The 67,539-nt window shown below is 43.6% G+C and overlaps 1 protein-coding gene across 2 annotated transcripts; it reads right to left on the bottom strand.

Annotated features, from left to right (window-relative positions):
- Positions 1 to 37,409: 37,409 nt before the first annotated feature.
- On the bottom strand, positions 37,410 to 60,632 carry AP1S3 (adaptor related protein complex 1 subunit sigma 3). 2 transcript variants are annotated; one of them, XM_083506656.1, is made up of 5 exons: positions 60,510 to 60,632; positions 47,585 to 47,763; positions 45,016 to 45,124; positions 42,368 to 42,505; positions 37,410 to 37,823 (listed from the first exon to the last, which is right to left on the bottom strand). In XM_083506656.1, exons 1-5 carry the CDS (start codon positions 60,510 to 60,512, stop codon positions 37,788 to 37,790), a joined length of 465 nt encoding a protein of 154 aa, XP_083362782.1. In that variant the 5' UTR covers positions 60,513 to 60,632; the 3' UTR covers positions 37,410 to 37,787. The 2 variants fall into 2 exon arrangements, with proteins under 2 accessions (XP_083362782.1, XP_083362781.1); XM_083506655.1 differs by lacking the exon at positions 60,510 to 60,632 and adding an exon at positions 59,925 to 60,080.
- Between the last annotated feature and the right edge of the window lie 6,907 nt (positions 60,633 to 67,539).

The following is a 67,539-nucleotide window of genomic DNA, read 5'->3' on the forward strand; positions in this document are numbered from 1 at the left end:
GTGAAACAAGGACGCTAGACTAGATGGACCTTTGGTGAGATCCAGCAGGGCTCTTTGAAGCTCTAAGTGAAGTTGTTCAGTTTCCCTCAGAAGGCCTTTTTTTTGGCCACCTGCCTCTTTGTGATTCAAAATGTGTTTCTGTGCAAATGATTCCCTTGGAGATTTCTTTAATAAAAATCACCATTATTATTATTTTTTATAAATTTTTTATTGCGTTTCTTTCCATAGTTTTGTACATTCCACACAACACAGAAAAAGTAACACAAGAAACAAATTTTTTTTTAACATAAAGAAAAAAAGAAAAAAAAAGGATTATAGATTTTTGACTATTCAACTTTCAATAAATCCCTGTTTGGACTTCCCCACACCTTCCGGATCTGCGTTCTTTAAATTAACAGTGTCAGCAAGTTGTTACCTTATTTCATACCTTATTGTAACTTTCAATTGTTATGTGTTCAAATTCAATGTGTTGTATCTCAATTTTAATGCCTTTAAAATAAACATAACATGTTTGATTCAAATTATCTCCTTTTCTCTTTTATCACTTATTTTACCATTTACTTAATCATATTTGCTAAAGCATAACATTTCCTAATCATGCACTATCTTAGGATTCATACAGCTTGTAATATTTTTGCAGATAGTCCTTAATTTTTTTCCAGTCCTCCTCCATTACTTCTTCTCCCAAATCGCGGATTCTGCCAGTCATTTCAGCCAGTTCCATGTAGTCCATCAGCTGCGTCTGCCATTCTTCCAGCGTGGGTGAATCTGGTGTCTTCCAGTGCTTTGCAATGAGAATTCTTGCTGCTGTAGTGGCATACATAAACAAAGTTCTATCTTTCTTTAACACTTTCTGGTCCACCATGCCCAGGAGGAAGGCCTCTGGTTTCTTAGGAAAGGTATACCTAAATACCTTTTTCAATTCGTTATAGATCATTTCCCAGAAAGCCTTCACTTTTGGGCAGGTCCACCAGAGATGGAAAAATGTCCCTTCTGCCTCCTTACATTTCCAACATTTATTGTCAGACAGGTGATATATCTTAGCTAACTTGACTGGGGTCATGTACCACCGGTATATCATTTTCATAATGTTTTCCTTCAAGGCACTACATGCCGTGAATTTCATTCCGGTGTTCCATAACCTTTCCCAGTCTTCAAACATAATGTTGTGTCCAACATCCTGTGCCCATTTTATCGTGGCAGATTTAACTATCTCATCCTGTGTGTTCCACATAAGCAGCAAGTTATACATTCTCGATAAAGTCTTGATCTTTGGTTCTAACAATTCTGTCTCTAGTTTCGATTTTTCCACCTGGAAACCAACTTTTTTGTCCATTTTAAAAACCTCTTGAATTTGAGCATAGTGTAACCAATCTCGCACCTTGTTTTTTAGTTTATCCTGGCTCTGCAACTTCCAGTTGTCTCCAATTTTTTCAATTAATTCCCAATATTTCGGCCAGTAGGCCTCCATATTGGGTCTTTTTCGAGCCTTGGCCTCCACCGGTGATAGCCACCTCGGGGTTTTGCTCTCTAATAAGTCTTTGTATTTCATCCAGACTGCAAAAATTGCTTTTCTGACAATGTGGTTTTTGAACAGTTTATGAACTTTAACCTTGTCATACCATAGGTATGCATGCCAACCAAAAGCATTGTCAAAACCTTCCAGATCTAGGACATCAGTGTTTTCCAACAAAAACCAATCTTTCAACCAGCAGAAGGCTGCAGCTTCATAGTACAACCTCAAGTCTGGCAGGGCAAACCCCCCTCTTTCTTTCGAGTCAGTTAATATTTTAAACTTTATTCGGGGCTTTTTGCCCTGCCAAACAAACCTGGATAAATCCTTCTGCCATTTTCCAAAACATTCCACTCTGTCCACGATCTGTAGGGCTTGAAACAAAAACAACATTTTCGGCAATACATTCATCTTTATGGCTGCGATTCTTCCCAACAAGGAAAGTTTCAATCTTGACCAAATTTCTAGATCCTTTTTAACTTCCGACCAACATTTCTCATAATTATCTTTAAATAAATTCAAATTTTTGGAGGACAAATAGATCCCTAGGTATTTCACTTTTTTAACCACATTTAATTCTGTTTCTCTCTGAAACCCCTCTGTTTCTGTAAGTGTCAAATTCTTGGTCAAAACCTTAGTTTTTTGTTTGTTCAACTTAAATCCCGCAACCCGACCAAACTCAGATATAAGTTCTAGAACTCTTTTTGTACTGGGTTCTGGCTCCTGTAATGTCAGGACTAAGTCGTCTGCAAAAGCTTTCAGTTTGTATTGTTTCACTCCGACCTCTATCCCTTGTACCAACCGGTCCTCCCTTATCATGTTCAGTAACACCTCCAGGACTGAGATGAATAAAAGAGGGGATAGGGGGCACCCTTGTCGTGTCCCTTTTTCAATTTTAAATTCCTCCGTCACCACATTGTTCACTATTAATTTAGCTTTCTGTTCTGAGTAGATTGCTTCTATTCCATTTTCAAACCCCCGTCCCACTCCCATCCCTTCCAAGTTTTTCTTCATAAACATCCAAGATATGTTGTCAAATGCTTTCTCCGCATCAATAAAAATTAACACCGCCCTTGTGTTCCTTTTGGTTTGCAAAAGTTCCAAAATGTCAATGATGTTTCTGGTATTTTCATATAAATGCCTACCAGGGAGAAAGCCTGCTTGGTCTTTGTGAATTACCTCATTTAAAACCTTTTTAAGTCTACTTGCCAAAATGTCTGCAAATATTTTGTAATCCACATTCAGGAGTGAGATGGGACGGTAGTTCTTAAGCTGAGTCTTTTCAGATTCTGTCTTAGGTATCAATGTGATGAAAGCTTCTTTCCACGTTTCTGGTGCCCTCTTCCCATCCATGATCTGGTTGCATACCTCCAACAAAGGTTGTGTCAAATAATCCTTCAAAGTCTTGTAATATTTGGAGGTAAGCCCATCCGGGCCTGGAGATTTATCTAGTTGCATATTCTGAATGGCACCTTCAATTTCCTGTGGAGTTATTGTAGAGTTCAAGATTGATCTTTTGTCTTGAGTTATTTTTGGTAGTCCATTTGTCTTTAAGAATTGGTCTATCTCAAGTTCTTTCTGAGGCCCCTGTGCGTAAAGTTCTTTGAAATATCTGTGGAAGCACTTCCTAATTTCTTCTGGTTTCTGAACCATTCTTCCTTCAATCTCTAGATTTGTAACTGTATTTAACTTTTGTCTTTTTTTCAGCTGCCAAGCTAGCAGCTTTTCACATTTATTTGCTGATTCAAACGATCTTTGCTTCATCTGTTTAATTTTCCATTCAATCTCTTGATTTATCAATTTAGAATATTGTGCTTGGTGGAATTTGATTTCTCTCAGCACCTCCTTTGACTTTGGTTTTGTTCTCAATTTTTTCTCTCCTTGATGTATTTTCTCCAATATTTTATCCTTCTTTCCATTCCAGAGCTTTTTCTTAATTGTGTTCTGTTGTATCAGAAACCCTCTCATAACAGCTTTGCTTGCGTCCCAGATCATTCTTTTTTCTACTGTAGTATTCAGATTTATCTCAAAATAGTCCTTTAGCGTTTTTTGGGCCTTTTTCACAATCTCTTGGTCTCTTAGTAGGGTGTCATTCATTCTCCATCTGAAGGAACCGGGTTGAGTTAATCTGAATTCTAATTTCAGAGCGTTGTGGTCGGAGCATGTTTTTGGGCAGATTTCCACCTTTCTAGTCTTAGGTGCCAGCCCTCTAGACGTCCAGATTTGGTCGATCCTTGTCCAGGACAGGTGGGCCTCAGAGAAGAAAGTTCCTTCTTTACCTAGGGGGTTCTTTGTCCTCCATATGTCAATCAAATCCAAATTGTCAGTCAGTTCAAAAAAAGTTTTAGGCAGTCTGCCGTCTGATGTTAAGTTTTGACTTTGAGACTTATCCATATGTGTAGACACCACTCCATTCATATCTCCCATCATTATGATGTTAGCATAGTCCATGTAGTCCAGCAGAATCTCATGCAGCTTCTTGAAAAATTCTGATTTCCCGTCGTTTGGCGCATATATTCCTAATATCAAAATTTTTTCTCCTTGTGTCTGAATTTCAATCGCCAAAATTCTTCCTTGTTCATCCTTAAATAGAAATTTTGGTGCCAGGCTCTCCTTAGCATATATCACCACACCTCTTTTCTTAACCTTATCTGATGAAATAAATTCTTGGCCCAATCTTTTGTTAACCAAAACTTTTCTGTGGAGCCTGGTCACATGAGTTTCTTGTAGGCAAATAATGTCCAATTGTTCTTTCTTCAATATATGAAATATCCTCCTTCTTTTCTCCGGGGAATTTCCGCCATTTATATTCCAACTAAGTAGCTGCAAAGACATCCTGTACTATTTTGTTACACCTAGAGTGGTGTGTCTTCTTTGTCCTCTGGTCCCAAAGGTATAGACGTTGCCCCGCCTCCAGGCGGTATAAGCCCAGGTTGGGGTAGAGGCCAATGTGCTGCTGCTTCTTTTTGGAGATCTTCTCCGTGGTCGTGCTGGAACTTTTGTAGATCCTCTGGAGTTCTTATTTTAACCTTCTTCTGTTTGTAGGTAAATGATAGTCCTTGTGGGAACTCCCACCTATAAGGAATTGTGTTGAGTCTCAGCAACTTTGCCAATTCTGAGTAGGTGGCTCTCAAGTCCAATAACTTTTGGGTATATCTCTGTAAATTTCCACCCTTTTGTCTTGTATCTCCAGTGAATTTTTAAAATGTAGGCCTAATATTTTGTCTCTCTCTTCCCTTGATCTCAAAGCTATCAAACAGTCTCTGGATCTGTCCTTTCTTACCAATCTTCCCAGTCGAAAAGCCGATACTATTTTAAAATCACTTTCTTCTTTTATACCCCAGAACTTTGAAAATTCTGTTGTCAAAAATCCGATCAAATCTTCTTGTTCAATTTCTGGAATTGCCCTCAATTTAAGGTTAGTCTCGCGATTTTTCAATTCCACCAAGTAGAGATAGGTTTGCTGGTCCCCAATCTGTTTATGCAGAGGCTTAACTTCTGCTTTAACTTCCTCGACCTCTTTCTTAGCTGAGGTTGCTATTTGAATGGCTTCTCCAGCTAATTTACGATTCTCTTCTGTTGCTCCTTGCAATTTTTCAATTGCTTGTGTGTGTTGGGAAACCTGGTCCGTCAATTTTTGGATCGAGGATGTAGCTTGGTCAATTTTAATTGATTGGTTATCTACCTTTTGATTTAAGGTTGACAATTGTTCCAAAATTTGTTTCAGAACTGCCTCCGATCCTCCTGATGCCATATCTTCCTCTTCAGATTTTTTAGGTTTTTCAACTTCTACTTTTTGTGTCACAGGCACAGCTGGAACCGATGATCTGCGTCCCTGAGTCAAAGTTGTTTGTACAAGCTGTGCCTGCTTTTTCTCTTTTTCTTTTTCCTTAGCTTCCTTAGCTTTGGCTGCTCTTGTCTTTCCTGTGGCACTCATCAGTCAATATTCAAGGTCAAACATTGTAGTCCCATGGGAAAGGCAAGTCCAATTTAAAAACAATCCAGTGAGAGAAAGTAAACAAATAAAGCTGTTCCCAGGCCTTTGTATTCCCAATATCCTCTAGGGGGAGTGCCACTAAAATTCAGTAAGAAGAAGACAGATTCTCCGCCATTTAAAATCCCTATTGTTCCAGTTTTAAAAACGCCATAGTCCCAAAGCACTAAATAAAAAAGTCCTGCAGAGCACTTTTAAACTTTAACAAAGTTCCAACAAGGTGCCTGCAACAATATCCAGTCCAACTGATTGAGCTCAAAAGTATCACTTTAATATCCAAAAGTATCTGGAAGTTTGTAACAGTTCCGCAGTTAAACAGCTTCCCCCCGGCAGCCCGACGATTTGGGATTAAGATCTCAGTAGTCACCTAAACGAGGGGGCCGCTCCAATTTAATTTTAAACGTTTACTTACTTATGGTTCTGTATTTCTTCTTTAGGAGTAAGTTCAAAAGTGCACGAAAGTCCCACTTTAACGCTTCCCTATTCACAGCGCTTTCCGCTCCTCATGTCCTTTGCTTTGTTCTTGAAAGCAGTGCCGGAAGGCGGACTTCCTTTTTCTCGTCTCCCGGTTTCAGCCAAATTTTTAAATTTATTCCGCCGAATTTCAAATCCTTACTCACGGGTTTGTTGTTTCAGCCAGATGTTTCCAGGAAGAAAGGTCGGCGCTCATCCGTGACAGCCGCGCGGCTTCGCCTCCGCAGAAAGAGCGATGAACTCACAGCACCGCTCCCCCTCCTTCACTCCGGACCCCCTTACGGGGTTCTTTCCGCGAATTCAGGGTCGCTCCAGGTGCCCGCCGAGTCCCACGGCCACGGGCTCACTCTACCCGTGGTTTGTCTTGATGGGTTGCCGCTGTGCCGTAGCGAACCAACCCTTTTCTGCGGTGCCCCTCTTCACAGCTCGAAGAGGACCGCCATCACGGTTTCGCGCCGCCTCCGGAAGTCCAATAAAAATCACCATTATTAAGGAGGAAATTCTCAATGGTAGCACATCATTCAGGCAATAAGACAAAATCCGATGACTGCTCTCTCGTTCAGTTATTGCTCAGCTGACAGGTGATACGTTGACCAGTGAAGATAGCAAGATCTTCACGTTGTGCCCAAAATCGCTCTCTGAGGATAAGAAATACTGATAACAGTTCGGATCCACAGCTCTAAATTATATCTCTTTCTGGTGGAAGGTCTGAAATGGTAGGTGCAGCCGATACAATTAGAGAAAAATACTGTGATTTCATTCTATATGGTAACGGAAAGTTCTCTGCTTGCCTCTTCCACTTGCCGTTGCAGCACATACCTCATGGTGCTAGTGATCAGTACATTATTATTTTCCATGTGCGCAAAGCTTCTGTGTTAAAAATACTACAGGAACAAATATCTCTACGGTGACTGGATGCAAAGAAAGCATAAGGAATCTTTATATATATGTATAGATGCAGAATAGGGAATTTTCATCAAGTGCTGCACCTTGTTTAATTCCCACTTCCATTAAGGACATGTTCTCCTTTGCGCTTAGTCATGTGAAAGCTCTCCCTTACTAATCTGTTTGGGGTAGGGTGGTGTGCATAGGATAGAGGAAGGCATAGCTTGAAAACACAGCTCAGTAAAAGCGAATCTAAGTGAGGCTGGCTGGAGACTTCAAAGGTAGTTGGCTCTAAAATGGACTGATTTTAGAAGGGGGAACCAAGGAGAGCACTTAGAGGATTTGATCGTTTGCAGGTCACATAGTGCAGGGGTAAGCAACCTAAGGCCCGGGGGCCAGATGCAGCCCAATCGCCTTCTCAATGTGGATGGTCCGGGAATCAGCATGTTTTTACATGAGTAGAATGTGTCCTTTTATTTAAAATGCATCTCAAGGTTATTTGTGGGGCTTGCCTGGTGTTTTTACACGTGTGGAATGTGTGCTTTTGTTTAAAATGAATCTCTGGGTTAGTTGTGGGGCATAGGAATTCGTTCATTTCCCCCCCCAAAAAAAATATATGGTCCGGCCCACCACATGGTCTGGGGGATCGTGGACCGGCCCACAGCTGAAGAAGGTTGCTGACATAGTGGTTATGTCCAGTGGCATCAATCCTTTAATTGGCATTCATCTGTGGATATGAACATACTATATATAAGAATAAATAGTCCCTATGTCATTTTTCCCCCCAGGCAAGGCTAAGCCATGAAAGCTAGATTTATTTAAGAAGAGCATCAATATTGCATCTGCACCAGATGCTGTAAACTGCCACACATAGATAAGTAATTCACTTAGATCTCCAGATGAAGTCTCTGGGTAATAGATTTTATGTGTTACTTTCCGATTTAACTGTTAAGCTATACCCAAAGAATTCTGCAGCTACCTCCCAACAGGAAAATGCATAAAATGTATCCCAAGTAAATTCACATTTACTAACTTGTCAGAAAAAATAGGTTTCTACACTTCAGCTGAAGAATTTGGTTGTTTTCTGCTTGTCTATCTTGTTTCCAGACTTGATAGGTTTTGTGTGGTTGTGATATCGATGCGCTTACAGGTGTATTAACTGTATCACAGACAGCTCTGAGCATAAATAAAAGCATACACTATGTAGCCGCAGTTCCATGAACCAATATCATAAAAGTCAAATATTTTCCCCCAAAGGCAAATAGCCATCACAGTTCTGCTTTCATTTTCATCCAGGCATTGTTATTCAGGTCAGTACCTACTTAGCATCAATAATGGTACTGCATGTTATTTTCCTTAGCTTCTACCTCCGAAATCGTCCTCCTTACCCATCACAGCTCTGGGCAAGGAGGAAGGAATGTTCCTTCCTATTTACTGAGCCTCTAAGGACTTCTAGCAAATGCACTGCTCCATATGGAGAAGAGGTGCCTAGTTTTGGCAGAGGGCTGTTGCGTCAGTGGAAGTGGTTCACAGGTCAGTTCAGGCCATGTTTTCGCTAGTCTATTCACTGGCATCTGAGGAAAAGGCAGCTATAATTTTGGATATTCTCATGTTGGTTTGCTTTTCAAAAATCAAATTCTATTCCAAGCGAATCATTAGACAAACACTCAAGCAAAGTTCTTTTTTTTTATAATGACAAACCTTCTGTTGTATTTGAGGATCTCCTGACACAAATAATTTGTTTGACTATATTTTTTCTGATGGAAAAATAGCATATGCCCCTTTTTTCTCTCCAAATGCTGCAATGATTTGCCACCTTTTACCATGCAAAATAAAAATAAAAGTGAAGTACTAAAAAAAATCCTCTTACAAATCTCTGCAGAATGAAAACGTTAAGGAATACTTTTTCAAAATGCAGGAGAAAAACCATATGCAGCTTGCTCTCTTCTCTCCGAATTCCCTCTGTTGCAAATCCTGAGATACTGAAGCATCTGGGATCTCTTACACTTCTGTAGTTAATCTTGAGCTGACAACTATTCATGGTATTGTTTCTGAATACATACCATCTAATGAAGCCTTTCTATACAACACGTCTGAAATGGTGAGGCCTTTTGTAATGCAAGTTCAGAGTTTCTAGGGAGTGGAAACTAGACTAGTAATTTTATGATTGGCAGAAATTCAGACAAGACACAAGTATTGTTACTCGACCACTAGTTCACTTGATCAGATTCTTCCAGATGGGCTGCACCCCTTAAAGATGGGGGACCTGAGGACTTACAGATGTTGTTGTGTTACAGCTCCTATCATCCCCGGCCATTGGCCATGCTGGCTGGAGTCAAAGGGAGTTGGAGACCAAGCCCATTCCCTATTCCTGGCTGAAGTGGAAGGCTGGGGATTGCTTTGAGGTCCAACTTTATCTGTGATGACCAAGTTGCCTGGGAGACCTGTGTTCGAAACCTCACTCAGCCTTGATACTCACTATATGACACTGGGGTAATTTCTACGGTTTTATTTTGGTGAATGAAGTTTGCTGCCTGCAATCCTCTGTCTATCTACCTGAGAGTCAGTTGCATCAGGCCCCTCCCTTAACTGAACAAGGAAAGAAGCCCTAGAATGGTTGACTTAGTACAATAAGCCTGCAACTTATGCAACTGTGTGCATTCAGTTTTAAGCGCATGGCAAAAGGGCGGGGCAGAAAGCTGGAATTACTCATGAGGGAGGAAGATAATGGGCATGTTTAGCCTGGAGAAGAGGAGGTTAAGGGGTGATATGATAGCCATGTTCAAATATATAAAAGGATGTCACATAGAGGAGGGAGAAAGGTTGTTTTCTGCTGCTCCAGAGAAGCGGACACGGAGCAATGGATTCAAACTACAAGAAAGAAGATTCCACCTAAACATTAGGAAGAACTTCCTGACAGTAAGAGCTGTTCGACAGTGGAATTTGCTGCCAAGGAGTGTGGTGGAGTCTCCTACTTTGGAGGTCTTTAAGCAGAGGCTTGACAACCATATGTCAGGAGTGCTCTGATGGTGTTTCCTGCTTGGCAGGGGGTTGGACTCGATGGCCCTTGTGGTCTCTTCCAACTCTATGATTCTATGATTCTAAGATTCTAAGATGGGAACCTAGGCACCATGCAAATGACTTCCTAGGTGCCCCGCAGGTTGAGGTTCCACCAACCTCCATCTCTGCTTTCATTCAGATAAAAAATTATTTTCCTCAAGCCTATCCTTGATGGCAGTTTTTCCATTAGTTTTTCTGGTTCTTGTGTTAATCATTGTTTAAGCATTTTATGTTATGATTTTACATGAGCCACCTTGAGAAATGGATGGTATGGGGCTATCTGGGAAGCACTATGTACCTAGGCTCATTCCATATAATGGCCACTGGAATAAACATGGTACGCCTGCTGTAGCCAATGGTCCATTCACTGGTTTTTATTATTCCCACTAGCAACCAGGCTCACCCAGGTGGTAGACAGAAGGCAATCTTTCTCCTTTTCATGACTAAACAGCAGGCCACAACAGTGTTCTTCCTCAGCTTTTGCCCAAGCAACACAAACAACTTTGCAAACTGACAGCACCTTCAGTGCAGCTATTGCCAAAGCTTGGCAGCTTGCATAGTAGGAAAGCTTTCTGGCAGAAAGCAGCTTTCTCGTAAAGCAGAAACACAACACAGCTCATTCACCCTGTTTCTCACCGCAAACAGAATTTGGAAGCCTCGTCGGCTCAGCAAACATGCTTTGGCAATGAGATCCTTGAAAATTAGGTTCACCATTGTGCTCTTGAGTGGAGACCATGGGACCTTATCCAGGATGCCAGAAAAGGCATCCTGGGATTTTTGAAATGACCAGCCTGATTCTCATGTAACTTCCTTGAACGATCAATATCCATACTTCAGCAGTGTTTACACCAGCACAATGTTTCCAAGAACAAAGCCTATGTGACACTGACTTTAAGTGAAATTTAGAAGCGGACAGAGTTAGTCTAGTTTCACTGATTATGCCAAGACAAATTATGAACTCATCCGGTTCAGAAGCCACCCTATTATGAACTGCCCCAAAGCCCTCTGAATTTTGCTGTGGCTTATAATGAGGTTTACTGACATTATCAGACCTCTGCTGCTGCTGCTCCCCATTTTCCAACAACAACAACCATCTTACATGTTAGAAGGAGGATAGGATTATTGGCATGGGAGGCAGTTTGCTAGGGAGTGGATAGGCTTGTCACTGCCTCCTTAATAGGAAATAATACTCCTGAGTGTCTGGGTGGTATCCTGCTGCCTTGTGGAATATCTTCAGGATAAGAAAGTGCTAAGGAGTCAGCCCTACACAAATCTAGAGTGGAGTCCCTAAGACAGTTGGATGGGGCCTTGCATGCCTCCTTCCAGCAATTCCTGCAGCCAAGCTGGGGTCAAATGTATTGCTCTGCTTTCCTTTGGACCACATCAGCGAAGCCAAGAGGGGGTCTTGTCATCGGGGCAGCCCAGGACCTCTCTACACAGTGCCCAGGCTTCCACCCAAGGGAGGTCACATCAGTGATGCTAAAGCAGCCTTTTGACTTCACCCCTGGAAGTGTTGCCAACAACACCACACCTCCTGAGTGTACTCCATAGCCCCATTTCCTGATGTTGGAGCATGGGATCTGCAGTGACCTCAGCCTCCAGAAAGACAATACAGTAATACCTTGGGTTACAGATGCTTCGGGTTGCGTGATTTCAGACTGCGTACCACGCCGAACCCGGAAGTACCGGAATGGGTTACTTCTGGGTTTCGGCGCTTGTGCATGTGCAGAAATGCTAAATCGCACTTTGCGCATGTGCAGAAACGCCAAATCGTGACCCGTGCGTGCGCAGGCGCAGTGCTGTGGGTTGCAAATGCTGTGGGTTGTGAACGTGCTTCCCGCATGGATCATGTTTGCAACCCGAGCGTCCACTGTATTTGAAAACTGTGCCCTCTGCAATGATCCCATATCAATGTGTATCATAAGAATAAGCTCAAAGTGGGCTACAAGACTGTTCTAGTGCAGAAGAGAAATCCTTCCCTTGTTATTATGCCAAAATATGTATTATGCTAAATGGACCATAGGGTGGGGCTACCTTGGAAATTATCTGAAAACTGAAATGAAATCATTAATATGTGGAGAATGATGCATTACCAAAAATGTAGGAATTGCAAGTTGCAACTTGCATATCACTCAGAATATAGCTGATGCCTCAGTATTTACCAAACCTGGGTCTCCTGCTGTTGTTGAACTACAACTCCCATCATCCCTGACCACTGGTCCTGCTAGCTAGGGGTGATGGGAGTTGTAGTCCAGCCATAGCTGGAGACCCAAGTTTGAGAAACACTGGCTGATGCATGTCATATAATTCTTAAAGCTGCCCTTACACTGCTCTTGTTGCCAGTGCATGTTAGCAGCTGAACCTGCAGCTCATGGCCTAAATGGGGTGGCTGGGTGGCCTCAGGAGATATGTACCCTTAGTTGTGCATCCTCCAGACTAAGAGCATCTCTCCCTTGCTGTAAATGCTGCTTTCCTCACCTTATTCTTCACAGAGTCTGTCAGGAGCTTTCGTGAATATGGGAAAACTGCTCTCTGTCTCGTGCCTCCCTTCTTCCTCCTCCTGCAGAGACCGCTGACAGCATTACAAAACAGCTCAACCTGGAAGTGCACTTTAACTCATCTTGGAGAGCAATTTAGGCTGGAGCTGTTCAGATTCCATGTTGGATGACATGCTGCAATTCTCACTAATTAAACGAAGTCAGTCGTTCATTATGGTTAATTTCATATTGCAAGTCAGCAACTGTCACTCTCCGTTGCAATATTCATGGCTAATAGTCAGGAGGAAGTGAAAAGCAATCCTTTTGCTTTCCCTCCATTAATAAAATTTGGGCTGAGCATGTTGATTCACTGGATGCACATTATGGGCCCAGGTAGGGATTCCTGCATATATTGGGAGTGTCCTTAGGAGACGTCCCACCCACCTTCTCCTTTCCTAGGTCTTGCACTCCCTCTCTCAAACCGGAATTAAGATTGCCGGAAGAAATATCAACAACCTCAGATATGCAGATGACACAACCTTGATGGCAGAAAGTGAGGAGGAATTAAAGAACCTTTTAATGAGGGTGAAAGTGGAGAGCGCAAAATATGGTCTGAAGCTCAACATCAAAAAAACGAAGATCATGGCTGCTGGGCCCATCACCTCCTGGCAAATAGAAGGGGAAGAAATGGAGGCACTGAGAGATTTTACTTTCTTGGGCTCCATGATCACTGCAGATGGTGACAGCAGTCACGAAATTAAAAGATGCCTGCTTCTTGGGAGAAAAGCAATGACAAACCTAGACAGCGTCTTAAAAAGCAGAGACAGCCCCTTGCCAATGAAGGTCCATATAGTTAAAGCCATGGTTTTCCCAGTAGTGATGTATGGAAGTGAGAGCTGGACGATAAAGAAGGCTGATCGCTGAAGAATTGATGCTTTTGAATTATGGTGCTGGAGGAGACTCTTGAGAGTCCCATGGACTGCAAGAAGATCAAACCTCTCCATTCTGAAGGAAATCAGCCCTGAGTGCTCACTGGAAGGACAGATCCTGAAGCTGAAACTCCAATACTTTGGCCACCTCATGAGAAGAGAAGACTCCCTGGAAAAGACCCTGATGTTGGGAAAGATAGAGGGCACAAGGAGAAGGGGATGACAGAGGATGAGATGGTTGGACAGTGTTCTCGAAGCTACCAGCATGAGTTTGACCAAACTGCGGGAGGCAGTGGAAGACAGAAGTGCCTGGCGTGCTCTGGTCCATGGGGTCACGAAGAGTCGGACACGACTAAACGACTAAACAACAACAGGCTCCTATGATGTAAGTAATGGGCCCCGCCTGCTATATAAAGGGCCCCATTACCTTCAGTAGCTTAGGGCCTCATCAAACATAAATCCAGCCCTGCCCTCTCCTACCCATCTGCTGTGGAGCAAAATTGACATTTGTCTGAAGGGAAACCTTGCAGGAGTTGTCCAGGTCAAATTCTCATTCCTGACAGATTAGGAACATGGGAAACTGCTTTATACTGAGTCAGCATATTAGTTCATCCAGCTCAATATTGCTGCCACTTCCTGGCAGCAGCTCAAAGGAGTTTCTTGCAGAGGACATTCCCAGGTCCCACCTGGAGATGCCAATGATTGAACATGGGACCTTCTGCATGCCAAGCAGATTCTCTACCACCGAGCCACATCCCTTGCTCATACTTTATCTTAAGCTGGTCCCCGAAAAGGACACGGGCAGGTGAGGGGAGTTTGTTGCCTGAGGCTGTGAGCAGAACTGATTCCTCCTCTGGCCCAATGGCCCCACGGAAGACTACATCCACAGGCAAGAGGAAAATCCACAAGGAGGGAGCCACAGCACAGGTAGTGAGAGCAGATGGCAGGAGAGAGAGAAGGAGAGAAGGTGTTGGGGTGAGGGAAGGGAGGGAGGGAGGGAGGGAGGAAGGAAAGGAGGGAGGGAGGGAGGAAGGGAGGGAGGGAGGGAGGAAGGGAGGAAGGGAGGGAGGGAGGGAGGGAGGGAGGAAAGAACTTGGGGCATTCATTATTTTTTCAATGAGTTGTGGGTTAAGAAAAGCACTGCTGGATCCTATAAATGGCACATCAGGTCCAGCAGCCAGTTCCTATAGGCCATCCACATGGCTACATTTTAATATTTTAATGTTTCAATATTTTAATGTATTTTAATTTTGTTTTTAAGTTGTAATCATTCAACTTGTTTTTATTATTGCTTGTTAGCCGCCCTGAGCCCGGCCTTGGCTGGGGAGGGCGGGGTATAAATAATAATAATAATAATAATAATAATAAGAAGAAGAAGAAGAAGAAGAAGAAGAAGAAGAAGAAGAAGAAGAAGAATAGGAATCCTGCAAAGAAGGACCTGAGAAGAACAGACCCCTCTCCACTTGTGATTTCCAACCACTTCTATTCAGAGACATGCTGACTCCAACAGCCCGGGCAGAACATGGTCATTGTGGCTAGCAGGTACCAATGCTGGTCTTAACATCACAGAAAGGCGCACATCTATGGAATAAGAGCGAATCATCATTGCAAAATTATTCTTCTCATTTCGTGGCTGTTTCCTGCTTATGGCCTCTCTTGAGATGTGCCACTTGAGCTCTTATTCATCAAGAATGCAGTCAAGTATAGCACAATCCGGGCTGCGAGCAAGTTGTTTACTAAAGGAGCTGCTGCTCCTCGATACTCTCCACCAATCTGGGCGCCTTGAGGGATGCCACATTCCCTTACATAAAAGATGATGCGCCGGAAACACAGCCGGTTGCTAATGAGGCACCTGACTTTGATTCCTCCGCTTTTCATTTCAGAAGGATGGGGTGAGAAATCAAGATCCTGCGTATAATGAGAAATGGCTATAATTTAAATATGAGACAGCAAAAAGTGGTGGATTCCAAAGAGGAATCGAGAGTGGTGGGTAGGAGACGAATTAACAAATTGGGAAATTTCCCCCTATTGTGAAATAGCCTAAGAACATAACCTTGGTGGGCTTTGTGCTCAGTGGTTCCCAATAAGTACTGTTTCTCAAAAGCCAAGCCATGGACACCCTGCAACTAGTGTCCAAATGTCTGAATTTGAACTCCCCCTTGAGCCTGATGTCCAGGCTAAAAGGCCTTCCTGCCCACTTGCCCCCCTCTTACTGCCTGCCAGTGTCAGGAACTGGACTGAAGGGGGAGAGATTGAGGAGGAATGGTGGAAGTCGCCCCCGCTCTTCTCCTGGAGCTTCCAGAGGAGAGGAAGGCAGTATTGAGTTAAAACAGTGGTTGGAGGATGGTCACAGCTCAGAGACAGGTGAACAGAAGAGTTGGGAGGTGTTGGGAGAAGGGATGGGAGAGACAGAGCAGCCAGCTGATATGTTATCCCTGGAGAGTATGTCTGACACACACCCTTCTCCCAGAACTTGGCATTCATTGAGGGTACAAGAGCAAAGGATTCAGAGACAATTAGCCCCTGGCATCCACCGTAAAGGGGAAGTGCTGTTGCTAGGAAAGGAGGCGGGAGGAGATCAGTTGGAGCAACGCTATTAATGGGAGGCAGACTGCATTCCTTGCCTCTGACAGCGATGACTGAGTAAATTCATTAGTAAAAACTCTTTGTTTTTCTCCACTCCTTGCAGCCACCGGGGGAGGGAGAGAATTCCCTGGAGTCTGACAGCCAGGGAGGGACAGTGGTGGACTTTGGGCTTTCACATTTCAGCAGCACCCAGTGTGATGCCAAAATTCATCACCTCTCGCCTTCAGTTCCACCTAACTGTTGCGCCGCCCCCTCAGCTCAGAGCGAACCACTCAAACTTCCCTAAATCCACCTCTGGAAGGGGCACCATGGTGTTCCAGTTCACCAAATAAAGAGGTGCACAAACTTGATTTCAAGGTGACCCCAAGGCCATGTTCCCACTGAGGCAAGAATAAACCAGTGTCTGAGCTATGCCATTTCACACAGGTGAGCACTGATAGAAAGGTCACAAATGGAAGAGACCTGATGCTCCATTTTAAAAAGAGAAAAAGAAATTACCTTCACAGGTAATTGTCACAGGCATGTCAGGGAGAAGGGTTGTAGGTTAACCTTCTCAATGCCACCTAATTTCCTGTACGAAGATAACTGGGATGGTGGGTAGTATCATGAAACATGTAGAGGTCCCACTCAGTCACAGGTTTTCCACCTCGGTGAGAACAGAAGTTGCTTCCAGATTGTGTTTTTGTTTATTTTGATGCCGTTATTTGGTTAAATTGGAATTTTCATTGCTGTAGTTTCTCGTGCTTACTTTATGATAGAATTGTTGTTTATTGGACCTGTTTCTAGGATTGTGTAATTTTCTGTATATTGTTTTTCTCTGTTTATTTTTATTGGTTTGTTTCCTGCACTAGGATTGAAAACATTAAATGAAGAGCGGGCTGGAAATACTGCAAATAAATAAATAAATCGTGAAAAGTCCAATCTTACGAGAAAGTGGGTTTGGTGTGCAAGGGCTCCAAATCAATTTCACAACACGAATTTACCAGTGTGGTAGAATCCCACATGAAAACAGCAACTTTGTAAACATTCTTTGGCCTTTTCAGCACCAGATGGGAGACCTGTTGATTTTCCTAGGTCTTTTAAAACTATTTTTTGTTTCCTTTTTAATATTCTCTGGTTTTGCTTGTGAGTTTTGTTATACTATTTTAATTCTCTGCTGCTGAAGTTTTTATGTTGTCATATACTTTTCATGGCTTATAGTTCTTTAAGGCTTATGATATTTTGGTTTCTGTAAGCTGCAAATGAGTTGTGAAGGCTGGCAACAGCAACCCCTTCATGTGGGAATCCTTTGCAGACGACCGCAGTGCCTGGAGACAGGCTGTCAAGTTGTGTATCCATAGCAGTGACCAGAGGAGAAATGACCGCAGGGAGGAGCACAGAGAAGAAACACCATGGTGCATCTGCAGCAGCACAACTGGGCACCTTCATCTGCCCCACCTGCAACAAAACATGTTTCTCCTGCATCAGTCTCTACAACCACAGCAACCATCCAACAGCTTGACCTTACTCCCAAAGGCACACTCCTCCATTGTCTTCCAAGACAGATGGATGCCCACCAACCTAGCCAATGAGGTGCCCTCTATGTGGCATTCCCCTACAACTCTCATCATCCCTGACCATTGGCCATGCCAGGTGGGGCTGATGGGAGCTTTAGTCAGGCAACATCTGGAAGGCTCCACATTGGCTACACTTCCCACTGCAGATGTTTTGCTTCCAGTGTGTAGCGGGCAGTGGAGCAAAGCAGTGGGGAAATGACTAATGAGGCAGAGCAAGCTAGTGTAGTTCCTCCCTCATCATGTGATTCTAATTGCAATCCTACTTGTTTGAGGAGGCAAATTTTTGAACAAGACTTGCATGTTTTGAGAATGCTGTCATTATTCTGGCACTGACCTGGTTCACGTGTAATGGTAAACCATGGTTTGTTTAAGCCACGGTTTGTTTAAAAACTGTGAGTTAACTGGAAGCTGTTCCACAGATGATCAAACAAACCATGGCTCATTTTTTTCAAAGTCTGGTTTCTTCATTAGCTGCCCTTCCTTCATGCCTTTATAGTTTGGTTTGGGGTGAGATGGTTTTTTAAAAACCGGTAGTTAAGAAACCCAGGTGGGGTCCTGGATTTACACATAATGTAAAGCCATAGTTAAAGCAAACAAAGGTTTATAAGCCAGCAACAAACCAGAGCTGCAGATCGTAGTTTGTTGGCAGTAAACAAACCATAGTTAAGCTACTAGTCAAGGTTCACACAATGCTAAGCCATGTTTTAATAAACCATAGTTGAAGAAACCATGGTTTAGTTTTATGTGAGAACAAGGCTATTAGCTGAGATGGAGGTGAGCACTGATTTAGCCTGCCTTCCATCCAAGTTTCTTCCTCCTAGTCTGGCAGGTTTATTAAGTGCTAGTGTCCAAACATGAAAAGGCATGTACAATTGTTTCAGCCATACTTCCTTCAAGTTGGGAAGGTGAAGGACAGCCTGTTTATCTGAATGCAGTTGAAGTGTGTGTGGGGGGGGGGGAGTATATTGAAGTTCATGCGGTGAAAGAACACCAGGCACATTTCCATGCACTTGTGAAGTCCTCAGATGAGCTCTGACTCAATGACTAGCTGAAGGAAATGAGTCATTAAAGTTTGAGTGCCCCAAAATGCATTTAGCCACTTTATTTAAAAGCCCAAGTAACTAGATTCCATTTTGATTAAATTTTCTAAAGAGAGTTAATGAAATAACTCCTGACGATGATAGCTGCAAAGCTCACCTTTAAGAGGGGGCTGACTGGAACTTACCAAAAAGCCATTATTGCTTTTATTTCATTTTGTGTGTGCCTTAAAAGATAACAGCACTCCAATTTAGTCTATCTCAGATACAGCCATCACCAAATTTTGAAATGTGGCTGGCGGTTGAGTAACAAAGTTCCCCAGCTTGGTGGGGAGGGGAAACAGCCAAAGAAGTTTCTAAACACTCCCAGAGGTTAGGCCCACCTCATAATGACTGATTTTGGCACACACCCCACCACCAGATCTCCCTCTTTGTTCCCAAAACTTATCTTGATGAAGGATGGGCAGCCAAAACAAGACAGTTCCTACCCACAGGCTTACAATCTCCACCACACAAGGGGAAAGGGACAGGGCAGGAAGAGGAAAATCGAACTCCAAACTCAGGCACCAATTTCTAAACATTTTGTTCCTATACGCAGGTGGCGCTGTGGGTTAAACCACAGAGCCTAGGACTTGCCGATCAGAAGGTTGGCGGTTCAAATCACCGTGACCGGGTGAGCTCCCATTGCTTGGTCCCTGCTCCTGCCAACCTAGCAGTTTGAAAGCACGTCAAAGTGCAAGTAGATAAATAGGTCCCGCTCCGGCAGGAAGGTAAACGGTGTTTCCGTGCGCTGCTCTGGTTCACCAGAAACAACTTAGTCATGCTGGCCACATGACCCGGAAGCTGTCTGTGGACAAAAGCCGGCTCCCTCTGCCTATAGAGCGAGATGAGCACCGCAACCCCAGAGTCAGTCACAACTGGACCTAATGGTCAGGGGTCCTTTTTATGTTCCTATAATGACCAGCCAGCTCAGTTCTGGACAGCAGGTACCTGATGGAGCTGGACTTTCAGCAGAGCTGATAGAATGAGCCCTGCTTCCTATCTTTCCTGCTGAGGTGGTCTGATGCCCCTCTAGATGACAGTTGAAGGAAATGAAGCCTGATAGAGCTAGTCTGTCACAGCAGAGCTTTATACAGAACTGCCGCATGGCTCCAAGATGCGTCCCCCCTCTACATTGGTCTACATGGTGTTTGGGCTGCAAATGCGTCTCTCTCTTTGTTTGAAGCTGGCCACCTGTTTGTTGTACTGGTGTTTTGCTTTGCTTTGTTTTTGTTGTTGCTGTATGGCATTGTTGGCCATTGGCATTGCTTTGCTTCCATTTATTTCTCACTGAGTGCTGGAAAGGTGGCTAATCAATTATTTGCACACAGACAACCGAGAGTTCTAAATTGACTCACAATCTTGGCTGCGCTCTAGTATTTATTTATTTTTTTAATGGCATTTTAAACTAAACGAATACCGTGCACACAATCAACACCATGTTTTCTCCCCTCAGCTTTGGAAACGAATCTTAGTTAAAACAGAGCTAAGCAAATAACCAAAGGATTGCTTGTTTTTAAGGCTTGAGGCAGGAGTGGGGGACCTGTGGCCCTCCATATCTCGTTCGACTCCATCAGCCACAGCCAACGTGATCAATGGTCAGAGTTGATGGGAGGTGGGATCCAGCAGGATTGCCAAACCTTGGGAGAAAGCATCTGCACAACCACAGAACCTTCCTGGCCAAGCTCTGGGAAGCTTCCTAACTTCAACCCAAACACCCAATACAGCTACAAAGGCTTTTTACAGCCAGCTATCCTCCAATTGCATCAGTCCCAGCCAGCACGGCCAAAAGTCAGAGATGACTGGAGTTGTAGTCCAAAATATCTGGAGGGCACCAAGTTAGGGATGACTGTCTGAGCTTATGTTTTTAACACTGCTTTGGCTTAGAGTTAGTCAAAACAAAATATTGCCTTATCCATTGTCCATGCGATGTTCTTCTCTAAATCACTGCCTTCCCACACTTTCCCCTCTCTCATACCAGAGATACTCCAAAAAGGAGAGGGTATGAGGAAAATCTGGCTTGAGGGGAAAGTGTGGGGAGGCAATGATTTAGTGGAGAACATTATACGGACAACAGAGCTACATTAAGCTTGCCATCAACATTAAACAACTGTGTGGATGAACCTATAATAGTTAACAAGAGCCAAGGCTTGGAGACAACATCTATTTTATAAATAGCAAACCTGATAATCGTACAGAACTGCCACACACTTTTGCTACCCAACCTTGTGAGGTAGATTAGGTGGGTCAAAATGTCTCCCAGTGAGCTTCATGGCTGAGTGGAAAGTTTGAACCTGGGTCTCCCTGGTCCAGGTCTAACACTCTGACCATTACACCACTGTGGCTCTTTACAGATGCTGCAGTTACTTGCTGCAAATACAGAAAAAAGCAGTACTATTGTGGTCTCAAAATAAAAAAAAAGCAAAATAACGAACGAAATCCCAACTGATTCATTGCCAAATCAGATTTCACCACAGTGGTAGAATTGCCACAGTGCAGTTGTACCTTGGAAGTCGAATGGAATCTGTTCCAAAAGTCCATTCAACTTCCAAAGCATTCAGCTTCCAAATCACAGCTTCTGATTGGCTGCAGGAAGCTCATGCAGCCAATCAGAAGCCACGGAAGCCCAGTCAGACGTTCAGCTTCCAAAAGAACATTCGGAAACTGAAACACTCACTTCCGGGTTTCGATTGTTCAGGAGCCAAAACGTCCCGAGTTCCCAGGCATTCGACAACCAAGGTGCAACTGTATGTCCTTTGTCATTTCAATCTATTGGACCAGAGATTCAAATAATAGTGTCCAAGCGGTGTGAGATTCCTGGTGCTTACGCAGGGCTCATGGTTCCTTTTGGAAATGAGGCACAGTGGAGACTGTGGTGTCTTTAGGATATATATATTGTTCATGGCTCATCATTCAAGGTGATCTCCTCATCAGGAAGCTAGCTTGGCTTATATCTTGCTGGGTTCAGGAGTTAGAAAGGTGTGGCACCCACAAACTTATAACAATACTCTTCAAATGCCCAGAAGTGGGGAATGACTTGTTCTTTGCTACCTCAGAGGGCAGGACTAGATCTGCAGGGTTAACTGACAGCTGGGTAGATTTTTGGTTGCTCATAAAGAACAGACTCTTAACGGTACAGGCTCTCTCCAAGCTGAACTAGATGCTCTGATGATTCAGTTGTTGTCTTCTTATGTTCTTTACGTCTGATTTCAGCTAGATAATGCCATCAGCAGGTTTGTAAAGTGCCCCAAAGAAAGAAAATCAATCTTCACCTTGAAGTATTATGTTTCATCCCGCAGTCGTCTGGCTTTGGTAGACACCCCACTGAGAGCATAGCATGAGGTCCACAGAACAGGCGGTTAAGGATATAACTTTTTGCGCTTGCAAGCTTGAATACATTTTCTGAATGAATAGATCACATGGAGTGTGGCGCACACCTCACAGATCCTATGGCACATTTTGCAGAACCGAATAATGTTCTTAATCTTTCCCAGAGAGGAATCATGGCTTACCATATATTTTGGTCATGACCAGACCCTTCCTAGTCATCTCAGCTGGGCTTCTTTTATTCCTTTTCAGCCCCAAAGGGCATCACTTGGCTCAGCTCAGAGCCAGTGTGGTGTAGTGGTTAAGAGCAGTAGTCTCATAATCTGGGGAACCGGGTTCACATCTCCGCTCCTCCACATGCAGCTGCTGGGTGACCTTGGGCTAGTCACACTTCTTTGAAGTCTTTCAGCCCCACTCACCTCACAGAGTGTTTGTTGTGGGGCAGGAAGGGAAAGGAGAATGTTAGCCGCTTTGAGACTCCTTAGGGTAGTGATAAAGTGGGCTATCAAATCCAAACTCTTCTTCTTCAGCTCTCTGTGGTGTGTTTTTTAAAAAACAAAAACAAAATATCACTTCATCTTAAAACTTTATTTTTTTATTTTTTTAAGGCAGAGAAAGCCTTTAGAATTTCAAATGGATGCATTTGGAAAGGGTGAAAATTGCAGAACCGACTAGAGTGACTGGCTAGAAAATAAGAAATGGTGAATCTTCGTAACACTACTACAAAGCAGCTTCCTCTGTTACACTAAAGCCAATGGCAACACTCCTGTTTACATCATTACAACTGTGCTAATTGGGCAAAGGTGTCTTCTGTCAAAGGCACGGACCAAGCATCTTTGATAGGACAAGAGCTTTTATAAAATCCGAATTGTATAACCTGCTTAGCAGAGAGCTCTCATTTGTGTCCCTCTAGGAGCTATTAATAATGGTGTGAAGAGAAGAGTCCTCTGAAAGATTCCTTCTCCATATTCAGCTTTGCACCTAACTCGAATGAGTTCTTATAATGAAAATAGAAATTTAATTACTTCTTCACACAAGCTTTTCCCCTTGAGCTTTCTCCAAGGCTTCCATGAATGACTAACACAGCAGAAGCTGCAAACAGCGCTGGCAGTCACTGCTTGCTTCCCTGTTAAGAGCGGTGACTCACTGGTACATGACGTCAAACTTCTGAAAAGAAAGGAGCAGAGCTTAAAACAAAACATCATAACCTAAGAACTTCCAGCTTCCTGTAACATGTGCACAGAGCCTTGACTTCTTGTTTGGTTTGAAAATTGATTGGCAATGGAACATTCAATGACCCGAAGCTCTGACTCATAACCAAGAGTGGCCTCAGGGGTTACGCAGCAGAGTAGATGAATGACTTGCACTTTTGCTTTTCATTCACTGTAATATCTGGAGGGGAGAACACAAGGGAGATACTGATTTAATTTGTATCACTTATCTCTCTCTCTTTTTTTTTCTGGGGAGCCTAAACTGGATGGATTAAAATGGTTGGCAATCCATTGGGTCTACTTAATCTAAGTCTCAGGCACTAGACAAGTCAAGTTCAACTTTATTCATTTATTTTGTCCATTTCTAGTCCACCAAAGGTAATTACAAACATAAACCATGCAACACAATCAAAGTCCAAGACTGATAAAATTTAAAAGTGAAAGCATCATGTAAAAAGTATAAACAGTCTCACTACAGGTGGGTCACCTCTTGGCTGTCTTGCATCGAACTTCCACAACAGCCTGAGCAAAGAGATTTGTCTTTATCTGTTGCCATAAAAAAATTAAACATTTTCATTAGTCACTGCACAGAGGGGAGGACATTCTGTAATCATGGTGCCACCACAGAGAAGACCCTGTAGGTAATTATGCCACTGCCAGAAGAAAAATGATTAAGTTCCTTGTGCAATCTTTGAAAATTGTTAATAAACTTAAGCATGGGCTGAATTTTACATCGTGGTTCATAATTTTGCTTATGTGAATACCCTTTTCCCCCAATGGTTGCACTAATTCACATGTCCACCACATATGGTAAGTTGTGCCAGTTACTTTGAACCCTCTCCAGTATGCTGATGAGGATGCTTGGTCTATATAGCTGAGTCTTGTAGGTGTTAGATGCCATCTATGTATTAACTTACAGGCATTTTCTCTTATGCAGGTTGATGTTGATTTTAAAGGGGGGGGCGCCCTTCATAGATTGCTCCAATCTGCTTCTTTTATTTCTGTACCTAGGTCCTTTTCCTGAGCATTGTCCAATGCCTAAGTCAATGAGTATTTTGTATAAAACTGATAGTATTTGGGGGTTGTTCCGTCATATTCAGAATCAGTTTTTCAGTGGTGTCAGCTGCTTGAGATTTAACTGTATCACCTGAAAGATTAATAGCCAATTCACATTACATCCCTCCATTCTTTCTGTGATTTGTCCTGCTGTGAGAGAAATGTCATTTTCATAAAAGTGAATCAATCCATACAAGCCTTTTTCTTTCCATTTCATATCCATCAGTTTTCTACCAAGTGTGTAGAAGGAGGAATCAATGGTGATTCAGGTGGTGTTAATTTTGATATCCAGGCTTGCCAGATCTTCAATTCTGCTTTTTGTAAATGGGTTTGTTATCATTTCCAAGATAGTTTTGTTATGAATCAGAAAAGGGATGCCTGGTATTCTGTGTTGCACAGGTCTATCAAATTCCAATTGTATCCATATCTTCTATTGTCCATGGTATATCATACTAATGACATTTTGTAAATGGGCTGTATCATGGTATCTTTGCAAATGTGGTAGAACCAGACCCCCTCTCTGGGAATGTTGATACAATACAATTAGTCACAATCTAGGTCTCTTGCCCTGATGAATATTTTTTTGCTATTTCTTTCAGGTCTTTGCTGAAATACATTTAGGTAGAGTTTGAAGATTTCTTAAAGATTTCAAAATAAAACATTACAAAGAAGGGCAACTACAGAATGCACATTTAATGCAGCAAATTAACCAAAAATTTTCAACTTAGACATCATGTGTGACCACCTTATTAGTGTCATGAGCACAAATCAGCATGAATGTGTAATAATAATAATAATAATAATAATAATAATAATAATAATAATACGACTTCTGTTGGGGCTCCTTTTCTTTGGAACTTTAGCCAAAGGAAGTAGTGAAAACTGGAAGTGAGACTCAAATACGTATGCATCTGTCTGCTACATCTTCCAGCAACTTTTGATGTTGGCTCAGTACGTATTGATATCTCATGGGACTCTTCAGTCTTAAAATAAAACCTGATCAAAAAATCCACCTTCACTTCCCCAATCCTTCTTCTTCTTCTCCTTTTTTAAAAAAGTAATAATTCTAACAGTCCATAGAAAGTTAGGATTCTTTCCTAAGTTTTAGGCTGGTATGCATATATGTGGCCTCTTAAAATGGGGTGGGGCAGTTGGGTAGGAGAATAGCTAAAAATATGCTACGCTATATGATGCAATGCAGCCTGATAATTAGGGCACTTGTAAGCTAATGCAAGTCCTTGTCAAAATTCCAAAATATATACATTGGTGCTGCAGCATTTTATTAAGTTAATGCTGTGCTGCTAATTCTCCAACAATAATAATTCCATGCTAATGGCGGTGCTGTAAAGTAATGACAAGACTAGATGCCCCTCGTAGTGCTTTCCAGTTCTTCAATTTTATGATGCTATGAGTCCTGGTCATAGACTGCACAGTCCATGCAAATGTGTTCATTGGCTATATTGGGACAGATGCAGTGGCCCAAGTCTGTTTCATTTTAGCTTTCAGATTTTCTAGGATAATGTAATAACTGTAGGGGTTACTCGTGCACAAGTTGGTGACACTCCTGGCTAGTTTGCCTTGTTAAACCTTTTCTGTCTGGACAGCCCTACACTTCGTGGCTGTTCAGTCGCTGGCAGAATCTGTCAGTGGGCGTTTCTTAAACCTTTTCCAGCATAAAAGTTGTTTGACTCCAAGTCTCCTCCTACTCTCCCTGCGCGGAAGTCTTCTGCGCAGGGAGGGTGTGGGTAGCGGAGGACCCGTGCTCTCCTCGCTGATCTCCAGCGAAGAGTCCTGGAGCCCTCTCGCTGATTCCCCCATCTGCCCCCCTTTATCCCTGGTGTTACGCTGATTTCCTTCCCCAGCTGGTGAGCCGCCTCTCCCCCTGCTGGGCCCTTCTCCAGCGTCGTTTGAGAGCCTCGCCTCCACCTCTGGCTCCGATGTCAGTTCCCTGACAGATAATTATTGGGGAAATTAAAAAGCACACACACACACACACACACAGAGAGAGAGAGAGAGAGAGAGAGAGAGAGAGAACTGTAAGATGGTCTGGGAACTTTCTTTTCTTTTCCTTACAACTGATGAGGTGATCTGAGAGCTTTCCAATTGATGAGGATGAGTAGCTAGCACACAGGACTCCTGCCACCGTTTATACCTTGAAACAAATGGAACACGCACACACGGAAGTGATGGCATCAGAGCGTGAAATTTTATCCATTCTTCAAGGTGCAAATGGCAGGAGAAGCCCTCTGTGGTAGCCATATAGGGAATCTGGCAGAGCAGTCAATTCCCAAAACAACCACAAGTGAATTGGACCTGCTGAGTTCTTATCAGAACCTGAGTTCAGCAGATTTCATTTCCATTCCTACCTGAGCTGTGTGGTCAGAGCAGTAGGTCAGCAAAAGGATAAAGGCTTTCTAGGAGGAAGGGAAAGATTGCAGAGATCAGATGCCCAGTTGAATATACTTTGTCCAAGAATAATTCCTATGTGGACATAAAATAGATATGGACTGTGCTGGTACTTGGATTTGCAGGACAGCCTATTTTAGCTCAAACCAGCTACAGTCACATCTTTAAAATTAAACGCATGGTCACAATAGAATTTATAATCAGTAAACCAGGACCAAGGCGTGAATACATTTCATTTTGATTCCTCTCCTCTGCAAGTCAATGAAAAAGCTGACAAAACAAAATACTATTGTGTGTGAGTGTGGAGAGACAACGAGAGGGAGGCCAGAAAGGAAAGCATATATTAAAAAAATCAGTACTTGCAAGAAATTCTATTGCTTTATATCTATGACATTCATACCACATCTGCAGTGATATGAAATCAAACGTGTATATGCTGTATTCATGCCTCATTCCTGTTCTTGGCGAAGCAATAAAACCTAGGCGGCAGTTCCCTCAGGCAATGCTTCACAAATAGAAAGCTTTCTCCTTTCCTACTCTTAGATATACAGCATAATAGTGGGATGGGATAGAGTGAGCATTGCTTGTTGCCAGAGGTCACCCAAACTGCTTTGTAGAAGGGAGATTTGCTAGATCTTCACAGGAATATACCAAACAACCAATGATTGGCAATGATTGACTGGAAAAGGCACACACAAGTGTCTGTCTGCCCATTACTGCTCACCGTACATGCTTGTCAAACTGTAAACATCCAAATTCAAGACAAAACTGTTTAAATTTTGGGCAAATGGATCATGTCTGAGACAGACTGGAGCAAAGTTAGAGAGGTGGCAGAAAACCACAGGCATCTTCCTAATAAGCTTGTTGGCTTCTGCTTCAGGCAACTGAAAGCACTTTGCTGTGCTACCTTAGGAAGGCAAAAACTGAGGCACAACAATACAGTCACAGGCACCATGAGTCTTATACACTTAAAGTAGTGCATAGTCATATAACAGTCATGGTATCCCCATAGAATCGTGGGAGCTGTAGTTTGTGAAGGGTGTGGAAGATCCGTAAAGGTAAAGGGACCCTTGACCATTAGGTCCAGTCGCAGAGGACTCTGGAGTTGTGGCCCTCATCTCGTTTTACTGGCCAAGGGAGCCGGCATACAGCTTTCGGGTCATGTGGCCAGCATGACTAAGCCGCTTCTGGCGAACCAGAGCAGTGCATGGAAACACCATTTACCTTCCCGCCAGAGTGGTACCTATTTATCTACTTGCCCTGCGTGCTTTCAAACTGCTAGGTTGGCAGGAGCAGGGACTGAGCAACAGAAACTCACCCCGTTGCTGGGATTCGAATTGCTGACCTTCTGATCGGCAAGCCCTAGGCTCTGTGGTTTAACCCACAGCGCCACCCGTGTCCCTTAGGAGACTTCTATTCTCCTCATAGAGCTGCAATCATCAGAGTGGTTTAACAATCTATCCCTTTCCCCAGGGAACTCTGGGAATTGTAGTTCTGTAAGAGGAATAGTGGTCTCTTAACAACTCTCAGCACCCTTCACAAACTACAACTCCCAGTATTTTGGGGGGGAAGCCATGGCTTTTTAAAGTGGTATGAAACTGTTTTAAAAGAATAGTGCAGATGAAACCTCAAAACAGTTGTTTTGAATACTGTTTATGGTTTTGAAAAGGAGCCAGAGGCAAAGAGTCAGGGTAGAACTAAGCTATCAGAAACACTGGGCTGCCGATTAAAATGGAGGCCTTCTGGTGTCTTGCCCCGCTTGGAGTCTGGAGATTAGCTTTATGATAGGCTGTGGCTGGGATTCAATTCTGACCTGGGTGGGTGAGGGTTGAATGGACCAGAGGCAGGCAATGTGGTCACAGGTGTCTGCCTGGAGGCCAGGCAAACAAGGGATTTTAGTCAGCCAACTTTTTGCTCAGAGTTAGACCCACTGAAATTTATGTTCATGACTTACTTAGGTCCATTAATTCCAGAGGGTCTACTCTGAGTGCAAGTTTTAATGGTAACTTTTAATATTTCTTGTAAACCAAGTAGAGCTTTTGTTGCAATCAAGTGGTATACAAATTTGATAAATAAAATAAAATAAAATAAAATATAAATGTTAGCTGAATACAGCACAAGTCCAGAAAAGCTAGAGGCAGCAAGATGAACTGATGGAAGATGAGTTGGTGGTCAGATATTAGAACAGGCAGGCAGGCAAGGCTAGGTGGGGCAAGGACATAAAGATGGCGTTAGGAATGTCAGAAACTCTTTTATACTGAATCAGATGGTTGGTTCATCTAGCCCAGACTGACAATGGTTCTCCAAGGTTTCCCTACCTGGAGATTGAACCTGACATGTTCCTCATGAAAAGCAGATGTTCCACCTTTGATCCTTAGCCCTGCCCTGTGTTGCTTGCCATCCTGTATTCCAAGTTTCTCATTCTGAAGAAATGGCAGCAAAGATTTTTATATGATTGATGTGCCACCCTGACTTATCAGGTCACCTGACTGGCTTCAGACTTTGGGTCCAGAGCTGACAGTCTTACAAGACACCCTTGGCCCACAGAGCATAGCCTGGCTGGCTGGGAGATCTACTATTACTGGGCTCTTCTCCATCCTTTACCATTTAAACATGCTTAAGCATTTCCTTAGTCAACGTCTCTCTTAATTTTTAAGTGGCAATTTAAAATTCCAGTCAACGCCTCAACATTACGGTATGTAACGAAAGATGGAAAGATGAAATGCCAATCCGCTTGCATTTAAAAATGTGCATTAATATATTAATAAAGTGTCTTCAAAGCGTTTTTATTCCCAGAACAAATTCCACTTCGATCAGGAGATCCATGCAGGCTCAAAGAAATAAAAAAAACTTTTGGTCCCTCGCATTTAAGATGAGACAAACTCGGAGGATTGGGGGGGGGGGCGTGTAGGCTACTGACATTCATTTCATCAATTTCAACAGTTTCAAGGAACTGGTCCAGGTGGAAAGGCGGAGGGAAACTGTGGAGCGAGCGCTTTAGGCAGAAGCTGTTCCAGCAAGCATCAAGGAAGACCGGCAGACTCAAATTGAAGAACATCTCCCTGATCCCAATAAATTATACATTCCCTCATTAGAAGAAAATACTGTCTAGATGAAAAGGAGCAGAAAACATGACCCCACTAGACATTTCGGCTGTTTGCAGTGAGAGGCGGTTCCTTTAAGGGGAACTGTTCACCCGCCCACATGGGGACTAATTGGCTGCCTTCTCAGCTTGTGAGGGGCTGCATCAGATGACCAGCTGAAATCTAGCAAGAAACCAAAGCCTTAGTTTCAAGAGAAAGCAGGAAATGATTCTTCCTGCCTGCTATCAAGTGGACCAAGTTAAGCTTCTTCAGAAGAGATTTGGGCTCTCCCACTTGCAGCTGATGAATCAAGGCCCAGCCCCAAAACGTGCCCTTTAACCAATCATTCATCCTCATCAGGTGAAACCTAAATGGGTGTAAGGTCCAAGGGCCCAGTATGTTGGCTCCACCCTCACTGTAGCCAAGTACATCTTCTCCATCACCACTCCCCTACTTTGTGTTGAAAGCCTAACCCCCATCATTTAAAGAGGGGAAATCGGGGCACCCCCACCATCCCTCTTGCTTACCCCCTCCTACCTTTGCCCAGTGGTGTCCACCTGGTCTTCCTTCGCCAACCCTGCAGACCATGACAGATAGAGGAAGAAGAGTGGCAGAGTCAAGGTAAGGGGTTTCCCCCATTTTTTGGTCTCATGCTCTGGTGTGAGCCAACTGATTTGCACCACAGTGCGGAGCCCAAAAAATGCCCATCTAGAGCACAGGAGCCAGGGCAGAAGCCAGGGGTCGGAAGCCGGGGCAGCTTCCATCAATCCCGGATGTCCCACTTAAAACAGGACACTTGGAGAGTATGTGAAAGGGGCTTCTGCGCACCTTCGACTGAGCATGCTCAGGAAACTCCTCTTCATTGGAAACTCAGATAGTGTCACAGAGTACATTCTGCCAGATGGGAGCCTCCTGCAGACCTTTCCAACCAAACTTGCCATGTAGGGGACAAGATGGGCGTGAATGCTCCAATGTCTCCCTACACAATTATTCATTTATTTGAGTCCATTTATGAATCACTTCTCCAAAAACATCTCAAAGTGATTTAGCCTTACTGAGATCAGGCTTAGTTTGAATAGAGCCAAGGAGTGGCAAGTTTTTATTATAATATAAATAAGTCTATCCAGTTATATTATTTGCATTGTGTTGTGTGGTTGGTCACTGTGAGAACAGCAGGAAGGATGAGATGGGCTATTGGCTGATCCAGCAGGCTCTTCTTATTTATTTAATTCAATTTCTTACCCACCCTTCACCATCAGGTCTCATAAGTTAGTTGCTTAGCATAATTTAGTATTCCCCCCACCACCATTTTGCTGATTTTATCTGAGCATGACTGATTATTATTTTATATTGTTTCAGGTACACCCTATAGAGATTTATTTTATTAAGCATTTTGTGAATTTTCCTAAATACATAAACCGACCTGCTTAGCACTCCAGGCCATTCGAGGTATGTTGCTGCAGCTGAGAGGAGACTTGTGAGAGGGTGCTTTTGATGGAGCAGACTTTCTAAATGTCAGGAACAAGCTTCCAAAGTTCACAAGCCTTCCTTCTGATCAAAAGACAAGGTTGAACCACAATTTACCTGACTTTCTCTCAGAACAAAGTCATGTCTCTTAATGCCCTGGAGAACCTGCCAATTTTTTTTAAAAAAAGTGAAAAGGTTGCAGCTCAGTGCAGGAGTACAGTCATACCTCATGCTACGTCCACTTCATGTTACGTTATTTCAGGTTACGTCCCACGGCAACCTGGAAGTACCAGAAAGGGTTACTTCCAGGTTTTGCCACTCACACATGTGCAGACGCGCAAAATGACTTTACGCTCATGCGCAGAAGCGGCAAATTGCAACCCGCACGTGTGCAGACGTGCCGCTGTGGGTTGCGTTCTTTTCATGTTGCGATCGGGCCTCCGGAATGGATCCTGTTTGCAACCAGAGGTACCACTATATTTGCTTTGCGCACTGAAAGTCCCAGGTTCAATTCCTGTCATATATTTATAGAGTTTGAAGGGTTATCTAGTCCAACCCGCTGCAAAGCAGGAATCTTCTGCCCAACATGGGGCTCAAACCCACAACCCTGAGATTAAGAATCTCGTGCTTTACCAATTGCACTAACCAGTCTGGTGGGGCTAGAAAAGTTGCCATGTCTGAAATCCTGGAGAGGTACTGACAGTCAAGGTAAACATCGCTGAGCTGGAGGAGGAGGAGGAGGAGGAGGAGGAGGAGGAGGAGGAGGAGGAGGAGAAGAAGAAGAAGAAGAAGAAGAAGAAGAAGAAGAAGAAGAAGAAGAATTTATTTATACCCCGCACATTTGGCTAGGTTTCCCCAGCCACTCTGGGCAGCTTCCAACAGAATATTAAAATACAATAATCTATTAAACATTAAAAGCTTCCCTAAACAGGTAAAAGGTAGTTGTTTGTACTCCGCTGAGAACACTTACACTTGACCATCTCCAGTCATATAATTTTAAGTCTATATTATTTATGATATTTATATCCAGTCAGTGCAAGACTAGACATAAAAACACAACCTGCCCCTAGACCACTGCAAGTTGTTGTTGCTGTTTTTTGAATTTGTCTATCACCTTTCATCTAAAGATCCCAGGGCAGTTGTGGTGTGGGGAGAGAAATTCCTACCAGCTACCACTTCCTTAAGAGGTGATTGGCTTTCTGACTTAAATTTCCTGCTGATTCCCAATTCCCGTTGTCTTTTGGAGCCTGTGGTCACATAGCTAACCTTCAGGGCTTTGTCTGACTTCTCCCTCTTACCCTCAAATGCATCCCCTCTGCCTGCCTGGGGATGAGAATCCTGCTGCTGCATGTGTAGTTCAACGCAAAACCGAAATGGAAGTTTTTATGACTGACACTATTTGGGTGGGGAGCAGAAAATGCGGCTCCACAGTTTTAAAGCAACGGCACACAGCTGTGTTCCATATCTCTGCAGCTGCCATTTGATTGTTTGAATGTGTGAAGCCTAATCACTGTCTCACTTAATTCAAACGCAAGCGAAAGAAGGCTTGTGGTAACTTATAGCATCTATAAGACTAGCAGATTTACAGTGGCATAATACATCTGTTAGCTGTACAAAGGGGGAAAAATTAATTCATTGGATTGTGCTCATGCAAATTGGTTGTGTCATAAGCTTTCCTAGTCTAAACTTCACTTCTTCAGATGCAAATAACAAGCAACTGCTGTGTATTTGCTGTATACATCACTCCTTTGACTGCATTTACTGGTTTTTTAACCAGTGCCTGCTTCTCTGATAATAGGAGTGGTGCCTGCAACAAAAGTCAGTCTTCAAGGTGCTAGTAGAATCTTGCATGCATGTGTGTTTGTCTTTTCTGAAGCAAATCTCACTGAGTTCAATTTGACTTGCTCCCAGAGAAGCTTATATGGGATTTCAGTCAGTTACCCCCCTGGAAAATTGTTTTCTCTCCCAGGTTGTCTCCCCTTGTTAAGTAGCAGCTTGGTATAATTGGGCAACAAGATCCAAGGCAGGATACAGCTCACCTTTTCAGTCATCAAGAAGAGCTTGCAAACTTCCCACAGGCCCCTGGTTGGCCTCTATTGAGAAGAGGATACTGAACTAGATGGGTGATTGGCCTGGTGCTGCAAGCTGTCTACTCTTAGCAGCAGTGGTACTTAAGCAGAGGTCTCTGCCATTACCAGCTCCCTGATCCTTCTAACTGGAAGCTCCGGGATTAACCTTGAAACATTTGTCATGCAAAGCATTTGGTCCACCACTGATCTATGGTCCCTCTTCCACCAGTGGAAGAGATGCAAATTCACAGCTGGATTCTAAGGCAGATGCAAATTGCACTTCTCCAGCTACACCCACAGTGCAGATGAAAGCACATCAGATGGAGCCATCCCAATGTGCATTATCCAATATGGAACAACTCCCATTTCTTTCCATATTATCTATCCCCATTTGTTTTCACCAAGTAGACTATGGCAATTTTATTAACTCATGAACTAAAATCTTGGCCTTGCTCCTCTCTCCCTGTTCCTCCTCATTTACCAGGTCAGTATATTTATAATAGATGAAGGGACCAAAGAACCAAACAGATTCTGCCAAGAGAATAAAGCATGTTCATATTTTATTCCTATCACAGAATTTTGAGGCACTTTCTAATGCAAATATGCTGCTCTAAGTGCTTGAAAGATTCTGGCATAAGTCGTTGTCTTCTTGTGGGCTGTTTTGCATCCTTCAGAAATGAACCAGGGAATGACTATACTTCTGTCATTATCCGTACATTACCAGTCTCCTTTAAGCCCTGTTTGGTGGAGGCACTTTCTCCTCTTAGCCTGCACCTCATTAGTCATTCTCCATGCCCACAGGTTTCCATGACAGCAGGCAAAGGAACAAAGCAGAATCGAATATGTTCTGCCGTTAGAAAAATGCCAACCTTTATGTTGACTCTGAACTTCCGTCTTTCATTGATATTTCAGGGTGATCTTCTGGCTTGACAAAAATAGAGACCTGTATATTGTTTCTTCATAAGTTACAGGAGAAGCAAATGGACGATTGAACAAATGGACACATCAGACCGTGTTTTTATTTTGCCTTTGCTGAGCAACGTTGTACTCTGATGGAAGGGTGAAATTACTGACGATCTCCATGGCTGGAGTCTCAGGAAGCAGCTTTACACCTTGTGAACTGTCTAGTAGGAAGTTATGTTTCAAAATAATACAAAGCACAGCCTTCCCATAGAAAGTGAGGGAAGAATAGCTTGTGTTGGAGATCTTGTGGAACACAGACAATGGTATTTATTCATTCTCTCTCTCTCGGAGCCATTGACGCAAAACGGAGGTTTCCATTAAATAAGAAGAGCTCTTTTGGTGTTGCTGACAAAATGATGAGAGGGATATCAAATCACTCATGTGAACAGGCCCCCCCCCCCATGCTGCTGTACGTAGCAGATACACATGATGGCCTGGTTCACCCACCACATTATTTTAACTATGGTTTATTAAACTATGGTTTAATGTGAAGAAACTGCAGGTGCTTTGTTCCTTCTCTTGCACTGCTGCTGGAAAACTAGACATAATCCGGCTGGTCATGTTGACTGAACCCAGGCTTGTGACCTCTCCCCTCCACCCCCAACTGTGAACCCCCATCCAAGAACAAACCTTCTTTGGAGAGAAGATTGGTCATATGCCTGGGTTTGGACAATATGACAAGCTAAACCATGGCAGCACAGCAGCAGTAGAGGAGAAGTCAAGTGCTTGCAGTTTCAGCAGTGTGTACCCACTGCTTGCTCACATTAAGCCAATTTACTTTAATTGTGGCTTAATGTGATGTCTGATAAGGAAATCAAGAACTCTGTGATGTGCCCATTACACCTTCCTTCTCCCACCCCAAAGACTTGGTCATGCATTCTATCATAAGAACAACATTTTAGATTCAGACTCGTACTTTGAAATTAACAAGAAACAAATTGAAAATGGGGGTTTGTGTGTGTTAAATTTCTCTTTTTTCCCCTCCCCTGACTCCCAGAACTGGCATAGGCAATTTTATGTTTTTTCTTTTTCTTCTCTTTCTAGAATATGCAATTTTCTTGTCCAAGGAACTGCAATCTCACTCTTACTTTGATGGATCCATTTCAATTTGTTATATTTTGAACAAGAAACTGGCAAAAGCATACCACCATGCCAAAGGGAGATGTTGGGGACTTCCTAGATTTCTGGCTAGTTTTCATAGCTATTTGAGATTTGGGCAGTTGAAGGAGGCAAAAACACAAACCAGTGAGAAGTCTAGGAAGCCCTAAACTCTTTTCTTTTGGCATAATAAGTCAAATGATGGCAGACCTGTGATCTCATATCTTAAGCCTGTGGTTTTACATTCTCATATGAAGTCAGGGGGAATGTGCACCTGTAAAATTCGCCCAAAGGGTAAGTTATGCTTATGGTGCTTATCTAACTAACATAGTTAAGAACGTACAATGCTGTCACTTTTGAAGCTATGATAGGGGCAAATGCAGACGTCTTTTGGAAATGCACCCAGAATATCAGGATGACAGATTCAGGACTTCTGCTCCCAACAACCCACAAAACAAGGGTGTTCCAGCCCACAGTTTTACAGTTCTGCAAAAGAGGAAAAGCTAAAAAGGCGTATTGACATAGTTCCACTAAAAATATCTGCTGCAGTCCTACTTTTGCTTAATCATTCCTCTGCTGTCAGCGAGTTCAGGCTTCCATCATCCATTTTTACTTTAAACACATGGGCTTTGTTTCCAAGTCATGAATAAGCATCTGCACATTTTAACACACCAAATGTTAATCTGTAGTTATTTATAGGGAACTATGCACAGCCCTTAAAAAACAACAACAACAACAACACAAGAAGCTTTCCTTTGACATAATACGGTAGAAACAGATGGAAGAGTTTTGGGGTTGTTTTTTTCCAAGGGCAGCATTATGCTAAAACTGCAGAACAGGCTCTCCCGAGAATTTAGATAATAGCGGCAAGAAAAGAAGTGATGCATGAAGTTATATGATGCTTCTGGAAGCTACAAGCAGGGCCCATCATTATTAACATTTGCATTCCATGCTTCCTCCGAGGAGCTCAAGGTGACCCATTAAGGGGTTGGCCCATTTTCCCTCTCACAACAAACCCACAGAGACAGGTTAAGCAGAGAAATAGTGACTGGATCAAAGTTACTCCACAAGCTTCATACTGAAAGCAGATTTGGACCCAGATCTCCCTGATCCACGAGCCACTACCCACACTGCTTCTCTAGGAAAGAGATCATAATTATTCCTCTTTTTCACAGTTACGAACACAAGACTGAAAGTGATTTGCCCAAGGCATCAATTGAAATAATAACTGAGCAAAGAGACTTGAACTTTGCATTCCATGATTTACATCCAACACTCTTTGCACTGGAACATGCCAGCTTTCAAATCAATTTTGCTTCCCCGTCCCCACCAGGTTGTAAAAAGTTCTGTGGACTGGACCAAGAGGGAGAGAAAAGCAAATGGGTAATGGCAACAGCAGTGAGGAAGAGGTGGGTGAACTAAGAGAAGGGGCCTCACTGAGAACATTTTGCCACCTCTGTTCCAGGCAATTAATTGATCATTATTCCACAGAGGGCTCTGACAATTACTATTCTACAACCTTTCCTTCCTCTCTGCTTCCAGAGATTGGGGGTGGGGGGCAGGGGAAAGGAAAAGTTCCATTATTCAAGTGCAAGGCCTCATGAGAGCAGCATGACTTTTTGGGATACAACCCATTATATAGTCCCACGTTAGTTCTATCTTAGTTGTGAAAAATGTATTTTTTGTAGCGGGGGGCGGGGGGGGGAGAAGGATGTGGCGTATTAACATTCTCATTATAACTCACCACACTGACAAATCAATTAAGCCTGCCAGGGCCGGATTTAGGTTTGATGAGGCCCTAAGCTACTGAATGTAATGGGGCCCTTTATATGTCCAGCTGTCCTTTGTCAACAACAAATCGTCACTGTTTTTTGTGTTGAATATATGGTAATTTACGGACCTAATAGGTATCTAAAGCCATTTGCACATAATAAGATATGTATTTTATCAAAGTAATTGTTGAACTGAAATACAATTAAAAAGAAGTATATTAATAGTAAAATTGGGGGGGGGCTCCCAAGAGAGTGGGGCACTAAGCTATAGCTTGTTTAGCTTATACGTAAATACGGCACTGAAGCCTGCTTTCAGAGCAATCCGAAAATGAGAATCCATCAACACTTCAACATTTTTGCAAAATGGTTGTTATTAATCCAAGAAAAATGACCACATTCAAAATAAATGTTTTTGGTTGGTTCATTATTATTATTATTTTACAAAATTACACTGAATTGATCAAAAACTGACCCAAAGTCATATAAATATATCCTTCAAGTGTTCTAGTATCCGTTCCTTGGAAGTGAAAGTCAGGTAGCTAAAAATTGCCGTAAAAACAAACATTCAATCAGGACAGCCAAGAAAGTTTACTATCATGCTCATATAAAATAGAATACATGTTTGTGCTATTATGGCTGACCTTCATCTTGACTATTGCATAGACAGCCCCCTTCTGGAGGGTTTGAGGTGGGAGGGGTTCATTGTTAAATAAAATCCAGGAGCAGGCAGATTTTTGCATATACCATTGGTATGGAGCCTCGTTTTCTGTTTATGTAGGTTCTAGTTAGAAGGCAGGCTTGCTCATATATTCTTCCATTGTCTGCAACAAAGAACAAGTAAGCTATTAACTCAGTTATTAAAATTACGCATAGACGATAATGTGACAGCAAGGAAATTGGTTCAGTACCAAGAGGTGCTTTGTAAATGATAAACATCTAGAGCACTGCAGCTAATTTGCGAAGCTAATTGGAGATCATTAACAGAATTTGTATGAATACTTGCATAAGTAGACTAATTCCCCTCTCCAGCTTAGTTTCCTAGCCAGGTGGGCTGTCCATCAAGCCAAGGGTTCAAAAATCACAGGGAGGTATATTTGGCCCAGTTAAGTGTTGCTCGCTCCGTTTACAATAGTCTAACCTAGTTCCATTTTTTTCCAGCTGCTTGTACTAAATTCCTAAGTCATTTTTTCCTATATAATAAAAAAACATCCAAAACTCTGTGCATGTGTGAGATATCTATCTATCTATATGGGAGGAGATATATATAAATAAATGCTAAAACCCTAAAGCAGGGGTCCCCAAACTAAGGCCCGCAGGCCGGATAAGGTCCGAGGGACTCATTTATCTGGCCCGCGGCGACCCACGCCGCCTGCTGCCGACGCCCGCTCTTAGTGGCGCGGTGCTACGCGGCTTCCCACTTCCAGGTCAGAGGAGCACTGGAAATAGCTTGTGCGCATGCACAAGCGTTATTTGTGCATGCGCAAGCATTATTTCCAGTGCACATCTGGGTCAGAGGAGGCCCGTGTGCACAAGCTATTTCCGGTCTTCTCTGACCCGGAAGTGTGCCGGAAGTGGCATGTGTGCACGGGTATGGGCACGCACTCCCCCGCCCACCGCGTGATCGGCACTGGAGACACCAGCCCAAGGTGCTGTAAGTTTGCTGACCCCTGCCCTAAAGTGTGTCTGAGACCCATTTTACTGTCTTATGTGCTACATTTACATTGATTCCCACCACAGAGGGCTGAATCGCACAGAATACATTTCCCCCATGAGGCATCCTGACTTTCTTTGGATACATGCCCTCAGGGATAAATGTGACACACTATTCACAGTCATAGATACGGTTCCCACCAGCTCCTGGTATCATGTTGGCTGAGGGTTCAAAGATATCCCAGTCCAAGAGACGGGCATTTTGCCCAGCCAAAATGATCAAACAGATGCAGCAACCAGCCTAAGGAAAGCTTACACAATTTGGAACTTTTGTATAAAAGTATCCATTGTTTTTTCCCTCCCTGTCTCATAACACCAGAACTCATGGAGGTCCAATGAATATGACAGCCGGCAGAAAGTACAGTCAAACCTTGGTTGTCGAACATAATCCATTCCTGAAACTTCCGAAACTTCCGAAACATTTGACAAAGCGTGTTCTCCTTCATGGAGAGCACGTGTTGCAGTGGGGTCTGCTGAGCCACTCCTCTGTTACCAGGCAGGGTCTCTAAAGATGGCCTGGGGCAGTGATTGGTTCACTGGGTTGCTGGGGTAAAAGTTATGTTGCAATTTTGGTGGGAGGGGTAAAATGTTTAAGTACTCTGCACGCAGCCTGGAGTGCAACGGATCACCCGCCCACCCGCCCTTGAGTAAGGGGTTGTTGCACTGACCTTGCTATGCCTGTCATGGGGGTCGTCCGCCTTGGAGCGGGGGCCTGGTAGGAATTTTGTCCATCTGGCTGATTGGCTGGGCCATTTGGTTTTTGCCTACTGCGTAGCAAATCGTCACAACTTGTAAGGTTGCGGTTAGGCACTGGTTATAAATTGGTGGAGGAGGGGTTAGGATAGGCTGGGCCTGCCCCTCCATGGTTGCTGCGGAAAGGGAATTCCGTTAAAGGAATCCTGGGGCTTGCCATCTTTTCGTCCCATCGCTGGAATGGGACTAGGGCCGGCAAGCCTTCGGGGAGCAGGCAGATGAGAATTGAGGGTCTGTGACTCAGCTCCATTTCTCCCCGACTTGCTTTCCCCCGCACTGTCTTTCGGTGGTGCCCAGAAGTCAGTTCTGTCCCCAGGCGGGGGGACAGATAGTCTTAACCAATGCCTAAACAACCACTCATGGTTTTGTATTTAAATAAAGTTGTGGCCAAAATTATGCCAAAAACCTTAAACGAAAATCAAGTGTGCATTGTGAGTTATTTGGGGGGTGGCTTGGGGACCTCGACACACAACCGAGGATCAAAGGGCAGTCGGCAAAGTCAATAGAGAAAAAAGAAAAAAAACTCCCCGGAAGCCATTCAGCTTCCAAAAATCATTTGAAAACCAGAACAGTTATTTCTGGGTTTTCGGCGTTCAGAAGCTGAAACGTATGGTAACAGAGGCCTTCAGGAACCGAGGTTTGACTGTACTTCTTCACCCAGATCATACCTATGCTATGGAATTTGCTCCCAAGTAGAAGAAGTGATGAGGGACACGGGTGTCGCTGTGGGTTAAACCACAGAGCCTAGGACTTGCTGATCAGAAGGTTGGCGTTCAAATCCCTGCCACGGGGTGAGCTCCCGTTGCTCGGTCCCTGCTCCTGCCAACCTAGCAGTTCGAAAGCACATCAAGTAGATGCAGTAGATACTATTTATCTATGCAAGTAGATAAATAGGTACCACTCCGGAAGGTAAACGGCGTTTCCATGCGCTGCTCTGGTTCGCCAGAAGTGGCTTAGTCATGCTGGCCACATGACCCGGAAGCTGTACGCTGGCTCCCTCAGCCAATAAAGCGAGATGAGCGCCGCAACCTAGAGTCGGTCACGACTGGACCTAATGGTCAGGAGGAAGTGATGACCTTTAGAGGAAGTGATGACCACCAGCTTTTTTTAGAAGGATTAGACAAACTCATGGTGGATAAGGGCTATCAGTGGCTACAAAGGTAGCTGGATATGCTCTACTGCTGCCAGAGGAAGTATGCTTCTGAATACCAGTTACTGAAAACCACAGAAGGGGTGAGTGTTGTGGCACTCAGGTTTCGCTGGCAAGCCTTACACAGGCATCTGGTAGGCCACTGTGCGAACAGGATACTGGACTAGATGGCCTACTGGCCTGATCCCGCAGGTGGTTCTTATGTTTTTATGTCCCAGGATCACACATTTAGATCCCTTTTTACTTCCATCCACACAAAATGCATTGCCTGGGAAGGCTAGCCACTCTGATGGGCAGGAACTTTAGTGTATGAACAGGTCCTTAGGAATTTGTAATATGTTTTGGATTGTGCTCTCTCTGTTTGCACAGCCACCAGTTGCAATTACCACAGCTAGCTTATTCCAGTAATATTCACTCTAGGGCACGTAAGTGAAGCATTGAATACTGCTGGCTTATTGTCCATAACCAGCTTGAGCAAAGGTGCCAAAAACATCTCCCTTAGCATTTATTTATTCATGGCACTTTCAGTTCATGTCCGCCATATCTGACTGTTTAAAGAGGGAGCAACATTCCCACAAGGCTTTTGAATAACAGGCCCTACTGCAGGCATAGGCAAACCCGGCCCTCCAGATGTTTTGGGACTACAACTCCCATCATCCCTAGCTAAAATGACCAGTGGTCAGGGATGGTGGGAATTGCAGTCCCAAAACATCTGGAGGGCCGAGTTTGCCTATGCCTCCCCTATTCTATTTCAAAGGGGGATTTACCGCAAGGTCTGTTTTTGGCCCAAAACTGGGGTTGCCGCAGACAGCTCTGCTGGTTTTGAAGCTAGCAGGCAGACCATTTATGCTTCCGCTTTGCTGCGCAAAATAAATCAATAAAAATAGCCAAGCACTTTTTAGACACTAAAAGGGCTGAAATGAACATTCCATCAAGGATTCAGCAAACGGTGTGAGTAACTGATGGTCACTTTTTCTATAAGAAAAACAACCAACACAAAGAGCTTCTGAATAGTTCGAGCCAGGGTTTATAGAATGCCAAATGCGGGTGGGAAATCACACAGCAACAGTCATCTATTTGCCCACCAGTCTGCTATTTATAATTTGCAAGAGTTAAGCTGCTACTTACACCAGAAAACCAAAGGACATTTACTTAGGAATAAGTCCACTGGACTCCATGAGATTTCTCAGTGAACATGGATAAAATAGGCTGTAAAACACGCACCTCCTAATGCTCTTTGACTTTAGACTTAGACAGCAGAACATTTATTAGCAAATAAAATCATGCACATTATTGGAAGATTTGCGTCATTTGTACCTGCACCGGGGGGGGGGGGGGTTAAGTTTACGCTGTATGAATGAATATTTACAGTGAAGATTGTTTAAATCGGTTTTCACCAACCTAGTTTCTTCCAGGTGTTAGACTACATTGTGCATCATCCTTAACCATGGGTCACACTGTCTGGGGCAGATGGGAGTGGGGGAGTCCAACAACATCTGGAGGAACCAGGTTAGGAAAGGCTGTTTTAAGGATATTTTATTTTAAGGGGGGTTTTGTTTGTTTGTATCTTTGTACATTTTCGTGGTCTGCCTTATTCCATTCACCTGGCATTTGTAGACTTCATTTGGTTGTGACCTACAGCCCAAGCAATAAAACTTGAGCCAAACTGGGCATCAAGAGTAAAAATAAAATGACAAGAGAGTAGAGAGACCTGGATTTAGCTTCTCTCATACCTCTCTTACCTCTTCTTACCTCTTGTAACATATCAGCATCTTCTATAGCTTTCACTGCAGATTTTTTGGAAGTCTCTTGAATTTCCCCTCCCATCAGAAACTCATCAAGAATAAAGTACGCCTTTTCAAAATTGAAAATAATATCCAGTTCACACACCTGGTAAGGATTACAGAGAGAAATATTCAGGCACACTTATTATGGCATTGAGTGTGGTTATATGCACAGCCTCATCAAAAACCTGTTCTGTGTGTGCACCCTGGTGGCAGGCAGAGAACAATGGAAACACAGGACTGAAAGCATTAAGGAGATTTCAACATGATAATATTTCGAAGGTGAGGAAGCATGCCATGATCATTTTACTTCCTTAACCACCAAGTTATCTTTTCAGTTGCACACACGTGCATCAAGTTACCTCTGACCTTTCACTCAGGGCTTGCATTTTCCTTCAATCAGTTTTGTCCTATAGGTATAGGGTTAAATCAGGGTTTCCCAAACTTGGGTCCTCCAGCTGTTGTTGGACTACAACTCCCATCATCCCTAGCTGGCAGGACCAGTGGTCAGGGACGATGGGAACTGTAATCCAAAACAGCTGAAGACCCAAGTTTGGGAAACCCTGGGTTAGACCAAAACAACGCCATACCTATATATCAAACTGACTTCATCATACCTCAGGCATTCCCCTTTCTCCACACCATGCACACCATGCAGAACAGCAATGGTAACCAGAAGGCTGGCGTTTGGAGCCCAGCCAGGGCTGGCTGGTGGCAGGATTCTTGCACTGCTGGGGGTTTGACTAGATCACCCTTAGGATCCCTTCCGTCTCTGCCATACTATGAGTTAAGGTTAGGGTTAGGGTTAGGGAACCCTAATCAGGCACCTCAGGCATTGCATAGGGTTAGGGTTAGGGTTAGAGTTAGGGTTAGGGAACCCTAATCAGGCACCTCAGGCATTGCAATGTTCCAGAAATGCCTGGTGCATTTATTCAGTTAGATTTCCCAGAACGGTTGACCCCACTGATGGCCCAAACTGATTTTTAAACTCCTCCGCCACTCACTAAGTGACTTTTATCCCACATCCCCTCCATGGTACTCAAAGTGGCATACAGTGGTACCTTGGTTGTCGAACTTAATCCGTTCCAGGAGTCCCTTCGTCTCTCGGAACCATTCAAAAACCAAGGCGCGGCTTCCAATTGGCTGCAGGAGGCTTCCTGCACTCAATCAAAAGCCGCAGAAGCCACGTCAGATGTTCAGCTTCTGAAAAATGTTTGCAAACTGGAAGACTCACTTCCGGTGTTGCTGCACTTGGGAGCCGATTTGTTCGGGAGCCAAGCTGTTCAACAACCAAGGTACCACTGTACATGGTTTGCCCTCACTTTCCAACCCATATACCTGTGGGCTGAGAGACAGTGACTGGCTCAAAATCACCTCATGAGATGAGTTGGGGTTTGAATCCTAGTTTCCCAGGTCCTGGTCTTGCATTTTAAGCACTACACCACAGAGGCTCTTTAAGTACTGGGTGAGGAGAAGCTATTGCAGGGGAAGACAGCCAAATTATTGTAGAGGGGCATGGACAATACCATGCAAAAGCAGTTGTGGGGTGTCATAGTCATCATGTACTAAACATAGTGCGCTCTGTGCACGAAAGCCAGAATTAATTTTTACTCCAAAACTCACTGTTGTGCATGTGTACCTGATTGTTTTTTTAAGTGTCATATTTATTAGCGCTCACCATTTTTTCTGTAACACATTTGTCTTTCTTGCCGATTTCCAAGTTGTTTTAGCATTTCCGCTAATCATGTCTTCCTTCCAATTAAAAACAGCTTCACCCAGCCCCAGATGTCTCAACGTGAACTTTGCTCAGTTGTCCATTTATCTCCATTTATGCTCCCCACTGTTTTTGCTCTCTTCTCCTGCTCTGACTTTTATAAAGGCTTAGCCTTATTTCTACGTGGAGGACCAGAGAGGAAAATAATCAGCCTACAGACAGGAAATGGTGGGAGGCAAACAGCCCTGGAGGTGGCTTTGCAGTACCAGAAAGCTGGAGTGGGATGTTTCTCAGCTGTTGGTGGATTTTATTGCTGCAAAAGAAGCGGTCTGTGGAATGAAAGACCTTCCTAATTAACAGGAGCCTCTCGCTATTTATGCATTAAATTATTGTGTGGATTTCTCTCCCACCTTTCTCAATGAAACAAAAAAGTGAGTTCCAATATAAAGGCACAATGAAATTGTAGAACTCTGTGAAAGCTACAAGGCAGCCCTACATTAAAAGCCCTGCAGTAGTCAATGCTCTAGAGATTGCCAGAGCACAGATAACTGTGGCCAGGTTGTCTCTGTCCAAGAAAAACAGCAGGTTGAGACTCACTGGGCTTCCTATGCTTCAAACTTGATCTTTTAGAGAAGGCAAAGAGGACCTGTGGCCCTCCAGAGGTTGTGGTGGTTGTTTTCATAGCAAAGTTTTCCCCCCAAATAACTCTTTTCAGTTGAAACAGAATATCTTTACAGAAAATGGCCCAAACCTGTTATCCTAAAAACAAAACATAAACAAACCTTGCAGGGAATCTCAAGTCAGCTCTGTGGACAGAAGAAACAACAAACAACATTCGACAGATATCTGACAAGGAAAACAAGCGGAGGCAGGTGTTTCTGGGGGAAACCTAGTAAACTTACATTGCCAAAATATCTGTCCAATAGCTCTACATAACGATGGACAACTTCTAGGGTCAAGAGTTCGTTATCCTGCTCTTCAACTGCACAGCAGAAATATAAACTAGCGTACCTGAAATTTAAAAATATGAAAATATATTGAGACCTATCAGCATTAATATTCACGCTCTTTACACGGTCAGTTACCCTGAAATATTTTTTCCCCCGGTTGCTTTTTCACATAATGAGTCAATTTATCTCAAAAGCAAGGAGAATAGCCCTTAATTAATTAGGCCTTTCATATAAATCCATCTGACTTCCTTGCCAGCACTAATGAAAATGACAGGATGAACATCATTTCAGATATGCAAACGTGGGCAGTTTTTGGTGCAATAATCAGAAGTAATGATAATGGAATCGGAAATAAAAAGCTTGCTTTTTATCACATAAATCTCTCACAGCTCTGCATCCGATGCTATTATAATTGTGTTCCTTTTCGTTATGCTTTCATACAGGCCAGGTATTATACCTTCTCCATTACTCCTGGAAGGGAGCAATGGTCACTGTGCATAAAGATGCTGGGGTGCAACTTGCCCACACAGCCTCATGACTGTTCTCACCAGTGCTTTCTTTTCTGGGGGGGGGGGATGCAGGGGTCCGCAAACCCCTAAACATTTTGTGAATCAAAGTTTGGCCTCACTGAGGGGCAGTATTTCAATATGAGTAGGGAAATGAGAGTACCCCTAAACATATTTTTTTTTTGGGGGGGGGGGAGCTCTGGTCCTCACACATCTTTTCTGTGACCTTAAGCTTGGATACAGACAACAGCAGTTGAAAAAACTGAAAGCTGTGTCACAGGAAAACATTCCCCCCTTTTTAAAAGCACTGACATATATATTTTCTATCCTGTTACAGGAGGGAAGGGGAACATTTTTCAATCCAAGGGCCACATTGCCTCATGGGGGTGGGCCTTCTGAGGGCCACATGCCAGTGGTGGGTGTGGCAAAAGTAGGAAAGGCCGGACGACACCACTCTCTATTTTCCATTCTGCAAGCAAGAGTGATCACAGTTCAAGGACACATTCCAGCCAGGCAGAATAGCTAGAGGAAGGTGCCCAGCAGGGTCAGTGAGGGATGCAGCCTGGGCCAAGTCCTGGCGGTAGGGCAGAGAGGCTAGAGGGCTGATTTGGCCCTGGGGTGTGTTGCCCACCCTGCTACATTACACAATACGGACACAAAACTTGTATACGTTTTTGTAGTGCTTCATACTGAGGACCAAACTCCAAATTATATTAAATATGTCCTTTTCCTTGTGGGTCTGGATTTCCCTTTCAAAATAGCATATAGATGAGGGGTGTTCATGGATCAAGTGCGTTTAACTTTTCTTTTTCTGCACAACCACCCTGACAAATTCCACCACGGCCATCAGACTGCTGGAGAATAAACACCAGAGAATAAACAGCAGTTTCATCCCACCCCAACCCCCGAATTAGAAAGGAAAACACAAGCAACACAGGGCAAAAACTGTGTTTACCAAAAATCTGTTAATTTGGCCCTAACATATGAAGGGGATTGATCTGTTTTATAGCCACAAGCAACAATGGTCTTATCATATCGCCTTCAAGGTTTCGCCAAGCTATGATCTTCCAAACGTTCTTTCACACACAATTTTCAGAAAGGCAGCTTCAGAAAGTTTGAACATTTCTGTACTTTCCTTTAAAACTGGGACAGCCTGCAGCATTCAGCAATACCCAGTGGAACAATACAGAGGAAGATCAATGCACTGGCATCCCATGAAAATCATTGCGAGTCCAGCACTTAATGGCAACTCTTGATGCCCATTCATTTAAAAGGCACTTCAGTAGATTTTATTATCTCAGGGAGGTGCTCTCCATGTTCATTCCTCATCTCAAATGCTGGCTCCAATTAAGTGATATAAAGCAGGAGTATTCACCATCTTGAATAATGCTCCTTAAAATTAGAACTATAGCAGGGATGCAGCCCTCCAGATCTCTTTCTCTGGCCCTTGGGACTCTTCTCTCCCAAACCACACACCTTGCCAGCCCTACTTTGCACCCTCAAGTGTTTCTGCATGGCTGGAATGTGTCCTTGAAATCCCAATTGTGCCTTTTGCTTGCCTGGGTGCAGGACAGAGGTGTGTGAGAGTTTGCATAGAAACTAGCCTAACATATTTACATTTATTGCTCCACTATCAACTTCTGCCTCTGGTCCCATCCATTGGCATGCAGCCCCCAGAAGGTTGCCCAGAATGGACAGTGGCTTCTGGGCTGAAAAATATCCCCACCCCAGTGTAAAACCTTAATCCTTTGATATAAACAAGCATGTCATGTTTCTTATGACAGGAATTAGTGGAATTCACTGGGCACAGGCTTCCTTCAAGAGATCATGCCTGCTGCCTTTTTTCTTTCCTACTAGTGGTAAGTACTACAGGCATTTTGAATGATGTTCCTCTTGTTTGTCAGTTCACTCCACCAACGCAAACTAGATTGATTTTGTTTTGTTGTTACTTTGTGCTGCTTCTATGTGAAGCAACATGCTTTGTGTAAAAAGCCGACTTGTAAAACTACTCACACCTTTTGTAAACAAGCTTGAGGTCTTTCCAGTCAACAAAACTGCTCATTTTCTGGTTGCGAGACAAAATAATCTGCACAATTTCTCGGGTGATCTTTTTCTTCTCTTTTTCAGGCAGTGTAATAAACCATTTCTGGAGTCTTAATTTCCCTTGCCGGCTGAAGAGCAGTATAAACTGCATCTAGAGTAAACAAAACCATTTGGGGTAATATTGAGACAAAGACCAACACAACTTGCATTAACGAAACTGCATTTGAGTGAAAATATCTGCCCTGTTATCAAGGAAAACACTTAAAGTTCAGGAAATGATGAATAATAATGGTTTCAAGAGAACCTAGGGTTGCCCTGGGCTGGTTCAGGTGTAATGTTAAATCATAGCAGAGATTGCGTACTTTAACCAAACGCAACTAGCTGTCTTCCTGAACTTTTAAACAAGCAATTGTCATGTGTTGTGCAAGTTCAGCTACATTTGGTTGCTTCCAGTCAGGGCCATGTCAGTAGTCCTTCAAAAGATCTTCAGCTTGTCGTTTTCCCATGTAACCAACTGTGCTGTTTTTTTACACAGGCTGTAGGTGAAGATCCTGCAATGGCCTTATTTATCAGGTTCATGCCTGCAGTAACCAAACACCACTATAAAAGAACAGAAAAACAGTGCATACCTGTGACTGATGAACACACCTATCTGGGTAAACCCAAATACCCCCAGTGCAAACACTGCAATTATCAAAAGATGACGTCAGATTTTGGACAGGATTGTTCAGAACACACCTCAGTCAGAGTGGGGTGGGCCACCTAAAGTGGCAGGATTTGAGATTTCACTGAATGCATTTTATTTAATATACATTTAGCACTATGGAGGATGCCACTTTTTTCTCCAAGAGCAACATATCTTGCATGATATGAGATATCCAAGTCATGACCCATCATAATTATGCACAAAAAATAGCAAATATTTTATATCTGTTAATCACTTTTCTGCTTACAAAAAGGTCTGTGTGTTATACATTGGGATTGTCCACTTACCAAAACACTTTGGAGTTAAGTTGATTGTGACTGGCTCAAGGTCATGCAATAGGTTTCATGGCTAAGCGGAGACACTGGCTGTTAAATGACATAAACCAGGAATGGGAACCTGCGACCCTCAGTCAGACTGCAACTTCCATTTGCCCTCACCAACACGGTCAATGGCAATGATGGGAGTTGTTGTCCAACAACAACAACAACAACAACAACAACAACAACAACTGGAGAATCATAGGTTTCCCATCCCTAATGTAGATTTTATTCCAAAGATGGGAAACTTTTCCAACCTGGCAGGCTGGATCCTTATCTCCACAAGCTCCGTGGGCCACCTATCAATCACCAAATGTCCTTATGATGGCAGGTGACAACAAACCTTTTGCAATGTGTTTCCATGCAGTTTATATTGAAGTGAAGGCTGTAACTTTACCTATCTCTCACTCTGTATCACATACAACACCAGGGACAAGACAAATAGGTGTGCTTTATGGAAATAACCCAAGTGGGCCAAATTTGAACCCCTGCCACGGGCCAGAGGCTGGGCACTGCTGCTCTAGTCTAATGATGACAAAGGTCACAATCTGCTCCAAGATGAACAAAGCACATGACTTGAAATTGTCTCAGCTTTTCAGGTAGACAGAATTACTGTATTTACATATAACAGGAAGTCCATCTGAAGAGGGTGCACCCACTTCCTGCTTCCTGATCTACTGCAGATACCCATAAATCCCTGTCTATCTTCCGCTCAGTCCTGAGTTCAAAGACACCAGTAGCATAGGCCTCAAGAGTTCTTTTTTTTAAAAAAATAATTTTTATTAACCGGCCAATCAAATCAGATTAAATCACATCACATAAATTCCGAATTACAAAGCCGAATTGTAAATTTTGTTGGGGGGACCCATATTTCAAGATCCGAAGGGGGATTCTGATCATCTTCTTGCTACTGCATTAATGTCCAAATCAGACCAAATCAGTCCAAACAGAGTTCATAATTCTATCCAGTCTTATCTTGCTGTTTCCACATCACATCTTGTTCATATATTTTCTCTTTTTTCTTTATGATCTCTTCTGATAATCTCCTTAAGCCGATAAACACCAATATTAATCCTGTGTGAATTTTTCCGTTCTTCCAATCCTCAAATCGAGATGGTTTCCATATATCATCGCCTTCATAGATAACATCGCTCTTTCCATCATTTATCTCGCAAAACTGTCGCTTCTTAAGTCCCTCTGAGGAGTTTCACCCACCATATAAAAGCAGCTCTATTTCTCTCTTTCTCCTCCCAGACTCAAAACCTCCGACAGAACTTCCCAAAATGGCGACGGCATTTTTAACTGCGTCATTCCAAAGCTCTTATACATTCCACGCTCTTCTTAAAACATGCTTTGGTTTGAAAGTTTATCTCCACACAGCCTTAAATCCACAGCTTAAGTCCTTAAAACGACATTTCTGACTCGTGAGGGGAGGGGATTCTTGTTTAATCACATAAGATGCGCCCCCTAGTGTAGGCCTCAAGAGTTCTTGGCAGTCTTCAGCTTGTATTGTGCTCTAGGCCACAGTCTTCCTGGGCCGCTGAGCAAAAGTTTCTGTTGATTTAAAGAACTGAGTCACTTTGGGTTCAGTGACATCTCATCCGTTCGACAATATTTCTCAGCCTGAGGCGATCAATGCGTGGTCCAAGAGGAAAGGTTCAAAGCAGCGAACAAGGGAACACAGTGTGCTTTCCTGTTCCCTCTCCTAGCGTGCATCACAGTGACATAATTAAAAGGGAGATACAAGTGGCTTAATTAAGTAACAGTCGTCAAAATTAATTTGGGCTCCTGGCTCTCAGTCAGATTGCTCATCCATCTACACGGGATACTTCACCTTGCGTCTCTGAAACAGAAGTAACGCTATCTGCTTGCAATATGCTGTGTATATGGAAGGTGGGTGGTGAGAGGAGAAAGAGAGCATAAGAGACACTTGTTGCCATGGGAGACACACAGCAGCTACTTATAGTAAAGCCACCAGGGCAGCAGAAAATTCAAGGTTTTTGTTGTTGCTGTTAACACTATTTTTTTCTCCAGATCATTTCACATTATTAGTACAAGCAGCACATCAGCAAGCTCTAAAGGCAGGACTAGAATTTCGTTATCCCTGCTAAGCGACAAGTTATTTTTATATTTTTCCAGCCCCACATTCAGCAGCGTAAGATTTTCATAAGCATTCCATCTGCTGGGGGAAGTGGCCAGCCTTAGAATGATCGCCAACATTCTGACTTTGTACGTTGAAGTGAAAGAGTCAATAGCTATGGAAACCCTCCTAGAGCATAGGGTCAAGATCAGCTGTCATGGCAAGAGAAGGAGAAGGAGGCCTGAATAGGTCAGTGGAACGGCGACAAGGGCAGCAAGAACCAGTGCACTTATCCTCAAAATCCCCCTTGCATATTAATTTAAGAAACTGTATTAGTGCCTGAAGAGGGCTTGGAAACCATGTGTTGTAATGAGAATGCCCTACAGTCAGCCTCTCCTGGGAGGGGAAGAGAACGAAAGCTTCCATCTGGGATTTGTAACAAGCATCAGTTTTCCATTATGTCCAAACAAAGGAAACTTCGATTTTCACAGGCAACAGTTGTTAACAAGCCAGGATATCACTCCAGGAGCAAACTGTGGTTTCCTGGTTTCCTGCTTAAACACAGGCTTTCCTACTTAGACACAGCAAAGAAGCATTTCAGTTAAACACATTTTAAACTTTGTATGAGAACTTGTGTTGGCCAAAATAGAACTCCACTGCGCCATCTGGTGTCACAGTGTTATAATGTATACACAACACATATAAAAAGCCTTTTCTTTACCAATCTAGCCGAGTCCATAGTTTGCGCAAACCACGGTTTCCTGCATTTCTTTGTCGTTTTTGTGCTTTTGTCCAAACTGCAAGTGGAAGTCTCAGCTCTTCTCCCCCTTGTATGTAAAAAAAGGGGGGGAGCAGGAAAGTCTGAAGCTCACCACAACATGTTCTTATAACAACAACATCAGAGTTGGTCTTTATGTCTGAATGAAGCTTAAATCAGGACAACACACACCAAAGCAGGGGCTTAAGGAAATAGCAAGAAGGGAGTGAAGAGGCAAAGGAAACGGGCATACCTATATCAGAGAGATATAGATTTGCTAGGCTCACAGCTTTGAAGAACCCTGATCTACAGGAGTGTGCTCACATCAGCGCCTTAGAGCACAGTGGAGATGTGTGTGTTTTTAGTGTGTTTCACAGTTTCCCCTTCCCAGCTGCTCAAATCAGTGCAACTTCACTAGTGTCGTATTAGTTTTCGTTAGTGTTGACAGCGGGGATTGTCTGACCTTACACACAATCTTAGCTAGAGATGCATTTGGAACAGCTTATAAGGACCCCAATCAGCATGAAGCCAGATTGAGAAGCAACATATCAGATAGTCTTCTATATCAAAGTGCAAGATACATATGCAGCATTGTGAACATGGATTTAAAACCCAGCGCTAGAAACACAGTGAGTACAAAATAAATCCCTCAAAACAACTAGTTCCTGAAATTCATTCTGATTGCGCAGATAAAATATAACAGATAGAGTTCTACACGATGTGTTGTTAGTGTGTGGAAACAGTGAAGATCCAAGGATCCCCAGCCATGCACTTCCAGATGGTAGAGGCATCAGGCACCATTTTAGCTCCTGGGTATCTTCACTTGTTAACAAGTGGCCAATAGCCAGGTGCAAAATGCTTCTGGCGCCTGGCAAATTTTGATTGCTGCTTGGGGCGTAATCTTCTGCACCCCCTCCATGAAAGGTTCTAGGTGTAAATGTATGTAAAATAAGCCATATTTCTTAAAGGCCTCCACTGTGCCTCCATTTCCCAACAGAGACACAACCTTGGGTGAGCACCTGGAACCCTCTGGATTCCTGCTACCGCTTCACATTTATCATATTTGCTTTTTTAAAAAGCTCTTGTCTACCTGCGGAGTCTGACCTTCCTCTCCTACCCAACCCACCTTCACTGGCTGATCTGGTGCATAACTCGGGCCTCCTCAAAAAGGGCCAGGCTCAGTAACGGAATAATTTTTTTATTAGATAATGTTTCCATGACAGAGTGAAGGACAAGCAATGGAGAAGAGCACAACATTCCCGTGGAAACTGGGTACAAGCAAGGGGAATCAACAGCTGGGATATAGCAAGGCATGTGGCTTGCTTCCAGGGAAGGTCATCCTAAATGCTGCAAAACCCTTGAGAAAAGCAAAGAAGCCATTTGGCTGGCAGCAAAACCTCACACTGGGCCCAGGGACGAGGGGGGACTGTATGTCGTCTGCAGCGACAGGAAGACAGAAGTTAGCAAAGCAAAATCAAGAACAACAGGCAAATGAACATATGCTTTGATATATTAGAGGGGTTTTAAAATAAAAGAGTCGTATTGATCCAAGGACACAGTAAATTCAGATAATAAATTGTTCCTGATAACAGAGGATCAGATCATTGCAACTACATTATATACAGGCTGCCATTGCTATATCACACTACCTAGCAGCAACTGTTTTATTCAACAGGGTTAAGCTGTCCTTTCATCTCTCCCGCTGCCACACATACACCTTTCCCCCCCTATTACGGTATGTTCCTGTTCTGTTATCTCTCCTGCAGAGATTGCATGTACCCTGGAGCTAAAGGGCCATGTCTTTTTGTCAATCTAAATTTATTTGAATAATCAAAGGGCAGGCAATTGGTATGTAAAAGAGCAAACAACTACCTAATATAAAGCTGTGAATTATCAAGCAGGCAGACCAGAAGGGTTTTCTCCAGCCTTTCTCTAAATGAAATTTATATTAAGACAAATCTCCACGTTCTGTACCACTGACTACCTGGTGCTGTGAGCAAACAGGAAGAAGAGGAGGCCTGATTTTTCTCCCCTCCTTGGCTGACTAAGGTCTGAGGATGGAGCCTGACACAAAAAGACACAACACTTGTGCTACACAGTGTTTCCTCAAACTTGGGTCCCCAGCTGTTGTTGGACTACAACTTCCATCATCCATAGCTGGCAAGACCAGTGGTCAGGGATGATGGGAGTTGTAGTCCAACAACAGCTGGGGATCCAAGTTTGAGAAACACTGGAAAAACAGAGGTGGGCAACCAAAATGACCGTGAGGCTGGAACTCCTTGTGAGGAAAGGTTTGGAGTTTTTTTTTGGGGGGGGGGAGTATTAGTTTAGGGGTGGGGGAAATAAGAGTAAGAGCAACTATGAATGACATCTATACATTATGAACAGTATGGAGAAAATTAAACTATAGACTGCTCCCACATGATGCAGGGATGGCTCTAAAGACCAAAGAATAAGGATACCTGTGGCTATCTGTGCCCACAATAACTATGTTCTGCTTCCACTGTCATAGGCAGCATGCCTCTGAATATCAGAATTTCTCATCATGGGACAATGGGGGAGTGCTTGTGAGCTTCCCATAGGTCAGCCACTGTGAGAACAGGATGCTGGACTACATGGGTCATTGGTCTGATCCTGCAGGGTTCTACTGATATTCTTATAACCGTGAAGATATAAACATGGCTTAACCAACAACCTGATCCTATGCATGTTACCTTGGCAGCAAGTTCCCAATAAGTTCAATGGTTCTCACTCTCAAGTGGAAATACAGTGGTACCTCTGGTTGCAGATGGGATCCATTACGGAGGTCCAGTCGGATCCCAAGGTTGCCGCAACCTGAGGGTCTCTTGCTTCTGCGCATGTGCGCGTGGCAAAACCTGGTAAAATACTTTCGGGTTTGCCGTGCGTGCATCCCGAAGTTTGGTTTGGCTGTACATCTCTTGCTACATCTCTCCAGAAAATGTCTGGTATTGCTTTAGTCTCCCCTGAGGCTTGCCTTTCCAAAAAGAGTCAATGCTCTATAAGGCAACATGCGCATTTTGATTTATTTTACTTTAATAAAAGTTTACGTGTCTGTAAAATTTCAAAATCCACATTAGAACAAGACCTTTATTAGGATGAGCTAAGTGTCACAAAATAGCCAGCAAGCTTTGGGATTCGCCAGAACTTTTCATCAGGCTAGATCAGGGGTGGGGAAGTTTTCTTTGACCTACCTCATATGCCAACTTTGACAGGGGGGCAGGACAACCCACCTGTCAACCACTTGGCATTGTTATGAGGTCACCTGAGAGGGATTGCCCCACTCACCTGTCAAAATCCCTTGTGAGAGATTTCCAAGCATCTGTCAGCCAGCTGGCTGCCAGGCGCATGGGAACCACAGCGCAGGAGGCCCCATGCTTGGCACTTTGGGAAGTGCTGAGCATAGGGCTGGCAAAATGCTTCATTCTCCCCTCCCTGTCACTCCCATCTTGTCACTCCTTCTTAAAACCTACCCAGATGCAGACACGGATAGCTTGACTAAAACCAACCACCTTTTTCTCACTCCTAACCTTTGCATTCTGTCAACATCTAGCCAGATCAAGAGTTCTATTCAAAAAACCCAAAACTTGAAAGCTTTCACACTATTTTGGTGACATTTTGGTTGCCCTAATATAGTAATATTAATAATAATTTACTATTTACACCCCACCCATCTGGCTGGGTTTCCCCAGACACTCTGGGCGGCTTCCAACAAAAGATTAAAAATACATTAAAACATCAGTTATTAAAAACTTCCCTAAACAGGGCTGCCTTCAGATGTCTTCTAAACGTCAGATAGTTGTTTATTTCTTTGACATCTGATGGGAGGGCGTTCCACAGGATAGGCGCCACTACCAAGAAGGCCCTTCCTGGTTCCCTGTAACTTCACTTCTCGCAGTGAGGGAACCGCCAGAAGGCCCTTGGCGCTGGATTTCAGTGTCCAGGTTGAACAATGGGGGTGGAAACACTCCTTCAGGTATACTGAAGGTATACAGACTTTGTGAATCTTCCCTACAGACCAACATGAGCACCTTTCTTCTTCTATATGTTTGTAAAGTTTCACACAGTTGTTCGGAAGCTTTCAGTCTGAGTTATCAATAGTTTCAGGTGGGTGGGGTTTTTTTTGAAAATGTTTTGTTTTGATGTTTTATGCAACAACCAGTGATCAGCAAAGTCTTAGGAAACTTTCCTACAAGTTCACTTTCCTGAAAGCATTGTGCTACGTTGCCCAGAGATAAGCAGATGAAATGAGAAATCCATGTGTTTGAACTGGACCTGGAAGGCCTGGGTTCAAATATTAGCTTAGGTATGGAGTCGCTCAAGAAGTATGTGCTTCTCGGAGGAGAGTACACATTTACAACAGCAAAACACAAAGGCTGCTGTTTTTGACAAAAGCCCCATGCAGTGCTTTTTTTCTTTTAAAAAGTGTTTAGGGGTACTCTCATTTTGACTCAAGAAAAACCACCATTTTATAGTTCAAATCGGGGGAAATAATGACAGTAAATAGACAAAAGTACAAAAGATTCACAAAATGTTAAGGGGTATGTGTCCCCCTGCGTCCCCCCAGGGAAAAAAAAGGACTGGCTTCATGCCATATGCTCCCTCTCTATGACACTGATTGATTGCATTGCATTTATACCCCCTTGCCCCACCCCTAATGAGCTCAAGGAGGCACACATGGCTCACCTTTCTGCAGTTATTTCCCACAACAACCCTGTGAGGTAAGCAAGGCCGAGAGGCTGTGACCGGCCCAAGGTCACCCAGTGAGCTTCATGATCAAGTGGGAGTTTGAACCCTGGTCTCCCAGGTCCTAGGGACGTGGGTGGCGCTGTGGGCTAAACCACAGAGCCTAGGACTTGCTGATCAGAAGGTCGGCGGTTCGAAGCCCCGCGACGGGGTGAGCTCCCGTTGCTCGGTCCCTGCTCCTGCCAACCTAGCAATTCGAAAGCACGTCAAAGTGCAAGTAGATAAATAGGTATCGCTCCGGCGGGAAGGTAAACGGCGTTTCCGTGCGCTGCTCTGGTTCGCCAGAAGCGGCTTAGTCATGCTGGCCACATGACCCAGAAGCTGTACGCCGGCTCCCTTGGCCAGTAAAGCAAGATGAGTGCCGCAACCCCAGAGTCGGTCACGACTGGAACTAATGGTCAGGGGTCCCTTTACCTCGCAGGTCCTAGTCTGGCAGTCTAATCACTCTGCCACACTAGCTCTCCACGCCATAAAACACATCATAAAATGTAGCCCATGTCCCGATTTCATCACACAATGCTTTGCCCCACATCTTTGGCAGCTGCTTAAGGACGGGGAACATTTAGAACACAACTAATGGGATAAGGAGTTGATGCGGGGTTGATGCATACAGGAAAAAAAAATATATGGTTCTTTGTAAATCCTCCCCTCTAGCCTCAGCTAACCTGTCACAGATTCTGGAGTCACATTGGACTTCTGGAACAACCCTGGGTGTTTCCCTGCAGTAGGAAAGGTAGAAGCAGCTTAGTGAGGCAGAATGGTCTCTTCCTCCCCACACAAACTGCATCAGCAACCGTTGCTATCCGATTTACATCCAGGGTCTGCAGAGTTTTGGGCCAAGGGGCACAGCTGGAAACCTATGAAACTGTCATGGACACCAGAAAAATACCCATTTCACAGAAGAACAAATGGATGGTGCTTAGACTGTCCCACACACACTTGAAAAAGCAACAAGAAACATACCTATACATGCCCCCCCAAACCCCCACAAGGACCAAACAGCCAAGTGTCCCCCCAATCAAACCACACAAAAGCCAAAACTGGGAGAGACACTACATTGGGACTTCAGGCCTACATGTAACAGCAGAGAGGGCCCATTGTTCAGTGATGAAACACACAGAAGGTCCTGAGTTCAATCACTGACATCTCCAAGTAGAGAGAAACTGCTGCTTGAAGCTGTGCAGAGCTGCTGCCAATCAGTACCCACCAGGGATGGAGAATCTGTGGCCCTCAAGAACTTGTTGGACTACTTCTCCACTCAGCCCCATCAACAGCAGAGTCGATGGTCAGGGATAAGGAGTCCAGCAACATCTGGAAGGACCAGATGTATAGGGCAGGCCTAGGCAAACTCGGGCCTCCAGATGTTTTGGGACTACAACTCCCATGATCCCTAGCTAGCAGGACCAGTGGTCAGGGATGATGGGAATTGTAGCCCCAAATGAACATCTGGAGGCCCGAGTTTGCCTAGGCCTGGTATAGAGGATTCCCAGCTGTTGTTGGACCTAGGCCTGGTATAGAGGATTCCCAGCTGTTGTTGGACTACAACTCCCATCATCCCCAGCTAGCAGGACGAGTGGTCAGGGATGATGGGAGTTGTAGTCCAACAACAAGTTTGAGAAGCACTGAGCTAGATGAACAAATGATCTGGCTTGCTATCAGGCAGCTTCACAACCAGAGGAAAGTGATTGCCTTCTCTCCCATTCCTAACCGTGAAAGAGGAGAAAGAAGGAAGCTGTCATATACTGGCTGGCTGGTAGCATTCCATGATTTCAGACTGGGGGCATTCCCAGTCAGACCAGGAGATGGGACCTGGGGCCTTCTATACACACAGCAGGTGTTCTACGACTGAAGAGAAGTGCATGGATTAAATCTCTTGGAAAGCCATCACCAGGCTGCTGATTTAGAAAAGCAAATAAGTTGGCTCCACCCAGCCTCCCATTGATTTGGTATTTTAGATAAAACTACTCACATTACCATTAATTGAAGGGCCTGTTTGAACTACACAAAGCAAAGTCAATATGAAAAGGGAGAGGGAGAGAGGCAAGTGAAACCACATGCAAATCGAGGGTCAAAATCCACCTGACAATAAGCCTCCAAAGGAAATGTACTACACATACCAGTGAAGTAGATAGGCCAAGGGGTCACCCATTAAGAATGGAACCAGGAGGAACCTGATTTCAGCTCAGGAATGTCGTCAGGCACCCTAAACTCTTGGCCACCTCATTCGTTGCTCAACAGATTAGCTCTTTTACTTGTTCTTTTACTTGAGCAGTATTAATGCACTGGCCCAGTTCTGCCCGCCAACCTTCGCAGACAAAATGGATTTTAGTTTTAGCGTAACTAAACCACATCTGCTCAGAAGTCAGACCCAGGTAAGTGGAGTTAGGGTTGCATCTGGAATCAGAGGATCGCCACAGAGGTCCAAACTTTGAAGGATCCCCTCTGCAGGTTAAATGCAGGCCACAACATACCACAAGCAGAAGCTCAGAGTGAATGAGGAGCCACCACACTAAGGTGCATGCAAATCAGACAGCTGTAGATGTTTCGAGCCAGTGAGACAAGGCACACGGCACCACTGTCAGAAAACTCTTTGAGGTTGTGAGGCATTTCTAGCTAGAAGAAGGTTCCTTTCTGACCTGTGATGATTTCCCAAACCCAGATAGTGAAATAAGACCTTCCGAATTAACCCCACTCCCAACCAGGGAGGTTTTATTGCAATAAATTCCTGTTTCTTTATATTGCAGTTTCTAGTGTCCCAAAGTACAAAGAGAATAAAATAACCCACCCAAACCTTAGCTGGAGAGGGGGAGAAACCCCTTGCTAACTTTTTTTCTAACATAGGTGTGGCATTCCCCTACTCTTCATACCTGCATGATAGACAGAAACCTGTCAGGTACAGCTTTCACCATCCCTGTACAGTGATACCTCGGGTTACATACGCTTCAGGTTACAGACTCCACTAACCCAGAAATAGTACCTCAGGTTAAGAACTTTGCTTCAAGGATGAGAACAGAAATCGTGCTCTGGCGGCGCAGCGGCAGCAGGAGACCCCATTAGCTAAAGTGGTGCTTCAGGTTAAGAACAGTTTCAGGTTAAGAACGGACCTCTGGAACGAATTAAGTTCTTAACCCGAGGTACCACTGTACATTCAAAGCTGAAGAGGGGACTGCCCCTGATGGAAACCTGCCTATCACACCTGCCTAAACCTGCCTAAAAGCTGGCAGCCCTCTCCTGATATACCCCTTGCACAACTTCCAAGTGGCACTTGATTGTTTTAGTTCTTTGGGGCAAGTTTAAACCAGGTTTCATTCCCCTACTGTTGACAGTGCTCCAGGTGATTTATTTAAGAGCTGTGGGTTAAACCACAGAGCCTAGGACTTGCTGATCAGAAGGTCAGCGGTTCGAATCCCCACTACGGGGTGAGCTCCTGTTGCTCGGTCCCTGCTCCTGCCAACCTAGCAGTTCGAAAGCACATCAAAGTGCAAGTAGATAAATAGGTACCGCTCCGGCGGGAAGGTAAACGGCGTTTCCGTGCGCTGCTCTGGTTTGCCAGAAGCGGTTTAGTCATGCTGGCCACATGACCCGGAAGCTGTACACCGGCTCCCTTGGCCAATAAAGCGAGATGAGCACCGCAACCCCAGAGTCGGTGACAACTGGACCTAATGGTCAGGGGTCCCTTTACCTTTACCTTGTGTTGACCACTGCTCCAGCAACGTTTGTTCCCAACATCCCTCCCTCGAACTGAGTGGAAGGGAATGGGGGCTGGGCTTGAACACAGAAACTGGGTGCGGTGGTCCCGGTTCCTGCAGCACTTGGCTCTTATCTCCATGCCCCCTTGACCCTGAACCAGCAACAGGTGGAGGAAGATATGCGCCAGCCAACTCCTGCCCTCTCCTCTCTTGCAATGTCAGAAAGGGAGAGAGAGCGCGTTCAATACCCGCGCAAGGAAAAAAACGCGGAAAGGCGGGGGTCGCTTAACTCTATAATAGCCGGTTCAAGCCCAGAAAGAGAGAAAAGCCCCCTGGGCAACCGCCCGACCCATCAACTCCTGCAAACTTTGCGTCCTGTTGCCGTTTCCTTGCAAAAAAAGGAACAGGAAAAGCCCAGCAGATGTTCTATGCGCTTTTCAAGGGCGAGCCTTGCCCGACCTGCCTCTCTCCTGCGCGGAGGCTGCTTCACCTGGCGCCAGCAGGTAGTTCCTCCTCCCGGCTCCCCGGAGCCCCGGAGCTGTGTCAGCCCAACCAACCCTGCGCTCCCCCTCGGGGGTACTCACCATGGCTGCCAGAGAGCCGCTCCCCACCCCGGGTGGCTCCAAGCCCCGTGCCCTGTGCGGGTCTTCCCCCCTCCCCCCCGCAGGCACAGGTGAACTCCCAGCCGCTCGCCCTGCTTTCCCATAATGCCCTAAACTGAAAGTTATTAACTCCTCCCCACCCCACTCCTCCTCCTCCTCCTCCCGGGTCACTCCGGCAACAGCCCCAGGGGCGGGTTGGAGAGGTCGTTTTGCACCGAGTGAGTTTCGCGGGGAGAGGATCTCTCCTCCCCTTACTTGGGGACTGGCGCTCTCTAAGCGGAAAGATAAGAGTCTCCGGAGAGTTTTCCTCCTACCTGAGCGATGCTGCTGTTCTCGAGCGCTTTGCAGGAGAACAGAAGGAGCAAAAGGTTGGGCCCCGAGGAGACTGCAGTCGTGCGTTCTACTTGTCTCCTTTGGGGAGAAAGTTATAGGAAAAGAAGCAGCTGTAACGAAGAGATGGAAAACATAAGTACAGCATCTCCCACTTGTTCCGAGTCAGGATATTGGTCCACATAGCTCATTGTTGTCTACAGGGCTCTCCAGGATTTCAGACAGGGGCTTCTCCCAAACAGGGGTGCCAACTTGAATAAAAATATTGTGCATGTATCATTATGCCCCGCATAATCTTTTTTTTTTTTAAAAAAAAAAAGAAATTTATTTATTTGGTTTTTCAGATTGAAATTTTACAGTCACATATACAACATAAAAACTAGATTCCAAGGAATCTCTTGGACTTCCCTCCTCCCCTTTGTGGATCCTACTGTTACTTATTTCCTCCTGCATATTTTATAATAATCCAGATCTTTTATCTCTCCATTGTATCCAAAATTCACCTTTAAACTACAGGTGATATTCCAATCCTACTAACGATTTTAACTGTTTACAATGGTCTTTAAGATAAGTTATAAATTTTCCCCATTCATTATTAAACTTTTGGTCTTCCTGATTTCTGATTCTATGGGTTATTTTAGCCATTTTGGCAGAATCCATCTACTTGATCTGCCATTCTTCTCTGATAGGGACTTTATCTGCTTTCCATCTCTGGACCAGTAACATCTGTGCATAATCGATCGCATGACGCAGTGCACACAGACACAATGGGAATGGAAATGTCCATCAACTTTGTGGGGGCCAGCCCCTGCAAATATTTTGCCCCTACAGCCCCTAGGAGTTAGTTCCTATGCCCTCAAGCCTGAAGATGTGTGTGTGTGTGTGTGTGTGTGTGTGTGTGTGTATTCCATTTAATATACATTCACATCATCATTATCCACTTTACTTCTTTGGCACTTTAGAGCCTATCAACTTCCTTCCCTCCTGCCTCATGGCTTTCAAAATTAACCTTTATAATTCATTGCATTTTGTACATTTTCGGATTCTAATTACACTCATTACAAAATGGCTCAACATTTAAATAAATATAGAAAGACAGAAAATTTCTTGTTACAAGTCTTCAGACAACCCTGCTAGCGGTGTTAATTGCTTACAATAATCTTTCAGATATCGTATAAATTTACTCCAGTCCTTTTGGAATACTTGATCATGCTGGTTTTGGATTTTTCCTGTCAGCTTCGCCAGTTCTGCAAAGTCCATCATCTTCATCTGCCACTCTTCTTTCGTTGGTACTTCTTGTTTCCATTTTTGGGCTAAAAGAGTTCTTGCCGCAGTTGTTGCATACATAAACAGTCTTTTATCTTCCCTTGGTATCTCTTCATTCACTATACCCAGTAAAAAGGCTTCTGGTTTTTTAACAAAAGTAGTTTTAAACATTTTCTTTAGCTCATTATGTACCATTTCGAACCTGGGACTTTCAGCTTGCTGCTTTGCACGTTATGCAGAGGCACAACTGGGTTTGCTGCTGAGTATTTATGTCAGTGCTAGTTTAGGCTGTTGTGGGGCTTTGGGACAAGATATGCACAGTGGAGCCCCTTGTCTCACAGTCTTAGACTCATAGAATTGCCATGCAGGAATCTCAACATGCGGTTCCCCAATACAATTTGAAACCACACTGGACCCTGCTTAGCTTTGCATATGTGCCAGCAGTTTCATTGCTACGCCAGTCAGAGATGGGTGGGTGAGTCGCAAAGCCTGTGTGTTATTATGGGTCTTATAAGAATTAATTATTCTTTGCAATCTTACAAGTTTAGTTTTGTTGGCGTATGATAATGCTGTGTTCACACTTTGCAACCAAATGTTGCAAAGGCTCAAATCTTACATTTGAACTTGCTTGTTGTAAACTGACCTGTGTTCCTCTGATGAAGAGTGGTCTAGACAATCAATCAATCAATCAATCAATCAACCAATCATCAACAACAATAAATACTTGGCAACTGGTGAAAAATCTTGTGACAGTTTGCCAAAAGGTGCTCATAGGTCTGAAGTAAATTTTTGCTTGGATGCCTCAAGAGTCATAGTTATAAAAGCAGCAAACCTCCTGAAGTAGTAGGAGTAGGAGTAGTAGGAATAGTAATAATTTATTATTTATACTCCACCCGTCTGGCTGGGTTTCCCCAGACACTCTGGGCGGCTTCCAACAAAAGATTAAAAAGACATTAAAACATCAGTCATTAAAAACTTCCCTGAACAGGGCTGCCTTCAGATGTCTTCTAAACATCAGCTAAACATCAGCTACCAGCTCCATCTGGTACACAGGCTGAGACCCTACCTGCCTGCGGACTGTCTTGCCAGAGTGGTGCATGCTCTACTTATCTCCCGCTTGGACTACTGCAATGCCCTCTACGTGGGGCTACCTTTGAAGGTGACCCGGAAGCTACAACTAATCCAGAATGCAGCAGCCAGACTGGTGACTGGGGGCTGCCGCTGAGACCACATAACACCGGTCTTGAAAGACCTACATTGGCTCCCAGTATGTTTCCGAGCACAATTCAAAGTGTTGGTGTTGACCTTTAAAGCCCTCAACGGCCTCGGCCCAGTATACCTGAAGGAGCGTCTCCACCCCCATCGTTCTACCCAGACGCCGAGGTCCAGCGCCGAGGGCCTTCTGGCGGTTCCCTCACTGCAAGAAACAAAGTTACAGGGAACCAGGCAGAGGGCGTTCTCGGTAGTGGCGCCTGCCCTGTGGAACACCTTGCCACCAGATGTCAAAGAGATAAACCTGACATTTAGAAGACATCTGAAGGGAATTTTTTAATGTGTGACATTTTAATGTATTTTTTATCTTTGTTGGAAGCCACCCAGAGTGGCTGGGAAAACCCAGCCAGATAGGCAGGGTACAAATAATATTATTATTATTATTATTATTATTATTATTATTATTATTATTATTATTTCTTTGACATCTAATGGGAGGGCATTTCACAGGGCGGTATAATGCAAAGCCATTAAAAGATATATGGCTGAGTTTATATCGTTTCTGTTTCTGTTCCTTTCTGGTTGCCCAATATTATAATCTGTGTAAAGTAATTTGCGACGCTCTGCTTGCATACTGTACTAGACAGACAGACATGACATTTGCTGGCTACTAGGACTCAGTAACACTTTGGCCTTTAACCAAAAGGCATAAAGTACCTGCCAACTTTTCTGTCATGTAATGAATTTTAAAGATGCGGAAATGTTCAAAATGAGAGATGTAAAAGTTGCTAACTGACGATAACTTCACTTTGGGGAAATGCATGTACATTTGGCACATTTTTAACATTTGACAACCTCTCATTTTTTAAATTTATTACAGCAGACTCCCTACAATGGGCAGAGCAAGCCAACATTCTGAACACGTTAACATTTTCAAAATTCCATACGTGGCAATGGTGTTGTCAGATCCTCTTTCTAAGTCAGGTATGCCATCTGTCACAGATGCTATTGTTGAGATTCTAGCATTGCTGGGGAGGATGGGACGGGACACCTCCAAGGTCTATGGATGGTATGCAAGTCCTACTCAGAGTAGATGCATTGAAAGTAATGAACCTAAGTTACTCATGTCAATCAATTTCACTGGGCCTTCTCTGAGTAGGACTAGCATTGAATACCACCCACTGAGTCTTCTCTGATTCAAAGTTGGCACAGGTACCAGGTAAAAACCAGTAATAGGTTTAACTTGGTACTCCAAAAATGTTGCAGTGTGTGTGTGTGTGTGTGTGAGAGTGAGTGAGTGAGAGAGAGAGAGAGAGATATGGTGGGATGGGTAATGAGAACTGTATTACACAGTCACCCACTGTTCTGCCGGTAAGATCCCAAAGGTCAGCACAGCGCCTCTGATCTATGCAAATTATTATTATTATTATTATTATTATTATTATTATTATTATTATTATACCCCACCCATCTGGCTGGGCTTCCCCAGCCACTCTGAGCAGTTTCCAACAAAATATTAAAATACAGTAATGCATCAAACATTAAAAGCTTCCCTAAACAGAGCTGCCTTCAGATGTCTTGTAAAAGTCTGGTACTTGTTGTTCTCTTTGACATCTGGAGGGAGGGTGTTCCACAGGGCGGGTGCCACTACCGAGAAGGCCCTCTGCCTGGTTCCCTGTAACTTGGCTTCTCGCAGTGAGGGAACCACCAGAAGGCCCTTGGCACTGGACCTTAGTGTCAGGGTAGAACAATGCGGGTGGAGACACTCCTTCAGATATACCGGACCGAGGCCATTTAGGACTTTAAAGGTCAGCACCAACGCTTTGAATTGTTCTCGGAAACGTACTGGGAGCCAATGTATTTCATTTAGACTTACTGCACAGTTGACAAGCCTGCTGAGGTGGAGGACCTGGTTTCAAACCAATGTTTATCCTGTCAAAGCCAAAGCTATTAAATGGCCACAAATCCAGATATTCTAGTTGAGCTGGGTTGCAGATTTCCTCTTCCTTTGTGCTTTTCTTATTCATTCCTTTCAGCCTAACTGTAACATCGGCTGTCTGTCGTGCTCAGATTAATGCAATTTGCGACTCAACCACACCCTTCAGTTGCCCAACATTATGTTACAGGATTCAGAGCCCTATTGGATGTTGCATCCACAGTTGTAGGTCACAGGAGCCGGCTACAAAGTATGTTTTGCACAGCTTAGTCACCTAAGTAAAACGGATTCATGTGTGGTTGTTTTATAATGGTTGCTGCTGCCTGTTAAACAGTCATCTACAAAGAGATCCTCATCACTCTCTTTTCTCTTCCCTGCATTCCTGCACTGGTTGTTGTTTTTTTATTATTCTTTGTATTTTAAGAGGGACATGTTGTTCCAAAAACAAAATAATATGAACTTTGACCTAGGGCTTCCTAGAAGGAAGAAAAAAGCATCTTCCTTGTTGGAAGCCTTCCTTGTTAGGGTTTGGTATGCTTGGCCCTTCCATCGGGTCTGTGCTGCTTTTGGTTTCTTAAATACATTCACAACAGTCCAAATTACTGCCAGCGTTCTGGGTAAAGAGATGGCAAGTTGAAATCCCCGAGATTCTTCATTGTTTTTTTTATATAAATATAATTTTTTATTAGTTTTACAAAAAATTTTAAAACAATACAAACATAAAAAGACATACAAACTCGTATAGTTACATAACCTTTTTTTTTTTTCGTAAACTTTGTTTCTCGGACTCCCCCATACCTCCCCTTTCTGCATCCTAATGTCCCAAATTTTTCCAGCAACTTCTAAATTAGTTCTGTCAAACATATGTCTTCTTGATCTTTCCTTCAGTCTAATCTTATATCGCTGTAACCCTTTCTTTCTCAAAGCCTCGACATTCTAACATTCATCAAGTTTATAATAGTCTTTAAGATAAATTTTAAATTTCTTCCATTCTTCTTCTGCCGTCTCCTTCCCCTGATCGCGGATTCTGCCAGTCATCTCAGCCAGTGTCATATAGTCCATCACTTTCATCTGCCATTCTTCCAGAGTGGGTAGATCTTGTGTCTTCCAATACTTTGCGATAAGTATTCTTGCTGCTGTCGTAGCATACATAAAAAAGATCCTATCTTTCTTTGACACCAATTGACCGACAATGCCCAAGAGAAAGGCCTCTGGTTTCTTAGGGAAAGTACATTTAAGTACCTTTTTCATTTCGTTATAAATCATTTCCCAGAAAGCCTTAATCTTCGGGCACGCCCACCAAAGGTGATAAAAAGTACCTTCAGTTTCTTTACACTTCCAACACTTATTATCAGGCAAATGATAAATTTTCGCTAGCTTGACTGGGGTCATGTACCACCTATAGATCATTTTCATAATATTTTCCTTTAAGGCATTACATGCCGTAAATTTTATACCGGTGTTCCACAACCATTCCCAGTCAGCAAACATAATGTTATGACCAATGTCCTGTGCCCACTTAATCATAGCCGATTTAACTGTTTCATCTTGTGTATTCCATTTCAGCAGCAAATTATACATTCTTGACAAATTCTTAGTATTGGGTTCTAACAATTCAGTTTCTAATTTTGATTTCTCCACCTGGAAGCCAATTTTCCTATCTTGTTTGAAAACCTCCATTATTTGATAATAATGGAGCCAATCTCGTACTTTAGGTTTCAATTTCTCATGACTTTGTAATTTCAATTTGTCTCCATCTTGTTCCAAGATTTCCCAATACTTTGGCCATTCGGCCTCCATATTGAGTTTCTTCAATGCCTTAGCCTCCAAGGGTGACAACCATCTAGGGGTTTTGTTTTCCAACAAGTCTTTATATCTTATCCAAACATTAAATAACGCTTTTCTGACAATGTGATTTTTAAAGGCCCTATGCACTTTGATTTTATCATACCATAGATATGCATGCCAACCAAATGTATTATTGAAACCTTCTAAATCCAAGATATCTGTGTTCTCGAGGAGCATCCACTCTTTCAGCCAGCAAAACGCTGCTGCTTCATAGTACAATTTTAAGTCCGGCAGGGCAAATCCCCCTCTTTCTTTTGCATCTGTAAGTACTTTAAATTTTATTCTGGGTTTTTTGCCCTGCCAGACAAATTTCGCAATGTCTTTCTGCCACCTCTTGAAACAGTCCATCTTGTCGAGAATCTGCAAAGTTTGAAACAAAAATAACATTCTAGGCAATACATTCATTTTAATAACTGCAAT

Source organism: Podarcis liolepis, assembly GCF_965112155.1.
Source record: "Podarcis liolepis genome assembly, chromosome: 5".
Taxonomy (NCBI): Eukaryota; Metazoa; Chordata; class Lepidosauria; order Squamata; family Lacertidae; genus Podarcis; species Podarcis liolepis.

Excerpts from the sequence above, each read along its gene's own strand:
- AP1S3 (XM_083506655.1), bottom strand. The coding sequence starts at position 60,065 with ATGGAGATAAGAGCCAAGTGCTGCAGGAACCGGGACCACCGCACCCAG. Across the intron at positions 42,506-45,015 it reads TGGACAGATATTTTGGCAAT|GTGTGTGAACTGGATATTAT; the intron begins GTAAGTTTACTA and ends AATCCTTACCAG. Across the intron at positions 37,824-42,367 it reads ATGCTGATATGTTACAAGAG|ACAATGGAAGAATATATGAG; the intron begins GTAAGAAGAGGT and ends TCTTTGTTGCAG.